This window comes from Aquila chrysaetos, chromosome 6 (assembly GCF_900496995.4).
Source record: "Aquila chrysaetos chrysaetos chromosome 6, bAquChr1.4, whole genome shotgun sequence".
Taxonomy (NCBI): Eukaryota; Metazoa; Chordata; class Aves; order Accipitriformes; family Accipitridae; genus Aquila; species Aquila chrysaetos.
Window position 1 is genome coordinate 17,337,642 of NC_044009.1, and position 72,089 is coordinate 17,409,730.

At 38.3% G+C, this 72,089-nt stretch overlaps 2 protein-coding genes across 2 annotated transcripts; one reads left to right on the top strand and one right to left on the bottom strand.

Moving 5' to 3' along the window:
* Window positions 1–1,117: 1,117 nt before the first annotated feature.
* Window positions 1,118–40,428, top strand: FAM171B (family with sequence similarity 171 member B). The gene is made up of 8 exons (XM_030019024.2): window positions 1,118–1,450; window positions 24,059–24,292; window positions 25,013–25,105; window positions 25,397–25,555; window positions 27,424–27,591; window positions 31,415–31,531; window positions 32,340–32,463; window positions 32,729–40,428. The coding sequence occupies exons 1-8, from the start codon at window positions 1,270–1,272 to the stop codon at window positions 34,062–34,064; spliced, it is 2,412 nt and encodes an 803-aa protein (XP_029874884.1). The 5' UTR covers window positions 1,118–1,269; the 3' UTR covers window positions 34,065–40,428.
* A 925-nt stretch (window positions 40,429–41,353) lies between these two features.
* Window positions 41,354–54,505, bottom strand: ZSWIM2 (zinc finger SWIM-type containing 2). The gene is given in 16 exon segments (XM_030018789.1): window positions 41,354–42,751; window positions 42,754–43,190; window positions 43,192–43,238; window positions 44,800–44,855; window positions 44,858–44,949; window positions 46,242–46,363; window positions 47,382–47,475; window positions 47,808–48,059; window positions 48,322–48,445; window positions 48,448–48,534; window positions 51,103–51,144; window positions 52,071–52,149; window positions 52,246–52,451; window positions 52,484–52,767; window positions 52,871–52,977; window positions 54,452–54,505. Coding segments are annotated over 16 exon segments (2,352 nt in total). The 3' UTR covers window positions 41,354–42,482.
* Window positions 54,506–72,089: the final 17,584 nt, after the last annotated feature.

Consider the following 72,089-nt stretch of genomic DNA (forward strand, 5'->3'; position numbering starts at 1 on the left):
TGAAAGAATTGGTACGCACGATAGGCGGAATGATCCCCCGTGCATCCAGCACTGCAATAAAGAATGCCTGCTTTCTAAAACTCCAAAACTGAGTCTCATAGAGTTTCTGAAGTGCTGACTTACAGTAACACTTACAGTGAATGAGATGTTTGCCTCACTGAAATCGTGGCATGGGCACACTCATCAACACTAGTGTGAAATTCACTGCGAGGTGGTCCCAGTATGTGTTGAGCTCTCAGCCATGCACATGCCTGCGTGCTGTGGGGGTGTTTGATTTGTCCAGATGTGCTGCCTTTGCTCAGGTGTAGCAGTCTTACCTGCTGTGAACAACTCTAGTAATTTTTCCATGATGCCACCCTGGGTTGTGTCTACACCTGCATTCCAATTTTACCTGTTATGTGTATCCTTACTTCTAAAAAACGTGTAATGCTTGGCATCGGGACTGTTAATGTGAATCAACGCGTAAGTAAGGCAAAGACATGCCTGTGCGTAGAATCAAAGCTTTAGGAGATAGTACTCATATACGATGATTGCTGCGCTGACTGCCGCTTACCAGCGCCTGACTGAAGGTGACTTCCGAGTTGCCACAAGGCAATCTTAAGCGTCTGCCCCGTAACGTGACGTGCTGCGGAGGGGTTGCCAAACGCGTTTTAATACTCTCGGCAAGAGGCGTTAGGATCGATCGAAGTGCTGCCAGTTCGCAGGGCTGAAAGAAAGCGGACGCGGCGCGGTTGGATTACCTCGGTAACTCGGTTGAAGGCCGCAGCGCCGGCAGGCCCCGCGCTCTCCCCTCACCGGCCCGGCTCACCCTCCCCCCTCCGCCAGGCGGCCGGCCGCGGGGCGCGCGGCACACCTCAGCCGTCACCGTCATGCGTTAACGGCGAGGCTCCTCAGGAAAGCCGTTGGCCCGCACCTCCACGCCCTCCGCAGAGGCCTCGAGGCCGGACCGGAGGTGGCGGGGACCGCCCCCCCCTCCCCGCCCCGCCGCCGGGGTGCTCGCTCACAGCTACGGAGGACGGGCGGTCTCACCGCCCTCCCGCTGCCCCCGGCCCGGCCCTCGCCTCGGCGACACCGTGGCCCCGCCTGGCGCTGGGGCCCCGCCCCCGTCACGTGCGGGGGGCGGGGCGGGCGCAGGGCTCCCCGGCCGGCGGCTGCCGCGCGTGGAGGCGGCCGCTTGCTGCCGCAGTCCAGCCGCCGGAGCCGCTGGTCCCGGCCTCCCGCCCGCGTCCTCGCCCGCAATATGCCTCCGCTGCTCTCGGGCTGCTCGCCATGCCGCGGACCTGCGGGCGCCTCTCCTCCCTGTTCCTGGGGCTGGCGGCCGCGATGCTGCAGCTGCTGCTGTTGCTGATGGGGCGGCCGCTTCCCGTCGACGCCGCAGCCGCCGCCACCCGCCCGCAGCAGCAGCGGGCGGCGCTGCCGGGGGGCGTCCCCGCCGCCGCGGCGGCCTCAGGTACCGATCCCCCCCCCCCCCCCCTCCCCGCCGCCGGGTGGGTACCCCTGTTTCCCGCCTTCCCTGTGGAGATTTCTCCTCTCTTCTCCGCGGGGCTGCGCCGTCGGGGTCCCCTCAGCCCCGCCGCGTCCCTCCCCTCCCGGGGCGGGGGGTCGGCGTCCCCCTCGGCTGCTCCCCGCCGCGCTGCAGAGGGCCGCGTCGGCCGAACCCCGTGCTGCGTAGTGGCTGCTAGCCTGCGAAACCGGGGTGTTGTGGTACCCCGCGAGGGACGGGCGGCGTTGCCGAAGGGAAAAATAAGCCTCTACGTTTTTAATGAAGCAGGTAGCGGAGCCGTGGCGGCTGCTACAGGGCGAGGAGGATCCATCTTTAATATCACAAGATCTGTATGCAGCTGCTGTAGCGTGTCACTGGCGTGGTGAAAAATACAACCCAGTAATCGTGTAGCCTGTTTCTGACCTAGCTGGAGATGGTCCCTCAAGTGCCAGGCAAATGGTCTCTGGGGAAGCATGGCTCTATGAACTCCTGTTTGCTGGCAGGAGTCACCAGAGCAAGATACATGTATAATAAACATAAAAAAACCCCCAAATCATGTATTTATTTCTGTATATATTTATATCAATATAAAAATAAATAAAAAGCAGCTGACATATGCAAGTGTCTTAAGTCTGTCAAATGAGTGATGGGGCTGGTGAGCTCATTAGTTTTTGCATTTCCTCTGCAGAATGAGGAAATATGTCGTTTATCCAACAGCTGAGAGTATGAAAATAATGTGCTGATTTCAGTATTAGGCCTTGCTATTAACAGTCAAATGCGTGAGGTTACCCCTTTGCAGAACTGGGGCAAGTGATAAGGTTTAAAAAATATGTGTCTATTCTGAAGTCTTAGTGGCTTAAATTAGGATAAAACCAGTATTTTTCTTGACATATTGCCTTTCACCAAAGAATTTCAAAATGGTTTCAAACATGAATTATTTAAGACCTTTTAGCACCAAGGCTCCGTTTGGGCATATCACTAGAGCATATGTTTCTATTTCCAGTTGACTTCAAGAAGGTATAAAATGTTCTTGGTTTCAGGCATATGGTTAATATTTTGACGAAGTGAAGCCAATTTACAAAGCTGCCAAAATATGTATGTTAATTAGGAAATATAAGCAAAGATCTTGAATTATGGTCTTTACTTGTAACTTCTTAAACATGTAGAATAAGAAACTAGATTTGGTTGGTAGAATATGAACACACTCTTAAATTCTCCTCATATACTCTTAAAATGTCTTGGTTTGCTTCTTGGTTTCTTTCTTGTGTGGGTTTGTGTTTGTGTGGTTGGTTTTTTTTATTTTTATTTTTTTCCCCCTTTCCAAATGTTTAAATTGTAGGACTTTAAAGAAAGGTATTTGATGAACAGCTTGGTTCTTGTTTTTCCTTTAGAACTGATGATTTTTCATTATTTTGTTTCTTATGCTTTTAGAGGAATATACCATTAATCACCAGTAAACCCCACTTAAAAGGCATTGGCAGCATTTCTAACTTGTGCAGTGAACATTTTGCTCATGAAAAATTGTGTGGCCAAAAAAAAAAAAAGGGTGGGGACATGGCAGGTTTTGTAATTCAATGAACCTCTTTGGTTTCAGGTATTGATTTCTTTTCAGTAAGCTCCATTACCTTATTGCCTTCAGCCCTGGCCAAAATCTTTGTTGGTACCAAACAATTTGATGCTGATGCTAATGGTTTGATGTTGTTGCTGTTGCAGACCCATGTTAGTTGCTGTTGCTTTCTTTTATTTGCTTATTATGCTTCATAGGTTTTGAGGTATGAGAGTCCTGAAAGTGTCTTATAGTACGCAGCTTTCATGATCAATCCCAGTTTATGAATGTTAAAAACTATCATTTGAGCTGATCCTCAGCATTTGTTTATGGTACGTTTAAATACAATTAAAGCTTTATTTCACTTCTTGGTTGGCTTTCTAAATGATCTTGATTAATTTCTTCTTTCATAAAAAATTGAAAAGAGCCAACAGTGATTAATCTTTTTAAAAGACAAGGCAATCACTGCTACAAAACTTTTATTATTCTGAAGAAGCTGCTAAGCACTTTTGGGGTTTTGTGTGGTATTTCCTTTCAGTAAAGCATGTAAGTGATTTTTCCTATATCGATATCTTTGAAATTTTAAAAAGGAAGAGCCTGACTCCAGGCATATATTTTTCAGATACCAATGGTTTTTTTCCATGAAATTATCTTTTGATGGTTTACAGCTGAAAGGTAGGCAGGATAAATGGCTGTTGCCTTTCCAGCAGAAGACTGGCAGCAGAGTAATCCCTAGGGGGAATGCTTTGAAGAGGCCACTCCTGTAGCAGCTGCAGGTCCTGTGCTGGGAACTGTAGGCAGGCAGTGGCTTCTGGAAGTAAGGAGGAGTCTGGCTGAATTTGGATTTATGCTGTGTGTTTGTGACCCCAGTGTTGCTAGAGCAAAGGAGCCTTATCTTCCTAAACAGGGAAGGTGCAGAGTAAGGTTGGAGTTCGTAACCTTTTCTCATTTGATGTTCCAGTATCGATGTCCCTGTTCTGTCGAAGCTAATTATACAGTTTTACAGATCAATTCCCTCCTGGATTAACAGACTTCTGCCAGTGTAATTATTATGCTGTCTGAGAAGAGATGCTAAAGTCAGCACAGCTGTGTACAAAGGTTTGGGATGCGGATTCTGTTACTGACATGTAAATGTAGCAGTGAGAAGGGAGTTGCCGAATGACTGAATCATGACTGAATAGGGTTTTTTGTTCATCCCTTCTTTCTTCTCCCCTAAAAACAACAGAAAACTTACCACTGCCAAAAGAACTAAATAAACTCTAAAGACAAGGCAGAGAAGACATGCATAAGAGGGACTCAGTTCATCGAGTTACTCTGACTCATGTTATCTAATAGATGTAGCTATTCTTCCACATTTTAGAAAAAAAAAATATTTGGGGAGAGAGAGATGGGCCTCTCTGGTTAGGGTGGTGATTGCTGAAGTGGACAACCTGTCTTGGTTCCTTGTTATTCTTAGTGAGTTTTTCCATTTTCTGTGTGGCAGTTTAGAAATCTGGACTCTGGTGCGCAGAAACAATTGAAGAGAAGTCACAGGCAGCTTTGAATACGCAGCATTGAGGTCAGTGAGTTTGAGCACAGAATTCAGTATATTATAGTCCTGGCTTTGATCCAGGCAAATCTGCTTTTGTTTTCCTTGTTCCCTTTTGTTTATTGAGATGCATTCTTTACAGGAGGTAAGGGTTGTGTTCTTTGAAGTTCATGGATGCTCAGGATGTTCTGGATGTGGTGCATTGTTATTCTCTATAATGCAGATATTGGGCAGTAAACAGAGCAGAGACCGCTAATTGATTAAGTGATACTTAACTCCATCAGTTCTATGGCAGATCTGACTTATACTGAATGAACAAGATTCTTCTGGAAAAAATAGCAGTTGTGCAAATAGAAGCTGTCGCATTATGTATAGGCAGCACGTAGGATGACATACAGCATCTTAATGTTGGAATTTTTGTTCCACATTGAGACCTTAAATTAGACTTGAAGTATGTTTTAAAATAGGTGTTACTTCTTCAAGTTCCTGTCATATAGCTGCATGTTCTGTGCTGTGGGTACTCTCCATACCTTTTGTAATCCCAGCATAAACAAGAAAAGACTTGCCATCGTATTTATTATAGACCATTCCCAATCTGCCTCGCATTCCAGAATTCAGAGAAAAAGAAATTTATTTTGCCTTTTTTTTTTTTTTTTTTTTAGGCGGGCGGTTTTGCATACAATGGGAAGATTAGCTTGATTTTTGTAGGGTGAAATTAAAAAGCAGTAGCAGCTAATAGTGATCTTGAACAAAGGAGAGGACAGAATTGGAATCACTGTGCGTATTTATGTAGTTAGTTCTGTTTGTTGAGACTGATGAGATAAATATGTGATTGTTGGCAAACCCAGAAGAAAATAAGAGATTACTCTTGTACCTATTGGAGACAATTATGCTGTCTGGATGCTGGCTGTGGAATTTGATTCTGTGCCCATTTCTCAGTACTATCTGCTTGCATGTGATGATGAGTTGCTACCTAATGTGAAGCAGTGTTTTAGATAAGAGTTACCTAGTGAAGATTTTCCTAAACTCTTTTGTACATTGTCTTATTCTTCCCAATCATTCAAGGAGGAGGTAACTTTCTCATGCTTCCTTTTTATTTGAGATAGTGGAACAGAAATATTTCTTGGACGCATCCTTGTGTGACTTACTGCTTTTCTAATCTTTCTTTTCAATGTTTCGATTAGTGAAATATTTTTCCTAATGACTTGTGTATTGGTGTGTAGGTGGTGCTTAGGTATTTAGAGGAGCATTTGGTTTTGATAGTTTGTTCTGTTAATCTGGGTTTGAATTTGGGTGATAATATGTAATGATGCACTTTTGTAAAATAAACTTATATAGTGCTATGTGACTGGCTTGTTTGTTGCTTGATGGAACAACTTTTGTGGTTTACTGTCTCTATAGTCACTGGATAGGGGATTAGTACGGTAGCAATAAATCCAGTTCTGTGTTGGACCTTCTGTTGCAGCCAGATACAGACCCCAGAAAAATGAGTGAGGAGTTAAAAGCTGTGCAGGACATTCTGTAGCATTCGTATAAAGAAGGAAATTCAGTTATTTTCATGACTGAGTGATTACGTAGGATACGGTTCCTGCTCAAGAAGTCAGGGTTGTCTAACTAGGGACTTCTGATCAGCACTGGGGTTAATTGTTTTATACAACCAGTAACACAACCTTCTTATCCAGTAGGTATTGGAATATAATCGGTGTCAGGGGAAAGGTTTATTTTTAACTTGTCAAAGCTTATGGGTTAAATTATAGTAATTGTTTTCTATTTGGACATGGAGGAGATGGTTTGCAGTCTTTAAAATAAGACTCTTGATTTGTTTTAGGTGTATCAGATGTAAACATTTCTTGGGAATCTATCTGCTCCTTACATGGAGAACCTTAATGAAACTTTGGAAAGCTGACTTTCGATCTGGTGAAAAATAAGTCTGTCTTTATGAAATAGAACTCCTAAAGTATTACATGCACACATATGTAAAATGGCTTAATGCAAGCAACTAACTCCAGCTATGGAAATAAGCTCGGAAAATGTCCTTTGATTTGTTCTTCAGTCTTCTCAGCATTCTCAGCCTCTGGGATTTGCAACAATGGTTTCTCACCTAGGTGAGAAAGTAGACAAAGAATGTAAGTCTTAGACTTGTCCTGATTTATTGGAGCTGATGTTCTTAAGTGACTTAGCTTTCTGTGCTGATCTAAGGCTTAGTAGTGCAACAAAATATCAGGAGGGGCATTAGGACACTGAGAGGTGATAAGCATTTGCACTTCCAGACAGAAATGAGTAATGAAAAAGAAATACTCACAGATAGTTTCATTTGCGTGTCTATGTGTTCCATGATTTAGGTCACTCAATTGCTAACACAAGAAAAAGAGGAGTCTGAGGTTTTCCGTGGTCAAGCACAGATGAAAAAAGGTCTACTTTTCTGTTTTTCAGAAAGAGAACTGCTATAAACAAAAAGGTACTGAGGAGTTTTGAAGAGGTAGGCCGCTCTCCTCAGTTGAAAGCTTGCTTTTATTGAAGCTTGTAATATATTATAGAGCATCATGCTCTATACTTCAGAAAACTTGATTTCAAGAAACTTGCGTTGCCAGTAAGTTTCACTATAAAGAACTGAGAGAGACAAGCGCAGAAATGCATTTTAGGTTTCACAGAAACAGGACCCACAGTTACAGGCTGAGGAGAAGTGGCAGGAAGCAAAAGTGATTGATGATGGCAGGAAGCTACCTATTGCAAGATGGTAGCTTTTGCAGTTCTTACTTGTTTTGTTAAAGTTTCATTACTTCTGTCAATCTTTTGGCAGATGATATGTCATCAAAGGCTAATTGATATGTGAAAACATTCACAGAATTGCTGTCAGGCTGAGAAAAAGGTAGTTTCAGGATTTGTAATGCAACTATCTGGGTCACTGGGGATCTATAGCATGCTTTCTCTGTGAACTAGCTCAGTAGATGAAGTCTTTGAAGACAGAAGCAAAGATCTGAGAGGAAAGCTTATTCAAAATAAACTTACTTTATGGCATGTCAAACTTAGAAAAAATAGCACAGGTTACTTTGTCATCTTGAAAGCTGCATATTTTTATATTCACTATATCCTTCTATATGAATGGGGATTTGAGGCACAATGTGACAGAGCAGATGAGTCCTCTGTATTACTCCCAATATTGCATTTAATTCCTAATTCACAGGTCTAGCAATCTGGTGTGCTGTAGGAGCACCCAGACCCTGTGATCAAGAATTTCCATTGCACCATAGGGGTTAGCGTACACTTGAATAATGCTTCTGTGCCAGATCTAGCTCCTCCTACCTAATCCTAGCTTGCCAGAGGTGTTCTAGTGCACTTCATGTGTGCTCCTGAACTGTCATCTTCCACACATGTCTACAAGAAGCTGTATTCAGCAGACTGCAAAGCAGCTATTGCATTTCTTGCTTTGCTTTTCTGGCACTAGTTGTTGTAGAGAAAACATGAGGTTCAAAAGCAATTTTCATGCTAGCACATGCTTGAGGGGAGGATGTGAGTGTGCACAACTTTACAGTCAGCAATATGAAAGTGTATTTGCTGAAACCTGTGCTAGAGAACTTAAAGTTAGAAAGCTCAAGAGAATGAATTAATCTTTAGGAGTGCCCTCTGTCCCTAAGCCAGCTGTTTAGTAGGGGAGATTTCACTTAAGCTGTAACTCATCTTTTCAGTTGGAATAGGCACTCCAGATCCATCCAGTAGAGGAGCTGGGTCCCTGGGAAAGAGCAGTCCTTCCAAACCATGTCTGAGGCTGCAGCACAGATAGAGCATATGCTCATACAGCCCTGCATCTCCCTGTCACACCTACAGAAGAGACAGTCTGTGCAGGGGGTCACCTTTGGTGAATGTATTGCCCTGTCATTTTGGGAGGGACGTAGATTGGGAAGGGATGATGTTTAGACCTTTGAGAGAGCACACATATACTGTAGTATGAGCAGGTTCTTGTGACTAGGAGATAAACATCAACAGGCATAGTCCAGTGTGTGTGGAGGACACTCCAAAAGCACCAGTTGCCTTAAACACAGCTTCATGGGCAGAACACAGGACTAACATGTGGCACCACCAGTTCTGTCAGGTAAAAAACTGTATCATATGCTATGAATTTCACGAGCAGTTGTCAGCTGTCTGTAGATGATGTGAAGAAAATCTCCTCCTCCAGTCCCAGTTGGACCAGCTGCTGTAACTTTCCAAATGATTTTGCTTGCCCTCTGACTGTAAGCATGTTATGCATTCTTGTAAACAAAATACTGACAGGTCTGCAGTTTGTGGTACATGCATGGCACGACCCTGGTGATGTGTGCTCTTGTCTGATGTTGCTCCTGAGAGCCATCCTGTGTGACTTGCTGGGGTTGACAGGGCTAGGGAGTGATGTTCTTTCCTGTCTGTGCGTGCATAAGCCCCCTAAGGCTCACCAAGTGCAGATATGAATCCTGTCAGGTTCCCATGCTATCCTTATTCTTTCCCCTCCTCAAATTCTTGTTCTTCTTTCTCTTCCCTGAGGTTGTGATTATGCTTCATCATGTGGGCTCGAAGAGAGTCTCCACTGACTGAAAGACGTTAAGTCAGACTTCAGGGCACAGTTGCTACTGTTTGCAATGTGGAAATGAGACAGTTGAAGGAGATGGATTAAAGGGTCAGATCCTCCTGCTGGACCTTCCCCATAACCCTTCTTATTTCAGCATTCTGCATTTACTGTTAATAGTGCCAGGTACCTAAGACAGTGCAGTCTTACTAGTGGAAGAGGCAAGAGGTGGCCTCTCATTGAGATTACATGGAAATAAATTGTAGCTCTTGGTGGGTTAGAGAGAAAAAAAAAAAACAAAACCTTGGCCCTCTACCTTCTGATTTTCCTTGTCCCATTTTGAAAAATTTGGTGGTTTTGGTGTGGGTCTTACCTGAACTACTGGCAGCTATAGCAGATTAACCTGCAAGTGGCTGAATAGCTGTGGTGGGGCGTGGTTTTTTTTGTGTTGAATATGATGCAGTGGTTATAGGTATGAGTGTGAAACCCATATTGAGCCATGTACATTAGGAGGTCATGAAGCAGCAAAATACAGAGAATTTCAGAACCGCTTCAACATGTCCCCAGCATACTCCTGCTGAAATGCATTATTGATATGACCACTGCACCCCAAAAGCGCTCTAAGGTCTGTAGAGTGTCGTTCGATTAATGAGTGCTTTAGCCTGTACAACTGAGTGTTTGCTTGAGTGCTTTTACTAAACACAGTGTAGTTATAGCCAGATAAATTGGAGCACTGACCCATTATCATCCAGTTTATTTTGGAGGAAAGAGTTGATTTTAGGGGTGGTTTTTTTTTTGTTTTTTTTTTTTTAGTTTCTAGATGGTCATTAATAGTTCATCTGCCTCTTCTGAAATGTTTTCTTCTGGTGGACATACTTTTATTTCTTTATTTCTCATCAATCTTTTACCCATATTCAACGATTAAGCTTTCCCACTGGAGTGTGCACGTAGCTTTCAGGTTTTGTGCTGTAGGTGATTTTAGTTGCAGGTCTGAGCAACCCTTTCATTAGTTTAACGGATTTTACTTTCAGAATCCTCAGTGTTTCTGTTTTCATTGACTGCAAGTGTAACCAAGTAAGGCCATGCAAGGTAAAAGTATATCTTTTCATCCTATTTCCTTAATAAAGCATAGCATTTGCATTAGGTTGTGAGCCCCAGATTATCATAGGATGCTGTACTCCTACTAAAATATCCAGCCAGATTTGTTAAGTGTATTACAATTAGCAGCTGGAATAAACCACAATCAAGTGAAGATTATGTTTGTTCTTTGTGGGTTTTTCTTGTAGTGTTTTCTGTGATTTGGAAGTAACTACGAGGATCTGGAATTGTGGAGGTATTCAGGCTGGAGGGGATATCAGGAGCACTCTAGTCCAACCTGCGTAACGCAGGGTCGACACTGAATTCAGACCTGGGAGCTCTTTCCTGTCAGACCATGAAAGCCTCCAAGAACGGAGAACCTCTCTGGACAACCTGTTCCAGTGATTGTTTATCCTCAGAGAGAAGAAAAATTCCTCATGTCCAGTCAGATCCTTCCCTGCAATTTGTGACTTTGCCTTTCGTTATCCTGCCATGCATCTCAACAGAGCACTCAGCTCTGTCTTCTTGGTAAACTCATGGGTATTGGAAGGCTATTGTTTAGGTGCCCCAAAGCCTTTCCTTTGCAAGGTTAAACAATGCTCACTTCTTTCTGTGGGTCCAAAACTGAATGCAGTTTTCCAGATGCAGTCTAGCGAGTGCTAAGTGAAAGGCATTAATTACTTGCTCTGTTTGCTATGCTTCTGTTGATGCAGTGCAGTGTGCTGTTAGCCTTCATCGATTCCAGGGTGCACTCCTGACATGTTTATCTTTTTGTTCGCCAGGACTCCCTGATGTTCTCAGCAGAGCTACTGCCCTGCCAGTCAATCTCTTGCAGGTACTGCTGGAAGGGCTCAGATGTGTCATTTTGTCTTCGTCCCTGCTGAATTTCATGAGGCTCTTCTTGGCCTCTATCTCTGTCTAGGTCCCTTGGAGCATACTGACTGCATCCTCAGCTCGTTACCATCTACAGACTTGGAGGGTGTGTTTTGTCCCTGCCTCAAATCACTGACTTGGACTTTTACATTACTATGGTGGTGTCAGGTGCTAATGTTTCTCTTAAAACTTCTGCATTTCATTTTGGGTAGACTGTTTTCCTCTAATGCATGTACATTAGAAGAAAGTCAAATTATATCCTCTGCTGCAGATTGGGGCTGTTTTATAAATATGGTGTATACAGTTGGCTCAGTCTATCGAAATAGATATTAGTGCATTGCATGGACTTCAGGTTATGAAATGTGGCAAGACACCAAATTTATTTATTATTAATTATTTATTATTAATGAATTTATATGGGCAAGGCTCCCAAATGAAACTGATTGGAACATTCTCGTATAAGGTATTTTCTATGAGGTAGCAAATCTGGTTGATAATTTGTCTGTGCTAATGTGAGCTAAACTAGAAAAAAGGTCAATGATGTCAAGATATTTGAAAATATAGGCCATTTTGCTGGAATGAATAAGAAGGTGCTTACCTCCTCCAACTATTATAGACACTAACGGAATTATAAAGTTTTTTCAGGTCATTGTGGAAAATATTTTTCCTTTGTTCTGAAGCCTTTCATTAAGTGACTGAACAGGAGAAATGTCTGTTTTTATGTTGGGTAAATGCAGGACATCAGTAGAGTGTGTGTTGTGAGAGCAAGGGAGAAAACTTACTCTCACTAGGCTGAAGGAGAGATTTTCTTTGTATTATGGACCACCGATATTGAGAAAATCCTCTAATTATGTTGACTGTAATAGATAACCAGCAAAACAATTGTGAGATACTGCATAGTTTTGGTGCAGTGCTGGGCAAAAGAATCTGTCACAGCTGTTTGCCTCTTAGTTGTCAGGTTCCTTTTCTTTTTCCCCCTTTTGTGTTTGCTGTTTGGGTTTTTTGGGTTTTTTTGGGGGGGGGGGGGGGGGGAGGGTGTCCCTAAGCACATTATAGAAAACCTGTCCCTCTATGATTCTGTCTCCTGGATTCTTCAATGTTTCATGGAACACATTGTCTCAGAAATAATTAAGTGGATTTGTTTCCCCCCAGTCCAGTTGGCACAATATCAGAGGTGCTGAATGAATCTGAGTATTTTTGGGGAGAAAACAGTGTTTACTGTCCCATTTTCAGTCTTGGTGTCAATAAAAATATTTCTATCATCCTAGAAAGGTTTCTGTGGTGTTAAGTTGTTTTTGAAATATTCCCTACAGGAATATTGGTCACTTGCTGCGAAGGGAGAACTTGTGTGTCTGTGTTGGTGGTGTTTGTGTTGGAGACACAGTTGGTGGGCAGCGTGTTCATCTTGAATGACTGTCCTTTAGCTGGATCCTGGAGCACTTTATCCTGTGTGGAGCTGTAGAGAGGCAATATTCAGTATTGCCACTTACCTTGATGGCATCCATGTATGCAGAAGAGTTATATTATTGTGGGGGCAATGTTGATTCAATTGTTTTGCTTTATCCTGTCATCTGATTTGAGAGATCCTTCTCTTTTTTTAAACTCTTTTTATGGCATCTGTGGAATTTTACTTTTAATTAAAATTGTTAGGTATCTGCAATCTTTTTTTCTAAAAACTAATGTCATATTTATTGATGGTTTGTGATTTTTTTTTGATCATTCACTTTATGAAACTCAACTTTAATAAAGACTTATATATGAAAGAGATAGTAGCTTGCTGGGTGCTCTTGTTTGTTGCAGCAATGTGGATTTCCTAACTAGGACATAAAAAAATTCCCCTCCTGCATGTACAGGATTACAGTTAGGAAATGTTGGCCTGCAAACTTTGGATTGTATTTTCTCCATATATGTCTTTAAACACTGGCCGCCTTCTGGCGGTTAGAGGATCATTACCTATAAGTGAAAGATAAACATTGCTGGAACTTTGTAAATACCTTTCTTTAAGCAGTAGTATGAGATTTTGCAGCTTTTGGGGAAGAACAGTATTTTCAGCAAAGAATAGTGACCAGCTTGTTATTGAATAATGTCACTGAATGCATCAGTAGTTTTCCTTTGTGATTAGTGAGTAACATGCACTGATGTTTGAATTAATAGTTTGTAGGTTATATTATGCCACTGTGGGTTTATACAGGCATATCTGTCTTAAGGTTAAAACCTTCATGGCATTAAATGTCATGTTTGAAGAGGGTACTGCTTTTTTTCCTGTGATTTCTTCCCCCCCCGCCAAATTAAGGGGATGTTTGAATTTGCACAATTTTTTTTTTTCCACTCACTACCCACCACTAAGAATTAAATGAGACAAATCCTGTACCTGACCCATTAGGTTGAAAAAAGATGATTCATGCTACAGGGTTACTGGAATATTCCTCCTCTGTCCAAGTATATTCACCATTAAAGGGTAGGTTTGACAAATCATTAGAAATTCTGTATAAGAAATGGTCTCATTTTGTCAAGGAGATGATGCTGAGTGATTTATTTTTTTCTGTTTATGTAATGAAGGTTTGATTGTGAAGTTCATGAGTGGGAAATGCATGTAGTTTGCTTATCACCTAATAGGCATTTGCCCATTTTTCTTCAGGGTATATAATATAATGTGGGTATTTAAGATAGCATATTTAAAATAGAGTATTATGCAGATTTTGATGTTTCCCTAGTGTACTTTTTTTCCCAGTATTCTATAACAAAGTGTGAAATTTTAATATTCATTTTTTTTCATTCCCTTAACTCTGATACAAGGTAGAATGATACAGGCAGTCACTTAAAAAAAATTAAAGAGCAGCATTACAGGTTTAGTATTAGTCAGTGAGTAAACTGAAATGAAAAAAATAATCTTACAATGGCCTCTGAAATGCCTGGGCAAAAGTGTTTTATTTTGTAGGCTTCAGGAGCTCTGTTACTAGTATTTACTTGCTTATTTAAATCTTTCACTTGCAAATTTATCTTTATTTGATATATAAGTTTTATTAAAGATTTTTGGTCTTGTAATATCAACCATTTATCTCACTTATCTAAGGTTACAGAAGATGATATTTAAAATAAATGAATCCTAAATAAGTGAAGCTCTGCAGACCGCAGCATTTCATCTTGTCTGCTGCATATCTCCCTTGCTCCAGGAAGGTGAATTACCCAGCTTCCATCTTTCATAGTAACCAGAGTTCTGAGAACCAGGCTGGCTGATGCAACAAAATAGCAGCAAATAAAAATGAAGAGTTGCTATGGTAATTGTAATTGTCATAGCTTCACTAACAGGTGTCAATTTTGAATTTTATTGAAATTCTTATTATTAATACCAATACAGCAAGACATGTGAAATATAATTCCGTAATGAAAATTCTGGTTTATTGTATCCTGTGAGTTCTTGTGTTCTGTCTTGGATGGTGAAACATTCTGATTTTAATATGTGAGTTGAATGAAGAAGGCATCTAATGGTGAAAAAACATCATGCAACTACTTACCAAATGAGTACGTTAACAGCAGTAGATGACATGCACTTAAAAGTATTCCATGGGATTTTTTTTTAATGACATATTTATACCATGCAGTGTTAAAGGAATACAGGAAAAAAAATCCCTTCTAAATTTCATAGCTCTTGCTTAGGTAGCCCATAAATATATTTAAAGGGGAATTCTTCTTTTCTTTCTATTTTATGTATTTTACTAGGTGCACTTGGGGGTATGTTCCCACTGGATAGGTGAGTGGATTTAGCAGCTTTATGGATTAACCTGGTGACATTCTTGTGTAGTTCTTATAAGCATGATCATTCCAGGAAGGTGTATTATTGATTATGCAGTAGTAATCATGAAGGATACAGCCTATAATGATGTGGTTTGTTTTATTGATTTTGCAGGACCTAAATTTCATCAGCATTTGGTTCATGTCAACATTTGTGGAATGAATATCATGCTTACTTAGTTTCTTTATGCATCTCGTCTGAGATCTTGGTTGGAAGTATAACCATTTACAATGGTATTACTCAGCTGTTGGTTGTAGAAGAAGGTTATTTTGTTTGTTGTTTTTATTTATTTATTTAAATAACTCATTAAATCAATCAACTCTTATATATAACAGATCTTAAAATTGAAAAAGCTGAAATGTTCATTTACCTGTGCAGTAGTACAAATTTCAAACTCTAGGGCTGTCCAGATCATAAAATAATCCAAATCCAATAAAATAATTACAAGCACTAAAAGTTTGCATGTTTGTGAAGTGTGGTAGTTTTGGTTTTTTTAAAATGTGAACTCAAGGTAGTGCTGCAGTCTGTATCTGTACAAGTGTGTCATGGAAGTAGATAGCTGGAATGTTATGTAATGTCTATTTGAAAAATACTAGGAGTTTCTGAACTCTTTCACTTCTCTGAAAAATTAGCTCACGCTAGGCAAGTACATCCTCTATCAAAATGTGATAGCAAATGTTGGCCATATTTAGTCCTGATTAGAATTAATCTTTCTTTTCAGTTGCTTCTGAATTTAGAGGAACCGATTCCAATAGTTGTGAGAAAATCAGTGTATTGATTTACACTGACCTAATGACTGTTCACTACTTTGGAAATTATTTCAGTGCCCAAGTACTAATAAGGCATAAATTTAAACTAATATTTGAGGGTAAGATTTCTATTAAGAATGTTTTGTAATTTTCTTTACCTCCCTCTTTAAAAAACAAACCTCCTTTTCCTCTTGTTTGCTTAAGATTTATGTTTATATATGCACACACATATACAAAATATAAACCCCTGAATTATGTTGCTATAAAAGGAAAATAATTATTCTGTTTAAGTGAAACAAAATTATTTTAAGTAAATAAATTCAATGAACAACTTTTTTTGTAAAAGCGTTAGTAAAAATTCAGTATTAATTCTATGTGAAGAAATGCTCCTAAGTCTATAAATATTTTTTCTGGAAAAAAATCCTAGAATGTATGACTGAGCCAGTCTATTTCTAAAGTAGTGTGGTTTGGGGGTTGTTTTTGTTTGTTTGTTTGTTTTTTCATTTACTTCTCTCTGCTACCAAAATCCCTTTTAGAAGGGAAAGAGTCGTTGTTCTTATCTGTAAAATATATAACACTTTTTCTAGCATTTTGGTAGATGGTCAGCTTTTCCATATGGTTTGATATGGTTTTATTATAACGGGACACTGAATTTTGGGTCTGTTTTGAACTAAATGAATAATTAGGTTTTGACCTACCAATTTACTTAGAACCTTGAAGTTTGCTCTGTATCAGGTGCTAATTTGCCACAGGCAGTCCCCTGTAGTTTTTCAGTCTGCTAGATTTGAAGTCTCCTTTTAAAGTGCACATCCTGATAGGTTTGATTCAATGCACTTAATTTTATGTAATACATTTATCACTCTCTTTTTAGTTTATGAAGCTTGCAAAACCCCTCATCTTTATAGAAGTATTGATCTTTCTTCATGATCAGCGATCTCACAGGCTAAAATATTATGGGGAGTTGTCATCAGAGAGATTACTCCAGGATGGGATGAATGCTGGGAGGAAGGAGACCAAGCAGAGTTCTGCCAAGAAAAGAGGACAGTATGAAAGGCATGGAGAAATAGCAACTGGGAAAGGTAGTTTTCACAAAGCAGTGAATGAGCAGAAAGCCATGGGAGCAAGGATGAGATGTTTTTATTTGAGATTACAGTAGATTGTTGGGTTTACATCTTTCCTACATGGCTGTTTTGTTCAGCTCTTAAAAGCAAACGTATCCAGTTGTTTCAAGAGATGCAGCCTAGCCTTGATTTGGAACTGAGTTATCAGGATAGTGTGTGAATTTTTTTCTGAAGTACTATTTTTGTTTTTTTCCTAGTGAAGTGGGAAGAAGGGCCACCTGAAGACTGTAGTATGTGCTGGAATAATGCATTTATCAATATGAATGAGCTTCTAGTAAATAATTTCCATTTTTTTCTTACTGATGTACAGATGCTTAAGGACTCTGGCACTGTGGTCTGCATGTGCCTATCACAGCACGTGATACTGAAGTAAGGAAGTGTTTCTCTGTATCTGAAATAATGCTTTGTTTGAAGCAAATGTAAAAGAAAATGTTTGAAAAGCTCTGAGAGTTAGAATACGTTTGTGAATATGTATATATTAGAATATAATAGAATAAACATATAAATAGAATATGGGGTTTTTTTCCAACAAAAGCTCACCAGAGTAGGGTGACAAATCCCCTACTTAGGTAATGGTGTGTTCAAATTTTTTCTAATTTGTAATCTGTTACAGTTTCTCTTGAATATGAAGCAAGTGCTTGTTGGAGATATCTAGATTGGACTAGATTGGGTTAAACTGTCTCCTGTAAAATGACTGTAACAGCCTTTCTCTGTGTAAAAGGCACTGGTTGCCCCCCCTCAGGATCTAGCCTTAGCCCCTTCATAATTGGGATTTTGTTGATGGCTTCTGTGGAAATTGGTTGACCAGAAATAGGGCAGTGGGAATACTGTGGTGTCCTACTTTCCCAGACCCCATTTTGCTGCTTTGTCCCTGGAAGTCGGTAATGTATTCTGCACCACTGCAGAAATTTTTGCCAAAGCTGTTCTTCTAAATATACATCTTAATGTTCAATTTTGCATTCAAATATTTTAAGAGAGTGCTAAGCTGCAGAACTGTGCTGTATAGCTTATGTGGTGGTATTACCTCCACAGGATTGGCTGTTCATATACAAATGGAGTAAATGTTGATTAGCTCTGGGCTCCAATTTATTTAATATTTAATTTTTTACAGTATCTTTGCATTGCCTAAAAGCAGTTCTCTGTAAGTCTCTACAGTTGAACACTATTGAACAGCATCCCTGCCATATGGCAGTAAAATGTCAATATCTTCTTTTTCCAAAGTGCATTTCAAGGAGCAGTCCATACTTGCTTTAAAATCAGAGTGTATCAGAGTAATCATGCTGCTTTTTTTTTTAAAGATCAACCTAAACAAGGGCAAGTTTTAGCTGTCACTGAACTTGGGTCTATCCTTATGCACCTATGTTCTTTACCAGTCACTTCATGGTTATAGTCAGTTACATGGCTGTTTGCTAACTAGATCAAGGTTTTAACTCCCAGAGTGATTCTGGAGAGGGGTGGTACAACTTTTAACCTTGTGCTAAGTGCAAGAATGGAACTGTGTCAGCTAGTTCTCAATTTTCAGGTGTTTTCTCTTTTCAGGCAGGTAGAACGATTATATTTGTTATCCGGTGTGTGTCTTATCTAACTCTAATGTTCTCTTTTCCAGAGAAATTGATTTTTACAGCTGATTAGGTATTTGCTGAATTTCCTCAGACCTTTTGTGAACTGTGTGAGGTTCTTTGCTTCTCAGTTCAGTTTTAATGCATTGAAAATAAAATGTGTAGATTGTACTTGTAACTAATTAATAAAAGACAAAGTTAAAATTGCACAGGGCAAAATGTTTGCAGTGTGGTTTATATTTTAGTGGTATTCCTGTGTCATTTTAGGGAGGAAAAATAATTTTCTGCATTTATGCTATTATTTTAAATCAGAGGAGCAGCATATAAATAGCATATAAATATCTTTATAAAGAATCACATAATTAGCTTTTAAATGAGATATTCCGTTACCAATTTGGAATATATAGAATTATTTGTGTAGGGTTAGAAATATCTTTATGTCCATCTGTATGTAGGGTCTGTAAATGACTGCATGGAGTAAGACAGCATAAAAGAACACTGATAGTTGGCAAATGAAGACTACGTTAGGATGTACGGCTTATTAATGAGATTTGCAGGTTATTTGATAGCTATGAGAAGCATAATTGAAAGCTAGTCAGAGAGCTTATCCGAGTATCTGAGAATAACTGTCAGAATATAGCCATAAAATAGTTACTGGAGTTTAGGGGTCACCTATTATGTCATTTTAATGCACTATGCAAGGCAGAAAAATCTGTACTGTGTCAATGCATTGTACCTTAATAAAGAACAAAAGGTAACCGCAGGCTGATGGTGCACTGTGGTGAGGAGGGCTTACTTCATCATTAAATCATTCCCGTGTCAGTTGCTGCCACAACTCACCTTCATGTACATGGATTTTTAATGAGCTTTAAAGGTATAATAGGCTTTTACTTTTTATAGATACACTTTTGTAGTTTGTCACTAGCATTACTGTAGTTTTAAGGACATTTTAAGTAGTAATGATTGGGTTTTGTGGGCAGGAGGATTGCTTTTATATGATGATCTTTTACTAAAGCCAGATGTGTGTTGACTGTGTAGATTATGTATTTCATTGATCTTCCCTGCCCCCACCCCACAATGGCAAAATCCATTGCAATACTGCATGTGTAGTAAAACCTGGTATTCTTAGAACATGTGATTTCTTCTTTACAGATCAGTGCACCTTTCATGTTCCTAATTATATTAAGCCAAAAAAAATGGTGCTCTATGAATGGAAAAGATGGAAAAAATTATTGTTCAGTCAGCTAAGACCAAGCAAATTGCCCAGCACATGTTTTATCTGTTTAGTTAGGCAGGAGCATGGTAATACAGTGTAGGCAGTTTCCATAGAACACAGGTAAGCATGTGCCTTTTCTGGCATGGGTTTAAACATCTCTGGGCAAGGATGAGAAAAGTCTTCTCCAAGGGAAGGTACTAATGAATAATTTAGTTGTAGTTACTGTTCCCTCTGCTCCATAAGATAGTTGCTTAATTTGGTAGTTGTCTGTGTTTGAGAAGAGTAACTGCCTCCTTCAAGGTGTAGAACCTCTTTTGCTATAGGACCTTGGTGACAAATAGGAAAAGGGGCTTGCGTCTGGGTTGCCGAATGTGTAGGAATACTTCCTGGGCAGTGCCCTGCATGTGTGTGTTCACTGCTGTATCTCACAGTTAATGATAAGTGTAGTTTGAAATATATTGGTGCCTGTAAGGTCTGTGGCCTTGACCATGTTAATTAAATCTCAGATAAATGTGGTAACCAGATGACATGCTTATCTGCAGGTAAAGAATTAAGAACAAATTACATAGGGGTGTTATAAAGAGAGAATTTTTTGCGCTGCTTTATACCTGGCTTGCAATTCCAAGCATTTCTTTGGCTTAATTCTGTGATATGATTTCCAAGTTAGGACAGTGATGTGAAGCCAAATTCCAGGCATTAGATGCTGTTGCTTGCAGAAATGAGATGTCACTTTACTGGCTGTGACGTATCTGAAGTAGCTAAATGTGGTAGAAGGCCCTGTTTCCCTTTGTCTAAGTAACTGCTGCATTTGTGTGATCATTTATCAGCAAACATTTAAATGTTGTAGAAACTGGCATTTCCAGTGGACTTGCCAAGAGACAGATCTCACTTCCTCTGAGGCAGCACAAATCAAATTAGCTAAGACTGAGTTCTTTCTTCTAATTGTAGGAGTTCTGTCAAATCTGTTTAATATTGAGATACAGCTGACCCACTTGTGTTTGGCAAGTGTTAGTGACCGGAAAAAAGCACAAGTTTCATCTATTGTTTAATTTATCAGCTTTGGTTTTGTTAAACAGTTAACCAACAGTTCATCTCTGCATCTGAAATGTTTTTAAGTACATTTTATTGTGATTAAAAAATGCTACTGCAGTCTGCATCATATTTGAGACTTAAAAGTGTCTTTAAAGACTTGTGCATTAAGATCTTTATAAAAAGAGGAAAAAAAACCCCAGGATTTTCTTTGCAAATTAGATGTCATGAGTGTTAATATGACATTGTTAATAACTCAATGCCATTAAATGTGTCTGATAAATTTGCACATTAAATGCATGCGAGTCATGTGAGGGGGTTGGTCAAGGGATATCAAGTTTGGAAAGATACAGATCAGTCATACGTGTTGGGCCACTGCTGCACACGCAGCCTGAGCTCTTAGGACCTTATGATTGGTTTGCTTTTAGCTAGGCTGTTACAGCTGGCCTGCTGTAGGATGCTCTGGTATACTCTGTTTTATACAAAACAATAGTGAAACCTGGCTGTGGGGGAGGAAAATTGTTGTTACTGTTGGATGCTGGTTTTTTTAACTGGGATTTTTTACATATTGTCATTTCACTAGCATTTGGATTCAGAGGCATAATATTGTGTGCTCGTGTTTTCTGCACTGTTACTGTTGAGGGATTGAGACAATTACTTTTTTTCTTTTTTAAAAATGTCTTCCCAAAATCACTGCACACAAACTTCAAGTGACTTGTTGGCAGAGTATATTCTGGTTGATACTAGAAAATGTAAATGTTTTGCTTGTATATATTACTTGCAGGGAGGGAACAACTTCCAGCTGATTGGCATACTTTCTCTTGTCAGGAAGAGTCTTGTGTCAGCACAAAAGATAAGGCCAAAAGCAATGAGACCTAGGGATTCAGTCTCCTTTAATCTTTGTCTTAATATTAGTGGGTGTGAAGTGAGCATTTTTCACTTGAGTAAGTGCTACTTACATAGATGACAGTAATATGCAGGTAATTACTCTTTCAGAGCTTGCATTATATAAGACCCTGTCTGTTTTCACATGGGAGACCTTTGTCTCATTAACCCCCTAGGATTTCAGTCTGCATTTACAACTATGCTTCTGCATCTTCTCAACACCATTTCAGGCAGAGTATCAGTTTTGAAAAATACTGTGGCAATATCTGAATCCATATGAGAAAGAGGTAATGGAAGTTGAGTGTGGCTAAAGGCAGCCAGTTATATTTGTCAGTTCATGATGAGAAAGAGTGAAAATAGTATAGCTTTCTACATTTTTGCAGTCTTTTTTCTTTTTAACCAGAAGCTGCTTAAAAAGTGGGTTTTAATATGGATATAGCTGAAGGAGATGAGAGGAAGAAATATTTTTGCACAAATTAACCTTTGAATTTACTAACAGCTGGAGGAGGAATGTAGTGACTCCCCCACCTGTGTTTTCATTAGGCTTATTGTTAGCAGGAAATGGAAAAATACACATTAAAAGTGTGAAATGATTGAAAGAAAGTGTCTTTCTGAGTACATTCTAGGTTTTCATTGGTTCATGACTTACTTCAGCTGTAATACTAGGCTCTTTTTCTCCTGACTTGATTCCAGCTGTTAAAATACTAGTTCATACCAGGCATTTCTGGGATTGGTTCCTACTGGCATGAGCTTGGATTTTGTACTACTTAATTTTTTAATTTTAAATACCATTTCACGAGATACTCCTGGCTTCCAAGTGATTACAGGTTCAGAACATTGTACACAGTCTGTTTTCCCTATTTAGTAGCCTTTTAAGTAGTCATTGACCAAGGGCAAATGACCTGTCTTCCCAGTTTTGTATATGTGTAACTGGATCAATGCCTGGAAGATCTGTTTAGTAGCCATAATTTGCTTACATGACGTAATTTTTTTTTTTTAATCATTATGTGATTTAAAAACCCTCTAGCAACAGCAATTCAAAAGCAATTTTATTCTTGAAATATCACACATAAGAAAAAAAAGACAGATTACATTGTTCCAAGATTATTGTTCATTTTCTGTTTAATTCAATCAAATATGTTTAAGTACAATTGGGATCTTTTTTCTTTTTTTGAAAGCATATATTAATTGCACAAGAAGATGTAGATTTTTCTATAACACTGGAGAGAATCAAACTGGCACAGCTGGTAAGTTTTTGCTGTGTATGTGATAAATAGTAAAAAATTGAGGCCAGTGTAGCTTTTGTTGTGTGCAGGTCATTTTTTGCTTGAATATATGGTATGCTCGATGCATACAATAGATCTAAATAAATACTTATTTCAGAGAGGCCTAACTTGGATGTCTTCACTACATGCTGGTTTTTTTGATGGATTGCACTCGGCTTTTCAAGGCCTTTTCATTCAAATCAAGGTCAATGGTAGTAATCTCTTGGTGCAATGTCAATCTCAATTATAGAGGAGAGAACATAATGAAATTGAACTACAATTTTAGGAAGATAAATTTCAAACAAACTTAGCCTGACATTTGACCTAAATAGAAATGCATGTTCCTAATTAATTTATTTGAAAATATTGGGGTATGAAGTAGTGCAGTGGTGTTGAATAGTAGTATGTCTGTAACCAAACTACTGGAAAATTGATGTTATTTGAAATATTTTTAACAGTGGTCCATAGATATTTTAATTAATGATAGTAACTTAATTTCACATGGAAATAACATGGAATTCTGTCTGTTTTTATGTACCTGCTGTCTATGAAAAGACTCCCTGATAGATTATTTACAGTCAAGGTGGGAGAGAGACTGAACATAATTCAGAGTATCTTGAGACTGTTGTTCAAGTGGACTTACTGTTTTCAAGATACTGCTCAGTCACTGTAATTATGATCCCTGCAAGACGCTAGGTGTTGTAAAGGAATGTCAGATCCTCTAATTAGACGTAGACAAATATTATTTAGAATTTGCAATGCAGAAAGGTGAAAACTAGAGCAGAAGTGTAAATCTGTTGGGAGATGATAGATTAAACCAGTTGAAGTGTCTGGATGCATTTGGTTACTCTATAATAATTTTACACATGTAAAAATAAATGTGTTATCCCACAGTCTGTAGACATTAGGTTCTATGTTTTTAGAAACTCAAGGTGCTTCTTTAAATGTGTGACCCAAGCCAAGGGTTATGCTTGGATAACAAGACCATCTGTATTATCACTGTGATATTGCAGAGCACTTGCAAGGCACGTTGAATCTCACGTTGTCCCAGATGCATTGTTCAAGATTAAATGAAAAGGGGAAGGATTGCTTTGTAATTTTGGTTTGTTGGGGTTTTTTTGTTTTTAACTGGTTAGGTATTATATTTGCTGAGTTTGGTAAACACTTTTTGGCATCTTTGTGCCCCATCTCAAGGTTTTTTGCTTCCTTCTTCTGTGTGGTATACAATTGTATGATTACCCCTCGCTTTGGCCAGATCTTACCCTCTGTTGAGATAGAGATCCACCGTACAGTGGATGAATAGATAAGGCATAAACTCTAGGACTTCTTTACAAATTTAAGTTACGGTCCTTAGTTATGATGTATTATGACCTCCTGTTTTTTCATTCTGTTAATAGGATCTGTTTTTACACTAAAAGTTCAAGTAAATGACATCATCAGTCATCAGTACCTGCGACAAGCGGTTGTAGAAGTGTTTGTTAACTACACGAAGACAAATTCTACTCTTACTGGTAACAATGGAGCAGTATTAATAAAAGTTCCCTACAAATTAGGATTAAGCTTAACTATCCTATCGTACAAGGATGGCTACATGTTAACACCTTTGCCTTGGAAGACTGGGAGAATGCCAAGTACGTAAGCATCTTAGAGTCCTATTATTAAACTGTATCTGTTGGTAATTAAATTTCTCTCTTCTTCAGCAGTCTGGGTAGTTACTGTCAACTGAAAAAGACTGAATGAAGTCAGTCAAGGGAGGTGGCATCTGTCGATGCAGATGTAAGGGTAAATGATCCATTAGACTTGTCAAAGTTCTTATTGTTGTAAAACAGAAAATAGCCCTTTTTAAGTAGGTTATATTGTGATACCATGAGTGTATTCTGAGAAATTGTTTACCTAGACTTAGCAAAGGGCTGGTAATGTGTTTTGACAAAAAAATCATGTTGTCTTTAGTGATCCTGGAGTGCTGATGCTTTGAGTCCTGTATAACAGGTATAACCTGTTGTTATAGTTTCCTTTCAGCAGTGTTTCCTCACAAGTTTTCCTGTTTCACTATTGCATGCTCTTAAAGTTATATGAGGTGTTTTTTTTTCCTTCTTTTAAGAGAGATGGACTCTTAAGAGTTCTAGCTGCTTGTTTATCCATAGAAGGCACAAAACAGTAGCAAACATACAACAGAGATCTTCCTGCCTAACCACTGAAATTCCTGCTCTGGACAACAGGAGTAATTTATTTATCCAGTCTTTATATACTCTCTTTTTTTAACTGCTCTATTCAGTATTCCCTCAGAACTGGAGATCTTAACAGCATTTTTTTTGGTTGCACAGTGTAACAGATATTATCACTTTCCACAGTATACTCGTCTGTGACGCTTTCATTATTCCCACAAAGTCAAGCTAATATATGGCTGTTTGAAGATACTGTCTTAATTACTGGAAAACTGTCTGGTAAGTTCAGTGTACGCAGACCATAATCTAAACACTTTGTGATAACCATGTGTACACATACAAAAAAAAATTAGGCGTGTTCATATACTCTTATAATACCTGTTTACTCGAAGCCAGATTTTCAGTTAATTGTGTAGCTGTATGTGTGGCTGTGACAAGTGCTAGAGTAGAAATACACATACCATGGAGAAAATGGGTGAAACCAAGTTGTTATGCTAAATGGTTTTCTGAACAGTAATAAAAACACTGTGTGTTTTACCATTGCTAAGACAAAATATTACTCTTTTACAGATGCCAAATCTCAACCAAGTGTTCAGTTTCCAAAACTTTTAATAAAGCTTCCAACAAATCACCATATTACAAATGTTACAGCCTATCTGACAGTGCCAGAGCAATTTTTGAAAGTGGACAGCTTTCTCTACACAACAGGAATTCTTCTAAATAAATCTGGTATGTAAATATGTTTTTTAAGAATTTTTTTAAAAGAAGAAATCTTCAAATTATAATGCATATGAGTGCACAGTGTTTCAGAAAAACATATGCTTTAAATTAAAAGGGCCAGAACCTGCTTCTGTTGCATTAAATCACAAAGCTTTGTTCTATAGGAGTAAGCTATGAACACATCAGGTAAGTAACTGATGTCACTCTTTGTCTTGTTCCATGTAGTATGAGAACATTACATGTCTTACGACACCAAAATACTCCTTCAGTCTGCTTTTTATACACATATGTGTGTGTATGTGTATAGGTTATGTTCAGGATTTCATGAGACTGTGGAACTGGTTTAGTAAGCACCTTAAAAATATGGTTATGGCCAGAGTGTAAACTAGGTGAACCTAAAGAAATCAGTAAAACTGCAGCAATTGACTTCAGCTGAGGGGTTTTCTGCATTTTTACTAGAATGGTTGGCTCTAGGAGCTTCACACCTAGCATAAAGATTGTATGGAAGCTCTAGTTTGGCTCACAGACAGTTAATCTGTGTAAGCCTGTTTGAAACCAAGTAGTCACTAAGTATGCTGAGGACAATTGTAATCACGTTTTCTGTGCATCTTTTTCACTGGAGAAGCAGTAAGTGGTTTTGTGAGTCATTATAACTCTGCTCATATGCAGTTGGATCTTTTAGTATTTGTTATTCTATCAGATTTTTTTTTTATTTGCATAAATACAGTAATCTCTGGTAGATTGTACTGTGTGCAGTTCCATGTTTCTTTTGTTCTTTTCTTACTATTCCCAGTGGACCTGAAGCGATGAGGCTCTTAAATTCATTGCAGCACAGGAGGCGGCCACTACATGGCTTATTTGAACTTGTCATGCTCTCCTTTGATTTCCACTGAATTAAAATCATCATATATATTGATATCTTGACTTAAATATTTTAAAACCTTTCTTATCTATATTTCACCTCTTTACATTTAAAGCATAAGAGAATAAGTGGTGTTTCTCCCCTTTGAGTTTTCCTTTCAATGTCTGGCATGTGTTTTAAATTATTCATATACTCCTAAAGGAACAGGCTTCCTTTTAAGGCAGGTGGAAGCTAATTGATATCTGATGCATCAGGAGTTTTCTCACAACCAGCTTCTAACAGCTTGCATAGATTTAACATTATTCTGGTACTTACTAATTCTGTTTCAGCTTCTTTCACCATCCTGTCATGCTGTGCATTCTGAAGTATTTGCAAATTAGTGTAAGGAAAACAAAGGAAACAAACTTTCAGCCTGTATTGTAAAACTTTGTATATGCAATGTTTCCTTTGAGTGCTTTGACAAGCCTCATGATTAACTATTCAGTTGATTATAACTGCCAAATTAGAAAGTTAATCCTTACAGGAGAGTTTAAGAGGACTGTTCAACTAAGGAGACATGCAGCAGTCATATATTTACATAAGTCTTCAGTTTGATTCAATGTTATGTATATTGCAATTATACAAAAATTCTTATATTGTCTATATTTCACATAGGTTAGCTATTTTGTAATCACATTATCTGAGGGGAAAAACCCTTCTTCTACCACTCCCAAGCCAAGTTTTGCCTAATCATTGGTTCTACAGTCAGCATTGGACCTATGTGTCAAAAGTCTGTTTCTGTTTTACAGATTTGGTGTAGAAATGACTGGTTTTTATTTTAATCACAAGATTTTAAAAGTCCAGAAGAGAAGTGTTTATTTTTATTTGACCAAGTTGGTGACAGCTGACTGTTTAACTGGATACGAATGAGGGCTTGCCTTTAGTTATAATAAGGATAGATTCTTAATTCTAAATATTTTTTTTAAGAAATAGACTATGAATGGAAAATTACAGAGAAGATATTTCTTACATTCAGGTTTCAAAAGCATGGAATTAGCTCCTCTTGCTGCAATATGTGTAAACGTTCTTTTGACCGGGAAAGAACTGAAAGTAAATGGTCCCATTCAGATTACACTTCCTCTTCCCACAAGTACTGTAAAATCAGGAGATGCTATACCTGCATGGACATTCGATATGAAAACTGGTAAGTGGGCTGAGTTATATGTTGTTCTACCTTTTAGCATATGTGTGTAGTTTTGGGCACATGACACTATGTCATGGGACAGTGATTGCCGTAATATATGAGGTAGTGGTAAATAGCCACAAATATTATTAGGGGTTCTTTTTTATTTTTGATTGGTTAACTTGAATTGTTCAGAGGAATTTCCCTGCATACATGAGTTCAAAAAGCTTTGGTAAAATCCATTAGCGTTCCTGTTGAACAAATTTTACGTGTGATGGATTTTTATTTTCAGAGGAGGCTAAGGATTCAGGGAACATATGTTTTAGGTGATGTTAAATTTTAAGCCTGGTAATTTTGTGAATGGCTTCTTAAAAGAAAGCAAATCAGAATTGAAGACTTGGATGCTTTCTTTCCTAGAGTATAGCTCTAAAGGTCCTTTGACACTAAACCTGGATAGATATTACTTCAGTTAACAAAAGCAATTCAGAAAGTGAAATGAAGGGGAAATAAGAGTTATCAAAGGGAACAACATAGTTCTTACAGTATATGTGGGAAGAGGAGGCTGGGGATTAGACATTCTAAACCTTTTGTCATCCCTTCCTGTCTAATTTTAGTCAGGAGTGAGTAATGAGCTACATACACTTATCCCATTTAGATGTCCTGTATTAGGCGTGTGTGCATTAGTGTACTGATTGTCTTAAATTGTACTTTATACTTTCCATCACACTTGGTCTTGAAATACGCATGTGAGTGAAGAGGTAAGCGTCTTACTCCTTATTAAGGCAAAAAGCTGTTATTCAGCTGTTGAAAGTACAGGAGAGGACACCAACTCCAACAAAGCATTGTTTACATGTTCAAGAAACAAACTGATCATCTTAATGAAGAACAACCAAAGAACATTAATTTGAATGAAGAATATGCTAATAAAAAATTGGCTAGGTTGTCTCTTGGGAAAAGAGTGAATAGAATAAGTTTTGGCATAGAAGATTAAGTCTGTCTATACACCTAGAAGATTTCAGAAGGGTAACCAGTGATAAGGGTTAACATTCTTCATCAAAGGAAGGGTTTTAGTCTGACATGGTAAAATAGCACAAAGGGGTTTGATTTCTTGCTGCCACTGCCACTTTTGCCAGCTCCTGTGCTCATCTGTACCTATGCTGAACTGTTTTAACTCACTAAACAGAAAACTAGGTCAACAATGGTACTAAACCAAAAAGTTGACAGAGCTAGAGCAGCTGGGCACAGGGTCAGGCTAGAGTATAAACCAGTGTAAGGTGTGTATGTGGGTGTTGAGGGGCCTACTCAACATGCCTACTTAGGCATGTTGGCCTTGGGCGTAGAGCAAGAGCAGGAGTGTGGTATGCTGACCCAGTAAAAACTATTAAAACTGTTGGTTTTTGTCCTGTCAGATGGGGTGTACTCTGATAGAGATTCTGTAAAGGTAAATTGTTTGTGATGGGTGCTCACTGAGGTGTAGTGTTCGCGTGGAGCCTTCACTGCTGCTTGCTGAGAGAGGACAAGGAGGACTGTGGACAAGCATAGAGACTTTTTGTGCATAACTCAACTTCTACTTTTTCTTCCACTTCCTCATCTCTTCCCTACAGTCAAAATTGCAACTGTATTCACTGCTCTGGATGTTAATTCTTAGATACGTTTCTTTTATTTTTACCTTTGATCTGACATGTGCAAAATGACTCTTTTCTACGGTAACTGAGTAACAGCAAGGCGTTCCTTAGTCAAGGTTCTGGTAACTGAGGACAGCTGAACGCATAGGCTCTCCAGCAAGCATTCACGAGGGTCCATAAGTAGCAGCAGGCCCCCATCTGAGCTGAATGGTGAGCTACCACTGCACTGAATAAGGAGACTCTGGCATCCAAAGATGTTGCATGCGGGTTGTCCCCAGCAAGATGTCGACACACACTTTTAAACTCTCAAGTCCTTGGGGAATACGTCATAATGGTAATCAGAACTTCCGTGTCAGTATTGATAGCAGTAAGGGAACAGGTCTGTGTTTGATATTGTGTAGACTGATCCATACATGCCAGGAAGAAGATAGAAACTGCTTTTACATGTCTGCTCATGCAGTGTTCCCTGGTGTTACTCAAAGTGTAATAGTACTGAGACTGTTCCTGGAAAATGAGCTTTTGTAATTATATTCCAGCTGCTGTAAATGCAGAATTTGTTGATGTATATTGAACTTGGCTTCCTTCTTACTAAATATTTTTCCTCATTAGTACCAAAAGTACTTTATGGATTTTAATAGAATTTAAAAAAAAAAAAAAAAGCTTGCATTGCAACATTAAATTGAGAATCATATCCTTCTGTTTGGTTTGCAGTAAGTCATAGAGAATATGTGCTTACTTATAAATCACGTTTTCATGTTTTTCTTAATATGTACTATGTTCTATGGAGTATATTGGGGGGAGATGTAATTTACTGAAGAGGACAGCAGAGATTATATAGCTTCTTACAGATTTGTTCAGTCAAGATAGAACTTCTGGAGACCTAGAATTTTTTTTTGCCTTTTATATGTGGTGGTTTGTGTTGGTTTTTATCTGCCTGTAAGTAACCCACCCTCTATACTTGTAAAACAATAGTTTTGCCTTATAGTGATATCTTGCCTTAGAGTTGACAGGACAGAGAATTTGAGGATCTGTTTTTGTTGCCTCTAATTTGAGAGTTAGGGATGGAAGATTCTTCTGGCTGGTTTTGCTCCTGAGTCTGGACAAGAGGTTTTCCAGGTAACTGAGTAACCACGTCTTTCAGGGTTCTAGGTGGCTGGTTGCTGCTGCTATTCCCCTCTGCCAGCCATCACAAGTACCAGGAGAAGGCTGCAAGTTTTACTGCCAAATGATACTTCGTGCGTGTGTGTGTCTGTGCACGCGCACATTGTGGCACGTGTGAGTTCTCATCTTTACCTCCTGTCTGGTTGATATTTCCTTTTGCTTTGGTGAAAGAAGTGTCCTGGAGAAAAATTGAAATTGTAGGGCTTTATTAGTGAATTATAAGTGAATTATACTTTTTGCATGCTTTGGTTATTGTTGTTTTAAAAAAAAAAAGCTGGTGGTTCTCTCTCCTTCTCAGTATTTGCAGTTTGAAAACACAAGGTTGTTTATATGAGGTTGTTTTCTGTCCGTAGAATTTCACAGATGGTCCACAATAAATGTGTTCAAGTGCATTAAGTAGAATTCTGTCCCTTCTACTGCATGCTTTATTAATTGTAGAAGCTGGCATACCATAATACCTGTCCTTTGTGTTGCCAAACAGATGGTGTGGAATCTGTGTCCTCACAATAGACCTTCCTTGGGCTAACTGAACTGTTACTGCCTTGGGGTAGGGAGAAGGAGAGAAACATTCAAGACACTGTTTATCCTATTGTATCTTATTATGCTACAATAATGCTTTGCCACTAAGTGCTGCTAGCTAATATTAAACTTGTATTCATATGCTTAGATTACCTGCTCCTTAGTAGTTTTTTGTTTTTTTTTTTTTTGTCTTGGCCTTCATACATGCTTAAGCTCATATAATAGGATTTTTCAAATTATTTGTGTGCATATCTTTGAAAAACATTTGTTAATAGAAAATGAATTATATTAAATTTGGTAAGTAATTTTGATGCTTTGTTTCAAAGTAAATGTCCACACAGGTATATTTGAAATGAAATTGTCAAGAAAGAAAGTTTGCATGTTTAGTGAAAGCTGTGTAATAACTAGTATATAGGTCAGAAGTTTCAGTTGTTCTTGTGACCTTGTATATTTTTGGTAATAGCTTAATTGCTAATGGTTTGAGATAAAGAAGAATCCTGTGTCGTATGTGCAATATTTTGTCTGGTTTTTTTTTTCAGGTGCTTGGGTAAGCCGTGGGCTAGGAATGGTAAAGGAAGCAGATGGTCAATTAGTATGGACATATACTGCTCAACACTTAGGCTACTGGATAGCAGCTCCACTGCCTGGAACAAGAGGTATTGCAATGACTGGCAAAGAAATTACTGAGCAACCTGAGTAACAATGTATCTAAGGCTGTGAGTTTGATTGCTTTATTTAACAACAGAAAGGGAGAAAAGACATGCAATTTCAACAGTTAGAAAACTTTTGTTTGAATGCCTTTGTGCATATAACGATTTCCTAGAACTTCAAATGCTATAGGGGGAAAAGTCCAGACTGTATTTGAACTTGTATATTTATATTGTCTCCATCGTTTGGAAGAAGCCTGCAAGGGAACTGTGACTATGGAGATCTAAAAATCAGCAGGACTGTATCCCTTACTGGTGAGGATGATGTATGACAGGAGGAAATACAAGAAGAAAATTAGTCTTGGGTAAAACGGTCCGAGTGGATTCTGTTTTATGTAGACTTGTTGCATGTTTTGCAAATTCATATGAAGGGATTCTTATTGGAGAAATATGATGTCAAAATTTAAAGACAGATAGCACTTTGTGATAGAAGCACTAAATAGAAAATGTAGACTGTGTTTCTAGGTCAGTTTGGACAACTAATTCAAGTGTACTTTGGCTGGAATTGAGTAGATGTCATGGTAAGGCTTTAGTACTTGAGATGAACCTTTGAAGATCCATTATATTGTAACCACTGTTTGTTTATTTTCTAGTTTGCTGAAATAGCAAGGTGAAAAGGGAAGGATGAATATAGTGCCATAGGAACACAAAATCACTGGAAAAGTACAGTTTAATTTATTAGCTACAGCTCTGCATATCAAGTGGAATAATTTGTTTTTGAGAACTAATTCTTGTCTGGTTTTGTTTGACAATCTAGAATCCATTATTAGTGCGGTTTCCAAGGACATAACAGCCTATCACACAGTCTTCCTTACGGCCATACTGGGAGGTACTGTTGTCATTATCATTGGATTTTTTTCTGTTCTTCTTTGTTACTGCAGGTAAGCAAAAAGAGAGGCTCAGCATGAATGGAATTTAAGGTTGATAAAATAGTCTCTTGAAGTTAAGACTTGTTTCCTTAGCTAAACTATAATGTGTAGCCTAGTATTTCTTCAAAAATTACAGTTATTACAGAACTTCATTTTAAGTTTGTGATGTCACATTACACTGCAACTTCCTAACCAAAATCTAGTCTTCAGCTCTGGTAGTCAACAGTCTATTATTTCCTAGTATGCTCTACAGTCACCTTGCATCTCTTTTGCATAGGGATAAATGTGGTCGGACGCAAAAGAAGGAAAAAAATACAACTAGGCTGGAGGTCATAAAAAAAGACCAGACAACGTCAACAACTCACATAAATCACGTCAATGCTGTCAAAGGGTCTTTACAGTTGGAGGATAAGTCACAGTTATATACACCGAAGATTTCTTCATACAGCCCTCAAAGAAGGATGTCCACAGACACAGAAGAGGGAAAATCACGAGACAATTTTAAAATCTACACAGAGGATGTTTCTTATCAGTCATCATGTCAGACTGGTCAGTCAAGAAATTCAGCCCATTCATTGGAGCCTAATGCTGGAATTAGGCATTTACAGCCGCCGAAACATAGTAACACTACTATTTCCCAGGCTCCTAGGGACATTCAAGACCAAAACAGGTACCTTTCACTGAAAGAGGAGATGTATGGGCTTTCCCATATCCCAGAACATCTAATGCATCTTTACAATCAACCTATTGCTATTCTTCAAACCTCTGACCTTTTCCACTCCCCAGAACAATTGCATCCTGCAAAATCAGCAACTTTGCCAAGAAAAGGGCAGTTAGTATATGGCCCCATGATGGAACCCATGAATCGTGACAGTTACATGCAAACGTTACCGAAAATGCCAGTGCACTCTCATCCACAGCCTTCTGTCTGCAGAGATGAAAACAGTACATTAGATAGTGAAGAGGGCTTACCTTCTCAAACATCAAACTGGGGCCGGTACACTAATAGCTTACTGGAATCTGTCTCTGTTCCTGGGACATTGAATGAAGCGGTTGTAATGACTCCATTTTCATCTGAACTTCAAGGTATTTCAGAACAAACACTATTGGAACTCTCTAAAGGAAAACCATCTCCGCACCCTCGAGCATGGTTTGTATCCCTGGATGGAAAGCCGATCGCTCAAGTGAGGCATTCTTTCATAGATCTGAAAAAGGGCAGAAAAACAGAGAGTAATGATACCAGTCTGGACTCTGGTGTGGACATGAATGAGCATCATCCTAGTAGGAAACTGGAGAGAGAGAAAACTTTCATAAAAAATATGCCGCATTCTAAGATCCTTTACTTGGAAGATCTGGATCTAAGTAGCAGTGAAAGTGGGACCACTGTTTGCACTCCAGAGGACCAGGCTGTGAGGCATATTTTGGATGGAGGGAACAGGCCAGTCGTAGAACAGCATGATGAAGAAGGTCTAAGAAGAAAAACTGTATCAGGAAGTCACGAATCTGGTATCCCTTCTGCTAAAAAAAGGGATAGACCGTCTATCACGAGAAGAGATAGCAAAACCAGTATCTGGAAGAAGAGGGAGGAGAGGCCACTTATTCCTATAAATTAAAACACAATGTGCTTTGTCTTGTTGCTCTCCCTGCTGGTTATTGATCTCTTGGCTACTTCTGTAATTCTGCAGTGCTGGGTTTACAAGGGAAAGGTTGTTTTCTAGTATCAAGAAAAGTTACATTTTTTTAATATACAGATTTGAGTTACTAAACTTCAACCAGGCAATTGATATTCAATGTGAATTGAAAACAGGGAAATGCTACTATTAAAATTTTCCAGTTCCTAGTTTTGCTGGCAGTGTAGGGAAGGCCCACATTTTAATTAGCCTGTCATTCTTGGACACACCTCTGGGAATGCGCAGTGAGAAATGTAGGCACATGTTTCAGTTTTTTTGTACTTGTTGCTAATGCATTGGTAGACTAGTTTAAAGCCATTCCTCAGCCTTGTTCCTAATCAATGTGACCATCTGTACAGTATTTTATACGTGAACTTTTCTAGGGATCTGTTACTACTTCTTTGTATAATGTAAAATGTTTCATGAGTTAGTCCCATGACACCAGCAGATGAGCTCTGTTGGATTTATCAGTAGAGCTCTATAGCATTACTGCCCTCCCTTTGTGCCCATCCATGTGCAAAAGTTTGCCGTTCCATAAAAGCAGTGGCAGAGGGGGACAGTGTACAAGCTCTGTGGCTGCTGCAGTTTGTGGTCCCCGCTGTCTTAAGATGTTGCCCATTTGCTTTGTTTTAATCTGCTTTGTTACGAACTGTGGACGTTGAAGACTGACATCTGTGATGAAGTGTCCACATCCAGCAGAAAAGGACTGGTTCTGGTAGCATTCGAAGCTGCTGCTGCTACTGATCCCAGTGTCTTGTTTTGGCTTCATTGTCAGTTACAGTCTTCTCTTCTGCATGCTGTTGGGCCAGTTGTGCTCCACAACATAGTCTTGAATCGCTGCATATTTATAAGTTTGGCCCAGTGTGCAAGTTTAGACAAATTATGCCTTTGAAATAGTTTCCTTCAGCAGGAAAGTTGGGTACTTTTGCTTTTCATTTTATGTTTTAAAAAAATGGAAGATCATCAGAGGTTTATGTGCCTACATTTTGCCAGCCTGAGCTGCTTTTGTCTAGGTTGTGCATCACAGAGGGGTTAAACGGGCTTTAAAAGTTGGGGGGTTTTACGAGCATGAGAGAGCAGATTGCAAAATTTGGTCTATAATGCCATATAAATACTACTTATGACTCATCTTAGAGTTAAATTTACCAAAAGTCATGAATGCATGAAATGTAATTAAGATATGTATAGAGGAAGGAAAAGGCCATCAGAATATTCTTTATTTTTAATGTTCATCTTGTCAAAGTGATCGTTTCAACTTTGGCTAACAGAAAAGTAGATACATCCCTTAATGTGCTTCATACAGCATATAGAATGTCTTTCTGTGGCTTTGAAGCTGTTTCTCTGATGAAATAAGTTTCAGCATTTTGGCTTTGGCAGTTTGATTATAAATCATCCTAAAAAAGCTTTATAAATATTTCCCTTAGAGCTTGGTTAAGGTTCTGTACCAAGACCCAAACATACAATGTCTATATCGGAATTGTGGGGTGAAGTGCATTCGGTTGTCTGCCCTGTAGTACACTCGAGTTGGGAAATATCCTATGCAGCTGGGCTTCTGGGAATATTTACTCAGGAAACATTACTGTGAAGTATGTCTGTTATGTGGGGATTGTCAGTTGTCTGGTCCTGTTTCTAGAAGAATACGCAAGGTAACCAGAATGGTACTAGCAATACATCAATCCAACTTCTGGTGTGCAGTTGCTTCATGAACAAAGTATGATGTTCTTGTTGAGTTCACAAGTATGAAAGTGCAAAATAAGTTTGAGATAGGTGTGCAAATAAGTCTATAATTAAATTGGACAAAACAATCTGGTTTAATTATACGATTCATTTACTTCAGAGGTGAAGACGGCTTGTTATATTAGCATGCTTTTGGTACTCTTTTTAGGTAACTGTAATTCAGTTTTCCTATACTGAATACATTTTCATAATATTTTTTTCCCCTATGTGCAGTTCCACTGGATTTTGTGTATGGCTAACTCTCTAGCCCCAAATACTGATGTTTTCATCCTTTGCTTTCTTATATGTGTTAGTAGGAATCAATTTATATATTTTGTATAGATGTACATTTCTTCTGAAAGCTGCTTTGACTTTTGAGGTTTAATATTGCCCTGCTCTTAAGTTGCATCAGTTCTGATGGCTCCCTTTTCAAAAAGAGAATATTATATATTCTGTTGAATATAACAGAAAATCTCTGACAAGCTAATGGTTTTGAGGTGTTAATATTAAATTGATATGTCTCTACTTGAAATTTTGTTCACCTACAGTAACTTAAATATATTGCAGATTTTTTCAATGCATTTTTTCATTGCATATACCAAAAAGACCTAATTCCTCAAACTTACCTGTATTGTTAAAAAATACAGACTACTGTAAATGGCTTTATTCATGGGAGTTCAAAGGAACGAAGTTTTGCACTCCAGTGTTCTTGTTCTGCATCAGACTAGGTATCTGGTCACCAAAGAAAAAGGATTAGAAATGTTGAAAAGATCAGTTATAACTTTGGGACTTCAAAGTAACAGTGCCAAAAAATGTACTTAGGTAGTACAGATTCTCGTCTGCTCTGCTAGCTGATCAAGAGCAAAGAGAGGAGTTTGGTTCTGTACCATCATTCTAAAGGAGTTTTTGGCTGTCTGGATTAGTCACAATTTTACCCTGCATGTATGGTAGTGCAAAATGGCCCCTTTAAAGGCTGTGCATCAATGATGCATTTCAGCTTTTAGCCAACAAAGCAAGTCAGAGTGGAACAGATCTTCTTGCAAGAGTTTCTTGCTGCTAGGCTTCTCAGTAGTAGGAAGACAGATAGAACAAAGTTTTCTGAAAAATAGGCATCTCGTCATATATAGGATTGGTATCTCTACTAAATAGTAGCTCCTCCCATGTTTAATGAGGGTGTGGACTTTTTGTGGAGTATTTAAATTCTTTTCTGGAGTGCACATGCTGCAGTTCTGGTAATACCATTTCCAAGGCTGTTTTCAGCTGTTGTTTCTATCCATGCCAGTCAAGCCACAGCTATCTTTGCTTGCTTTGTAGATCCCATACACCAACTTTTCTGTGTGTAACTTGCTAGCGTTTATCACAAATGTCTTATGCTGTTGGTTACACTTGAAAAGGCTTTTCTAAAGTCGAGTTTTGTATTAAAAATAAATACAGAACTTGTTTTCTGTGTCAGAATATGAGAAAACTATTCTGTAGAAAGAAATTATTGTTGGAGTTGTATCTGCAAAGATAAATGCTACATGAAAACAGCTGATGCCCGTAAGCACACAATGACAGGGAATTCTTCCTTGGCCCTATCATGAGCATTAAATCTTGGATTTTAAAAACTCTATATAACCTTAAAATTATTAGAATTATACTTCATATTTATATTCAGTACTTACAGAATATATTATTGGTTTCTTCATGTTCCAGCTGTATGTTGGAATTTATGCACTGGAAACCTGTATTACCTATTAGCGACTAGAATTCTTTTTGGTTTTAGATCATTAAAAAAAGGAGTTTGACTATACTGAGTTCTAAAAATTTTAATTCCAGAGATAACGGTACATGATGTGTAACATATGTGGAAAAGACAAAATGTTATCATGAAACTTGTCTTTGTGGTCAAACTAATGCTTTTCTATATTTATATATATGATTTCCACACATGAATTTATAGGAATCCCTGAATTTATTTTTTAAGATTTTTTTTCTGTTGGCTCAGTATTGCAGCACTAACAGAGCGTTAAAATGCTAGTGCTAACATTAGATCTATGCAAGAAGCAGCAAGGATTTGTGGCACACTGCTCTTTGGAAAGGCCAGGGAAACATTCAAAGGTTTTCACTTATTTGCATCTGGATGTTGATTACCTTGAGAATAAGAAGTGGGACATGCCTGAAGCACCTTTATAGTAAGCCCCCCTCTAAGGAGAGGGAATGAGTGGGGAAAATTGGAAAGGATATAGCTTCTTTGTGATGCTTGTTTCCAAACTGATACGTATTTGTGCTTCGGTGGAATTGATTCTTTCTGAAGAACACAAATGTTTGCAAGAATTATGTCTCAGTTTTTCACAAGATGCTTCTTGACCTGTCAGCTTCTGCAAAAAGCCACGTAGATGTAAGTAGAGTTTAAAGTGAAAGGTATTAGGTAGATACAGAACACTGAGCACCAAATTTTGTCATATACTTAGGGTGAAAGGTGGTTAATAAACTTCAGGACAGTTTCCCCACCATGGTTGCAATACATGATGTTGGTATTCTTCTTGCAGAAGGGTATACAGTTCCAGGTCTTACATACTTTTGATAAGGTGGTTAATGGAGTCAGCCAAGGCTTGCTTCTGCAGATTAATTCATGTGGCTTAGGTCAGTGCTTTGATGTATCATAAATATAAGGGAAGTGATCAGGCTAAATAGAATGCAGCTGTGTTCACATTAATCTGGCTGTGTTACCTAGAATAAGCTAATTGACAGTAACTTTCAGATTGTTACCAAATGCCACAAATTATAGAAATTTTTTAAAAAAAAGGCGGGGGGGGAATCACTTAAAAATTCCTTTTGATTAACAGGAAAAATCTTGATAGAACTGTCAGAAAATAAAAGAACTCTTGTATCTTACAAACCTGAAACCAAAACTGATTTGATGTTTAGGGACATTATTTACCAATGTAGAGCTAGAGATGATGGACAAGAAGTAATGCAGGATGTAGGAATGTTTAGTTGTCTGCTTTGTTTTTATGCAGTAATTTGTACCAAAGAGGATGAAATGAATAGGCACCCGTCTAAACTCTTCTCGTTAGTTAAAAAGTGAAACAGGTTAACAATATTACTAATCTAACACTGTGCAAATTAAAAGGCAGTACACTACATCCATTGTCTAGTACTGCATATTGGGAAAATCTGAAGAAAAATTAGCCTGCTGAAGTGCCTTTCTCTTTCATCAGACTTATTTTATCAGTGGGACACCTGACTATCTGAAAAGCACATTATGGTTTTTTTTTTCTGTTAGCCAAAAAAACCTCAATTCATACTTACAATTATGTAGGTTTTATAATATTTTAAAAGGCAGATCTAGTGGTTTTTATGTTGGAATACTGACTCCTGCATGTTGATGATGATGGTAATTGCTGTAAACCCTGGGTTTTTGTATTTTATGTTTGAAAAGAAATTTAAAAAATATATCTTTAGCAATCTGAACACTAGTATCTTTTAAAAATGCACATATGGGATCTGATTCAACTTCATAAGTCAAGAGTAAGCATCTTGAAGTCACTGGTTTTACAGGTATGAAACTGGGATTTTAACTTCAAAAATTAAATTAATATAAGTTTATATATGAAAACTATTATAATGATAAAAATCCTTTTTTCAGCTGCTAACCTTCCTTGCCAGTAGAAGCAGAAAGGGTGTGGAGATAGGTACTCAATTCTTACTTCCTAGAACCAATTTTTGTCTCCATTTGGAGCCTAACCTGCATTGTTTATATAACCCAAGCTTCTGCTTTTTTTTTTTTTTAGTGGAATAATGCAAAACACAGTACTATACCTACAGAGTTAAAAGTGAGCATTCTTTTATAGTAGTTTGCACTTATTTGTGCCACACTTCTAACAGTAGGCAGCTACATTTGTGTTAATTTATATGAAAGGTGGTTTAAATTACTTTAATTTGAGCTTCTTTTTCTTTGAAAAGCAGTATTCAGTGTGTTCTGATTACCAAAAAAAAAATGGCTTCAGATTTTTTTTTTTAGACTGGCAGGGGAAAACTGTGTCATTTTTATTATTAGCACTCCGCTTGAAAATTATTTTACCAAATGAATTTTTTTTTCAGTCAGTTTAACACTTATTGAACATTCCTATATTCCCCCTCCTCAAAATGTACTGGTACTTTATTCCCCAGTTAACCGATTCACTTCCTTTGAAGCACTTGTTGCACTTCAGTCCATGTTAGAACAGTAATTTTACATCTTATTGTGTAGAATGACACTTTTTAGTGCTCGTTAGAGCATGGAGTTCATAAAAAGCCTGGCTCTGAGATGCTGAAAGGTAGGTGAACTGACTGTGCTCACCACCTTGCATGTTGGAGCCTTACATTCAACAAACACTTCATTACCTTGGCAGTCGTTTTCAAAAACACTCTAGTGTGGATATTGTTTATGTAAAACATTCTTGATATTCAGCATCCTGGTTTTAAGTATTTCTACCTTTTTATATGTTGTCAGAGGTGTCTTTTCATCTCTGTATTTACTACAGTATCAGTGTATCTGTTGCTGAAAATGTAACTAAGATTTGTAAAATGTTATAGCTTATGCAATATAATAAAAGTTTTAAAAAGACATCAGTGCCTTAACTTTTATTTGAATGTCTTTGAAGTCATAAGTTTTTTAGGAACATACCTCTCTCACTTAACACTTTTTTGCTAAATATCACTAAAAAATGTGTATTTCTGTCATCATAATTCTAATGACAATGTTGTTATCCTTAAGTTTACCAATTCTAATTCAGTTATGTTCTCTGTTCTGTTTCTACTGAAGCAAGACTTCTATATCCGCATGAAACCTGATTCCTGTTTCTTGGTTAGTGCAGCTAACATTATTCCTCTGGGTACCCAGAGGAGAATATTATTTCAGGTTTTGTTCTTATGTCTAATATCTCTCTTCTGCATTCTTTCGTTTAGAGATTTTCTGTGGCTCCAAGAACAAGTAAAAGATTATTTCTGTATGTCTGCACAGTGCATAAGACAGAGGCATCGATTCCAGCTATGAATAAGCTCAAAATACTTAAATCCAGGTAGAAGAACAAGACAATATTGTGACATAGAAGAGCTTAAGCTAAACTTCAGGATATAATGTCCTATTCTTAATTGTATCTAACACTAGTATTGCTCAAGCCTTTTTCTTTTCTAAGCTTCACAAAAGCCACATTTCAGTATTTTCACCATTGTTCAGAAACCCTGCAAGACTGCAGGCAAGCACATTGCAAAGGTTTTCCTACCATGGGGGGCACTTGCATGTGTTCTATGATCACTCCTTTAATGCTCTGAGAAGCTACAGTCTTCCAGTAAACTACTGCTTTTCTTCTTACTCTCACAGAATAACTTTTTTATTTTCAACTTTGCTAGGAAGTAATTTTTTTTTTAACCATTGCAAATCCATTAGATACTTTTAAAATAGATGGAGTGAACTTTCTCTTTACAAGAAGCTAAAGAAATCTGAGGAATTTTATTTCCAATTCAACAAAAGAACAGTATTTTCTGTCATATTTCACTTCTATGTAAAAATCAGATATGTGGGTCATCAGCTGATGTGTCAAAATTGACTGAAGTTCGACTTGGTTCTATGTCATCAGGAAATACAAAATCCAAACTATACAGATTACTCAAAGTATGTGTGAGTAGATGATACTGTTTTATTTATTCTAAATAAGTTGTTAGACATGCTATCACATTTTGATTTCTATTAAAACATAAGGAAAGGTAAGTGGAAAAAGTCAAGTTGCAAATCTGGCTAAGATCCAACAAAATATTCCCATTTTTCTTAGATTCTCAGAATAAACCTTAAAAAATGGCAGGTTCTTACTGCAACTCTCTTGGTTCTATTTAATCAACAGCTGGCAACTGGGTTGAAATAAAGATTTCTCATGCAATCAGGCTTTATATTTACATTTATTGCAGGTATTGAGGTTTAAATCTTCATTACCTTATCGGAAGTCTAGACCTTAAATAAAACTAAAATTACTAAAATTTCAATTTATTTGTTATATTACCATTTAGAAAGTACTTCTTAGACTCAGGAATTCTTTGGCTTGGCCATCTGTACATGAGTGAAAATGGCTAAGTGGGTGGTTCCTGTATACTACTTGGAGGCTTAGCTCCTCTTTTGAGCATTAACTATCAGGAAACCATAGCAGATCTTACAGAATGTACCTGATACTATAAATAGGTTTTTTCCAACTTGCTTTTACTATTGCACATTTGAAAATAGCATATTTTATATCATTTCTTTCAGCGATAATGTTAAAATGAGTCTGGCTTAATTTATTACACCTCTGAATAAGAACTGTTACCTAACTGGTCTTTCAAGAATATATAAGCTTTCTGCATTTTACATTTGAGTAATTTACTTGACTGAAGGTTAAAAACTTGCAAATAAGAAATAGTGACAATTTTACAAGTATATGGCTATTTTCTGAAATACATCTACACCAGCCAAATCAGTTCTTCTGTTTATTTGAGAAGATTTAATATGAACATTTCTCACAACATTGAGGACCACTGAGTTAATTTTTGTAGTACCTACAGTTCATGACATCTGATTATTCACTTACTAATTTGTTTCTTGGTCTCTAAGAAATGCTGTGTGTGGAGTATGAAAGTAAGAATATAGCTATGTTACCTAAAATGAGACAACCATGAGCTGGTATGCAATGGAATTCCTTCCAATAATAAATCTATTTTTCTTGTTTTAAAGTTCAGATTATTATGTTTAGGTGGTTGTATTGCTAGGAGTCTCTGTTGATGGCTGGTGTTTCCGACATGCTTATTGCCCTTTTTTGAGGAATGGCTTGCTGTGCACAAATTGATTTCAAAGTTCAACTCCCTGGGATATCTTAGAATTGCATAATTATTACAGCCATCTTTTTAAGAAGTAACTACTTTGTATTGACAGAGTCAAACTGATGCTGGCTTCTCAAAGTGTTATGAATGTCATCCTTTCTAATGGTACTGAACTTCCCAGAAGATGCTGTTTCAAAAGAGCTTTGAGAGTATTCCTTACTATGCCTGTAAAAATCACTTAGGTTTCTACTGCTGTTCTGATCAGATTCTTCTAAATGGAGGTTGCTAAAAAATCTTAAATCCTTTTGGGACTTTGGCACATATTTCTTAGAAAGTTTTCTGAAGATACTTTGAGAATGTTCTGATGCATGTTCAGGTGATGTTTGCTTGAGAAGTAATCCATTTCCAGATACACAAATTTCTGGTTCCACCTGCTTTGCAAGTTTGCCAAGATTTGCATGAGAACCTGTTGGGTAGTTTCCATGTTTGGCTGGCATATCCTTCCATGTCATTGCACTGTATACAACATGCTCATTAATAGGACGTGTTTCTTTGCTGCAGTAGCCAACTGTCAATACATTCCCTATGAAACTGAAAAGGTAGGAACGTCAGCTGTTGCATAATATTTCTTAGCTAAATATGGACTAAGCAATTGTTCTTGCATATAATTAATTCCAAGAAGCCTCTTCTCTGGTGTTAGAAGTGCAAACCCACAGGAACTTCGCTAATCGCTAGGGGGCTATGTTGCTTATGTAGAGAATGAATAGATTCTAGGTTTTGGGCACTGGCAAGCTAAACGAAGTTAGTTAAAATTCTCCTGACTGCTGTGAACTGGATATTTAAATCCCATTTTTAAAAGTGCTGCTAATAGCAAGTTACTTAACAGATAATATAATTACACATATATTTGCTATGAGGAATCAGTGATGACTCTGCTAGCCTTCCCTTTCAGCTTAATTCTCCTTTTGATTCTATTCCATATCAATTCTGTACTTAAAGGGCACTAACTACTGAGATTGTAACCAAGATCCTACAAGTAAGCAAGGAGTTTGAATTTATATTAACTACTGTTGTGTCGTCAGCGAAGAAATACTGCTGGTCAGGTAAGCTAGCTTGACTTAAATAAGTCTGGAAAGGGCTCTCTTCTGTGAACTTGGTTAAGGGTGCTGGTACAAAGTAGCAAAGATGAACTTCACAAGTTGGCTGAGTAATGATGTATTTCCAAATTATGAAACTTGCTGCAGGCTTGCAAAAGGCTCCACAACTTTCAGGGAACCTCTGCTCCTTTTTGCAAAAAGTATACTGAGACAGATCAAAGCTCCACTGCTAAGTGTTTGAAATTATAAACTGCTCAGAGGATGTAAATGTACCTCTCCAAATATGGGAAGGTGCTAACTGACACTGATTAAGAAGCACAGAAAGAGTCTTGTTGTGGCTTCAGCTGATAAACCAGCAAGACTGAACAGGAAATATGTCAGCATTTCAATATCCCAGAGGGTCTAAATCTTTTCAAAATAATCTGTTTTAATTTTTAAAAAAAATTAAGTTCATTCAAGGTCATCTATTCAGAGAGATGCTACTGAGTTCTGGCAGAATGTATCAGAATTGGAAGAATATGAATAGTGAACCAGGCTCCTAAAGAAAAGTACCACTTCTCTACAGAACAAATTCTGAATAAAGTAAACATCAGTAACAGTAGATAATGGTGAAGAGCATCGGAATTGTCACTAATGGCCATAAAACATACATATCCCTGATGCAATTTTTGTTTCTAATGTTATTTACCTTGTCTAAGCTCCAGGAATAAGAATGCAGACATAGGAACAATCTGATTCATTAGTAGCAGAGTTATGTATCAGACCATTTGATTATGCTGCTCCTTGCCATTGGTTTGTAAAAATAATTGTAGCTGCCATTCCTAACCACTATGCTTCCTGTGCCTTAAAGCAGATTTTAAGACTGAGGCATACAGTTAAGCAAGGATGCGAACTTTCAGACTGGTGACATGAACACTCGTATCAGTGATGCCTTAAGAGTTCCAATACACCATGTGCTGGAGGGTGTCAGCATCAGAAAGTCCAATGTGCTACAAGTTAACAGGCTATGTGAAGATTTAGCTCTTTGATGTTTAGAACGCTGTTTTTTCTCTTACCTTGTGATTACATGGTAGGATTCTTACATGCTGACCAAGTTGAAAGCTCTTCAAAGTCTACACTGAATACCTGGGGCAAGTAAATTACTATGTTTACTAATTAAAACTATGGGTAAAGATTTTACAATGTTCTTTGGGGTACAGCTAGTCCTAAAAGAAAACAAAACCCAGTAAATTCGGAGAAACAGCAACTAAAGCTGAATGCTTCAGAATGCTAAATTGTCTTTTGACAGAAGTTTCTCTTCAATAGTACCTTAAATTATTGGATGGGCTAACCAGTTTGTTGAACCGGAGCTGCTGTGAAAGTCATTCCAGTGATGTTGATCTTACTGTGACAGTCAGAAACAGACACACACCCCTCTCAGAAAAAGAAACTAGTATGTTCATTTAGCCTGAACAGTTGCATGATGTAAGCCATTGAATTTTACACAGTAATTTCTACACCAATTTCTCTGAACAAAAGCTACAAAAGTTATCATGACCTTTTGAAACCCAAGCTCAGAATTCATAACCCAAATTTTGTGATCTTTTGCAAAGCTACCTTAGGTTTGAAATTGTGTGGGGTGATATCTTGCTCTATCTTGGATTATAGACTCTGAACCTAATTCTGTAGTCTGGTTTGGGTAGTCGTTGATACTCTTCTAGAGAAGTGATTGATGTTTGAGTTAATTATCTCAGTCATTCTTTTCAGGAGTGTTTTTTGGGGTTTGTTTTTTTGGGTTTTTTTTTTTTTTGATAAAAACATGAGGTAAGGATAAAAGCCTGATCAGCTAATAGTGGTGATGTTTTTATATGGTATAGAAGAATGACTACCTTATTACTTATATTATAACCGTATGTTCATAGCACATGGGTACAGAAATAGCTTCAGTCTTTGCTTTGGATAGTACCAGTTCATTTCTGAGATGATCTTGGAATGTGAACCTGTAATCCTTTCTGAATGTTTCTTAAATGTTGATCTTCTATGCATGCAGCACCTACATCAGGTAGTACTTTTTTTCTGATGAGAGTCCTTGTGCACTGATGTGGCAGATACAAAGATGAACAAAAGCTTTTGTTTCTCTCTGTATCGTCTGTTTAATTTCTGTACAATAAAGCTGTCAGTTAAGTTTTGATTGTTGTATTTGTTATGTCAAATATTTGAGTGAAAAACTGCTAACATTTTTTAAAATACTATTAACCACGCGATATTTTCACTATGAAAATTTAAAATATTGTTCTGATATTTTTACTGTGAGTTCCTAAACTACATGAAGAGAATTACTTAGTTTTCTAGGTATATTTAATTTTAACCATGTTAAGATGACTTGATGTTTTATTAGAAGTGTTAATTACTCTATGTTCTTATTAAAAATATTTTTATTGCCCTTTCTTCAGATACTGTTAAAAGAATATTTCATGTTTGTCATAATAGATAGTATGGAAAAAGACAAGCATCTTGCTTCTCCTGAAGATACAGTATCTCTTCTTCAGTATCATTTCCTGGGTTAAAGCTTTTAAATGTTCATCCTTGGGCTGATAATTCTGGAAGCTGTTGAAGAGCTCTCCATTTTTTATTTCTCTTCTGTAACATGCAGAAGTAATTGAGACAAAATGAACTCAAGATAGAGAGGATAAACACTCTTGTAAATGATGAAAAGCGGGGCTGAGAACAATTCAACAAATCTATTTCCTAACTATTTTTGGTGTGGTAAATACAATTAACCGTCTTAAGTGAAATCTTTTACTTTTGCAAAGCCTGGAACAAAGAATGTCTGCTTGAAGTCTTCAGCTATGACTTGGAGACATTCTCATTGTTTGTAAGACAACTCTCTCAAACTTGAAATGCTGGTATTTCTGGATATCTAGAGAAAAAGTAGCAGCAAAATTAGCTTCTGGGACATAAGTATATCCATTTGTGGTTGTTACAGTAATCTGAATTCACTGATTATTTTTTTTCCCCACTGCTTTGAGTCTACACACTGAATTAATGGTATAAAAGAATCAGCTATCTGTAGAACTGCACATACTCATTTTCACAACTTCTTAATTTTGTGGTTTCTGTGCTCTAGTTCTAGGCCTGGACTCTTAGCAAATTTCTTCTGGCACTTATTTGGAAAAAAATATGCTGACAGAACTTCCCCCAGCCTGTAATAGTCTCAGGTACATCTCTCACAGAAGGTGATTGGTATCCTGGATAATACAATTGAGAAGTTAATAAGGTACAGTTAGATTTAATTGGGGAAGATTCTGGCACTGATGCATTATGCTATGCCCTGGGCAAGCAGAGTTCAAAGAAGGTCCAAAATCTTCTCATTTTATGTTTGGTACTATGGCCCTTTTTTTGCATCACATTGTCAACTGCAAGGCCTTATCGACATAAAGAAACAAGAAAGGTAGGTTAAGTAAGCTAGGATGTATTTGCATTTGCTGTCCCTATAAGGGTGCCACGGTGCAATGTATACAGGCAAAGGATGATCAAGCTGTCTTAGTTTATGGTGTTATTTTTGCTTATCTCAATTATCTTTAGCTTCAATGCAAGGTCTGAATGATTTGTATAAGGGGAATTGAGATCAATTATTATTGATATAAAAAAAGAAAACCTGTTTGGTACCTGTCTAAAAATAAAAATGTGGAGAATGGCAAAAGCCAGTGAAACATTCATGATGCTGGTGATACTCGACACACTCAGTACACCTAAAAGGAAAAACAAAAACACATCAACAGAATAAGGAGCTAGGTTAACAAGCAGTTAGCACTTTATCATAAAGTAGTAGCTAGATTTATTATTTGGAAAAGGATAATCCCAAATACGTACTGCAGAATTGTTTGGAGATGTACTGCACTAAAAGCAAGTTAAAAACAAAAACCTTTGCTTTGTTTACCATGGGGGTATGTTTGTTTACAAAGCATATATTGTCTGCTCTGTAGGTGAAATTAGTTACTTTTCATAAAGGCAGAGAAATAAGTGACAACCTGTAAGATATACTCAAAGACATAACACTGTCAAAATCTTTGTTTAAAAATACTTGTAGCAATTTCCTACAATTGAAAATACTCTGCAGTTATTACAAGGGATTCCAAGGTGCCTGTCCAGTCTTGTTTTCTCTGTTGCAGTCACAAGTTGTTTAGAGTTTTTAAACTCTTCTAGAATGAGCCTTAGAGGTGCAAAGTTTTCTCTGTGAAGTGGACACTTCACTACAGAGTCATTCTCCAGTTCATCTTGGTGGTCAGCCCAAATTTTTATACATTTTTTGTGAATGTTGTTACCACAGCTCTATCTACAGAAAATGAATTCCAGTTTCTGTAATCTCTTTAGAAGCATACAAGAAAAATACTAAGTAGTCTTCCCTTTTCTTTTCCCCCTTCCCCTCCACCCACATTTTAACTTGTACAGTTGCTAGTTTTCCAGATTGGAAAAGGGCTGTAACAACTGTCAGGTATTTTTCCTTGTGTATTGAAGCTAGCTGTATTAGCAGATCTTCTAACATTTATTCTATAATTAGAAATGTAGCAAGGCAAAGAACAAATTGTATACTAAACCTGCAGTAAGTGATGGGAAGCATTTTCTTTACCAACTCCTCCTGACAAATGGGACAAACATCCTCTTCATCAATTTCTTTCTCATCAGTGCATCTGTCATTTTTCAGATACAATGTTTGTGAGAGGTTTCCTCTGGATTTTGTGTCCGTTCTTGATGCAATTGCTGAAGCACATCCTCAATTTCTCTTTCCAGAAGACCCAACTTAAAAGCATCTAGCAAAATTAAACACAAAAATTAAAAGTTTTTTGGCAGAACTCTGCACTTACCTCACTTGTGATAGTTCTCCATCTATGAAATGCAGGAGGTACTCTCTTTGTCAAATAAATGCAGTACATTTCAGCCCCCAAAAAGTTGTAATTGTTTTTTATAACTTGCACAGAAACTGTTAAGAGTATTGCTTGTGCAAATCCCTATCTAAAATGGTGTCCAGGGCAAAAATGAATCAAAAATGTTTCTAAACTGTGAAGTTTTCAATAATTTTTCAGTAAGTTAAATTTGGTTCACTAAATCTATTGGTCAAAGCAGCATTTCATCCCAAAAGACCTTTATTGATATGTTTAAGTCAGAGTAAAAAAGTTTTTGCTTCTAAGTACTGGAAGTGAAAAACTATGGAGCAAATATTTCTGGGAATATTATTTCTTGGAAAAACTAACAGCGTAGTGTTTTTGTCTCTAGTAACCTCTGTTCAAAAAAAAAAACCCCCAAAAACCCCCCCCAAACCTGCCTCCCCCCCCCCCCCCCAACCAAACATTAAAATCTAAAAATGCTTTTCAAACCCCAAAGAATTAAGCCTTGCACCATCTTTTGAAACATGGAATAATAAAGACATAAACAGTAGTTCCATAATATAATTCATGATGCTTGAGAATGGAATGTATTTTGCTTCTCATCCGAGATTCAAGAGGCCAATCTCATAACCAAATGCTGACATTTCAGTAAAACACTGAAGGGCCTTCCTTGAAGTTTCCTTATTTTCACAAGGAGGAAATGATGCAAGGTAGGAAACTGTGCACAGCCAGCTTTGGCAAATTAATCTGTTCTCTGAAACTCTGTCAGTCTGGGTACAGTTTTGATACCACACATCACTATATTCCATAGCCAGAAACTAGTTACAAATTCTAGTGATGAGTTAGGATGAAAACCAGCTCACTGGTTTCTACGAAAGTTATTTTGCCTGTACAAAATTTCAGAAAGTAAGATGTTCTAAAATCTAATTCAGATAGAAAAATACAAGCTAGGTTCTGACTATGTACAAGATGTTTGGGTTTGTATGTAAGTATTTTTTTAAAAGTAACTTCTTGAATGGTGGCTGTTCTTTAAGGTTGGTTTGTATTTAGCTACTTTGTTACTACTTGGGAAACTATCTTCAGACTAATTATTTTGCGGGATGTTTACATTATTTCTGGTTTTTGAGTTCCTAAGGTTCTAGGAAAGGAAATCTAACAAACCAGTTGAGAATCTGGTTTATAATAGCCTAAAATCCTGACTCATGTCAGAAAATTAACCTGGCTATACAGATTATACCCTCTGCATTAGAAAGGTTTGTGGGTTTGGTGACAGAAAGCCACAACTGTCAAAAATCAGTAAAGAATTTCATTTTGCACAGCTTACTTTTCTTCACATACCCATAAGTTTGAAGGAGAATCTCCATAACACTGGCAGCATTCATGAAATACTACAGTTTACATGATGTGAAAGTAAAAATATCACCCTGAGCTAGAAAAGTCATTGCAGCTATATTAGTTTATGCTGAAGGACTTGCTGCACAAAAGTGATAAAAGATGAACTGTAGTTCTATAGCTAATTTCTTATTAAAAGAAGCAGCAAATTTGTCAGTGTCTTCCCATTAAGAATATCTTGAGAGCGCTAGATTAACTTCAGTACAAGGTGTTTTTTACAAACGAATAGCTTTTACTGTATATATTTGAAATAGTTGTTTTTTCTGCATTTTCATCTTTCTTGAAACTGCAGTTGTGATCAGTGATATAACACAAAGTGTTCGGTATCAGGAAAAAAATGAAACAAATTGGAAAATGCCTGAGAGTGCTAAATTTTTTTTCAAGTGGAAGAGTGTCATGATTTAACCCCACCCGGCAACTAAGCACCACATAGGTGCTCGCTTACTCTTCCCCCTGCCCCAGGTGGGATGGGGAGGAGAAGGGGGGGGGGGGGAAGGTAAAACTTGTGGGTTGAGGTAAGAAGAATTTAATAATTGAAATAAAATAAAATATAATAGTAATTGTAATGAAAAGGAAGATAACAAAAACAGAGATAAAACCGAAGACAGAGAAGTGATGCACAATACAAATTTCTCACCACCTGCTGACTGATGCCCAGCCAGTCCCTGAGCAGTGATCTGCCTATCCCTGCCACCTCCCCCCAGTTTATGTACTGGACATGTTGTCATATGTTATGGAATATCCTTTTGCCTAGTTTGGGTCAGCTGTCCTGGCTATACTCCTTCCCAGCTTCTTGTGCACCTCCTCACTTGCAGAACGTGGGAAGCTTAGAAGTCCTTGACTTCGGATAAGCATTAAGTAACAGCTACAACATCAGTGTGTTATCAATATTATTCTTATAGTAAATCCAAAATATAGCAATGTACCAGCTACTAGGAAGAAAATTAACTCTGTCCCAGCTGAAACCGGGACAAAGAGGGAGAGGAGGAACAAGACGGACATTTATAATGAAATTTTATCAAAACTCCGGAGGACATTGCTTCACGCATTTAAAGTTCATGAACTCTACATGCGATCCATAAAAGAGAGGCTAATATTTACGTTCATGATCTCTTGGTAATGGATACTATTTCAGCAGTATCCTACAATTTATTATCAAAATATGAGATATGTAAAAATATCAATATGAAGTTAGTTTAGCTTTACAATTTGAAGGTAGCAGCCTTTTAAGAATTTTATGTAGTCTTAACAGAGGAAGTATTAATTGTGGGGTGAGGTGAAAGAAGCTGAGTAATCTCAGCTGTGGTAAATTCAGCTTAATAAATTTAAATCATTTTTCAAAAATGAATTTAAATTAAGAGTGTAGTCCCACTCCTAGCTTATATTCCTGTCACTGATTTCTTAACCGAGCTGGTTCTATTCTCCAGACTGCCAAAAAATCTAGCCTAGCCAAAACCAGTAATTTTCTGTTCATTTAGTGGGTTTTGATTCAGCCTGTCAAATCCCGAGACAAGTAATACATCCCTAACAGTGAGGAGAGAATGGGACAACTCCTGTGGCAGGAGGAAACCCTTTCACTGATTTCTGTGTGACACTTCACGTTAGGGCAGTGGTTTGTGACTCCATTTGGAGTGGAGCAGGGGCTTTGGTGGAAGCTGCCTGGGTTTCTCTTGAAGTCTGAAATGGATCTCGTGTGACTGTTTTTGACACCAGGTTTGTCTTTGCTCTGACAGGAACCCCCCTGCTCTGATAGATAAACCTATTTACTCACCGCCACGCCCTGCTGGTACTAAAACCAAACAGCTCCATGTCGGTAACGCCAATACACTATGAAGAAGATACCGGTGTAAGTATACCTTGCCCCGCTGCCAGTCTTTGCAGAAATAACTGCTGCGCCTCACGTTAAAGCTGGACCGCGTACGCGGGCGCCGAGGTCTTCGGCCCTGGCCGCCTCCACGCCGCCCTCAAGCCGACGGGGAAACCTGGCAGACGGGCCTGCCGGCGGCGCTTCTCACGGCCGGGAGCCGGCCCCGCCGCTCGCCTCGCCTCGCCTCGCCTCTCCTCCCCTCAGCGGCAGAGGTGCCCGCCGGGGCCGCTCCCCGCCAGGGAGGCGGCCCAGGTGCACGAGTGCGGCGCTGCCAGCAGCACCTGCCGCAGACAGCGAGAAGCGCCCGCGAGAGACGAGGCGGGACGGGCAGGCTGCGGAAGCGCGGCCTGGCAGCGCCAGCTCGGCCCAGCGAGGACACGGGCCCCGCCGGGCAAGCTGCCCCGCGGCGGCGGGCCGTCCCGGCCCTCCTCCCGCAGCAGGCGGGCGGCGTGCCCCAGCTCCCGCAGGACGCGCGCGGTGCTGCTCGGCGCCCGGTCCTGCTGCCGCCTCAGCTCGGCGCTCCCGCCGCGAGGCTGCGACCCCCTCGCCGGCCGGTCCCCATGGCAACGGCACGGCCGCCGTTACCAGGGGCCCACTCAGCGGAGGCCGCCTCGCCTCGCCTCGCCTCGCCGGCCGAGCTCCGCGGACGCCCGCCCGCCTCAGGGGCGCAGCCGGCGGGCCGCCGGGCACAGGCGACCGGGGGCAGCCGCGGCCGGTGCCCGCCGCTCCCTGAGGCGGCCTCTGCCGCCGTCGCTGTGCCCGTGCCCAAGCCCAGGCTCCTGCGGGCCTCGCGGCTGCTCCCGCCGGCTGCCTGCAGCGTGTCGCAGCGCTGGCCTCGTAAAGCCGTGAAGATGCTCGGTGCACGGCTGGTAATTTTACTTCGCGTTATCGGTAGGATCCTTTCAGAAAGCGAAGGGTCGTCTCCTCACCCAGTTTTGTTCTCTTCCTTCGGCACTCCTCCGTTCTTTTTTTAACGCACTTGAAACACGCGTGATTTATTACGTGCTTTCTGTAAGGCAAAAACAGTTCTGAAAACATTTACCAGAAAGGTGGGCGGGTTTCTGTTTTGCCTCGTAGTCGCTAGGGGGAACTGTTGCACTCCCTGGAGTCTGTAAAAAAGTGTTTATTTTCACTTTATGTTAAATATTTGTATCAATTCTTCAAACAATTGATAGTTACCAGTCTTTTGATAATATAAAAGTTATTTGTATAGTCTTTACCGGAATATGAACAGATATAACTTGGTAATGAGGGTCTAACTCCCATGTATGTTTTTTGAAGGCATAGGAAAGACTTTTTGTCCTCAGAAGTGACTGAGCCCTGCTGGGAAGTGACAGAGATGGGGCAGAGCTCCCAGAAAGGCAGCAAGAGTCAGCAGAGGGGCCCCTGGTAATGCCAGAGGAGTTGAGATGAGGTTATGGGAAGGCAGCGGGAGTCTGGGGCCTGGTGCTGTGCCATGTCAAAATGGATGCCCTCCCATGCCAGGTGGTGGAGGAAAAGTGTTGATGAAGAAAAGCTGATCTAGCTGCAGGACCCTGATCCAGATCTGTGCAGAACTGAGAACAAAGTTAGGCAGAGAGGGGGTTTTTTGAATGCTATGTTCACAAAAGAAACAGGTGGGGACCCTGGTGCCTGGGTCGGAAAGAACTGTCGAGTAGTGTGGAAGGCACTAACTACATAGGGACTTGATATAGTGACATGATAGAGCGACTCGGGTGAGTTGGTCACAAGAGTGACTTGAGTCAACTCAAGTGGACAAGTCAAACTGGAAGGATTGAAGTGGCTGTTTTTAACTAAGTGGTGTGTCAAATAACCCTCAGAGTTTATTCTTCCAACCGATTCATAAAGCCCCTGCCAGCAGGCCGAGGCTAAAGGGTAGGGAGCTGGAAGAGGATCAGTAGACAAAGTCCCTTGGTGCAACATTCTTAAGCAAAGTCCTCAGGGTGTAATTTTTAGCTAGGTGTTGCAGACCAGGTTGCTCATGTCCTTTTCCTTGTTTTCACCACTGTGTCATCTCTTCTGAATGATGTTTTAGGAAATAAAAAATTGTATTTCACTTCTTTTTTTCTTTCCCGCTAGACATAGATGCCATAGTGTTAACAGCTATACAGAAATGTATAGTATCTGCTCTGAGGAAAGAGGAATTTTAATAATAGCTAAGACCAGCCCATGGTCTTGTGATTTATACAATTCTCAATGCTAGGTTTGAGAAAGGTACCTAGCAATGCACATACCTTGCTAAACTTTTGAAGGGTAGGATTGCAAACATATATGAAGGACTAAGTTTCAGATTTTGTTGAACTTTTCAGAGAAAGAGCTTCAGAAAAGAAACTGTTGCAATAAATGTTACAAATTAACAGCTACATTGTGCATATTTTGGACCCACAGTTTATAGGGACTCCTTCTAGTGAGCAAATGGGGAATATTGTTATATTTGGTTATTATATATAACACATGACAGACCATTCCCATTTGCAGTTACAAACTGTTCCATGATGTGATGCAAGATGTGTCATTTTGCTCTTACAAACTGATTGCCTTTTGAACCCTTCCTGTTCTAGAACTGGTCTGGCAGTCACTCACCTTCTGTTCTGTCTGGCTTACTAGCCTCAGAGTACAAGTGTTCTCAATCCTCATCCTCTTGAAATGTTACAGAATGCAAAATGGCACTGTTTTCTTCACCCTCAAAGCAGATCAGCCAGTGTAGATCTTTGTCAACATGCCCAGCAGCTTGAATAGCATATTCCTGGTATGAGAAGCCTCATGCTGTGTGGCAGGATCTAGCTGTATTAATGGTCTTTAGAAATAACTGTTGTGTAATAGTACATTTTTTCTAACGTTCTTTGAGATGGCATGTGCCTCTTGATTTGTTTTATTGTATTTTAAGGCAATGAGAGCTTCGTCTTTAATGTCAGTGCATAAAAGCTTCTTGAACTCCTAAGTTTTGTTGGCTTTGTAAGAGGTACAGATATGTGGTATCATTTATCTGTCTTCATTTCTCTAAACTGTTACCATGAAGTGTCCAGACAATGGTGGATTATTTCACCCTTATGGGATGCAATTTTGAATACTGCTGGATCCCAGTTCTGAATTTAAATTTGAAGTGGAATGTTGAAGAAAATTTCAGTTCCCATCTCTGTGGAAGGTTAAATCTCCATTTTCTGTCTATTTGGGAAGTCTCTGATTTCCAGAGTTTAAGCTATGTGAAATCATACAGGAAAGGGAACTCTGCCTCTCTCTTGTTGAAACTGTGCTGTTGTAAGTCAAGATTTTTTGGGCCAGAGAGCAGGAAAGTGACTTTTTATCTTGCTAGTTTATATACTAGTCTGTGCATGTGTTTTTTTGGTAACCCCTCTGTATTAAACATCATTGAACAAAATACAAGCAAGTAGAAGACAGATATGTAATCTTAAATATTTCCTCTTCTCGGAAAGCATCCTAATTAAAAATTTTATGCTTTATTCATTATGTTCTCCAAGCAAATTTTGTCTTCTTTTCCATGTGCTGGCAGCTGTTGGATACAGAGGGTGGGGGATGTCTCTACCACTGCTCCCTTTCCCCCTTCATCCCCTTGAAACTTATTGTGAAGTACTGACCTTCCTGTTTCTGGGGAGAAGAGGGTTTCTGCCCTCTTCAGGGTTAGGTATTCTCTTTTATATACCTTGGTCCTGTTCTGTACATGCATACCTATGTTGTGCTTAAGCCCACAAGATTTGTAGGATACATACTTCTTTTCCTGTGGAGTTAAGTCTGACAGGTGCTCTCTGCCTTGGTTGAGAATTAACTGTATCTATTTCCAAAGAGTGTTTTGCAACTGCTTTATCCCAGGAACCTCTAAATACTGGGGAGCAGGACAGTAAGAAATTTCATTCCAAAGAAGCTCTTAAAAAAAAAAAAAAAACCAAACAAAAAAACCCCCCCCAAAAAACCCACTGAAACATAGGATCAAAGATTTTGGGGATCAAAAAGAATTATTAGATTTCTGAAATCTCCTGCAAGTCATGAAAGTAGAAGATGTATCTCCTATCAGAGGTACTGACTTAGTGGTAGAAAAACTATGTATTGTAAGGCTTAAAAAGTAGGATGACCTTGTGGCTTAACGGTAGACCAGGACTGAGGACAATCTAATCATCCTGGTTCTTTTATAGACATCCTGAGTGACCTTGAGCAAATTGCTCAAATGCCTCAGTTTTCTATCACGAATGTTTCCTTTCTCCTCTTCCCTGCCTGATGCCCCCTCTTAAGGAGAGGGAGTTCAGGGCTCTCAGTATATATTCAGTGAGTTTTCTCAGTATATATTGATAGTGACACAGTGGAGTCCTGATCAGCTACTTTCTGCTTTACTAATAATCATTAAGCAATGATTTGGGATTTGAATTTGTTCAATAGAACACTGACTTCTGTGAGCTCCCAGAACAGAACAGTAGTTTCTGAGTAAAACCACACAGGTACTGATCAGCAGACATCAGCTAACTGCATTCATTCATTCTGCATCACTTCAGAGCTATGCATATAAGAAAAAACAACAATGACCTCAAATCAGAAAAACCTACTTCCTCTCTTCCTCTCTACCAGAAGTATGAAGCTTGGATTCTGACAGATACCTGGAACGGAGCACAGCATTGATAAATTGGGGCAGATCTGCAGTGGAACATTGTGTGTTCAGTCTTGCCAATAATCTTGCCTGGATATTATTTTAAAATATATTTTAAATAATAAGTGAATAATATTTACTCTTGCTTACATTATTACATTGACACCACCAGCATGATCTCCAGCGTGATTTCCTGACTCCTAAATGATTTAACCGTTGTTAATATACCATTGTTTAAGAGGACTAGGGTTCTGAGTGTGGAACACAAAACTTTACAACTATGTATTGATGCTGGTATAGGGGCAACAAAAAATCCCAACAAATTAAAATCTTTTCCATGAAAAGATTTTGAAGTACTATAGTTGCTGATGCCTCAACTGACAACTGCAGATTTGGGTTTTTTCTTTCAGTTGCCTAATGTGAGGATGATAGATTAGATTTTTTCTTCCCCCCCGCCTTGCATCCATCTCCAGTTGAAATAACTAGAAATGTTCCCTGTTATGTCAGTGGAGATGCTGAAAAATTACTTTTGGAAAAATTACTTACTCGGAAAAAAGTCCGAGTGATTTTTAAAAAATTTTTTTTTCTTTTTAACTTTTGTGTTGGTGATGTTTAACTGGTTTTGTAACTATATAGTGCAAGGTAAATCAGATAGCTGTTTTACCAATTTAAAACAATGTAATTCTTGTTAAAAGCTTAATATACTAATGCTGCCCACAATATCTGGCAGGGCAGTATGTACCTTACCTTAACACTAACCCGCAAATATATTTTTCATTATATATGGAGTTTTTGTGGGGGTCAGTCCATGATGTTACTTTACCACAGTTTGTCTAGAAGGCCTTGCAGATAAAACCCCCAAATTAACTGTTTAGTGGGAAAAGTTGTGTATAATGTTTTATACAATACATGACCTTTAAAGGTCTACTTCAGAAGTGGAGCAGAGAAATAATTGCTAAGAAAAATTTATTTTGACACCATAAAGTACAGCAGTCTTGATACTACTGACTACTGAGTCATTTCAAGTGATGTGAACCTAAGTTTAATGTGTGGTATATAATTCTTCCTCTCCACTTTTACTTCAGTCAGTTTGTACAAATGACATTGTCCAGTTGGGACTCAGATTTGCAAGTGTGTTTTTAATGACATTACAAAAAGATTAGTACTGACAGTTTTTTTATATATATTTCCTATGTGGGGCCAACTCTTCCAGCCCATTTCCTTCAGTGATATCTGGAAAGGATCTGATAAGCTTTATACTGCTTTTCACAGGTCAAAGGGCATTGTCTTCCCCTTCACTCCAGCTGCCAACAACAAAGTCAGACATATGTTATCACCATCACACAGGAAGCTGTGAGCCTGCTTGTGTTCAACAAAGTACAAATACAGGAAGAGCGTCAGGTTAGTTAAAAGCTGATGGAGCTCTGCTAAGGTAGTATATAGCTAATAATACTCTAACCCAATAATACTATTCTATATGCTGTGTATGTTTTAGTACCAGGGAAGAGTGGTTGCCTATTGTTCATTGGTTTAATATTACTATAGCCTAAGTACAGGTATCAATTTAAAACCTTTTACAGGTGGTATTATCTCCTGAGGTGGGGCTGCATAATGGTAAAAAAATAATTACTTATTCGGTAAAGAGCAAAGCTGCAGTGGGATTAAGTGATAATTAATTGAACATGAAGTTCATCTGAACAGATACAATTTCATACTGCCAATTAACAAACAGGATGTGAATTGCATTAAATTTGTTCTCGATTCCCTCATTTTAACATACAGTATGTTGTACATCAAGATTAAAATGATGTACAATATATTAGCAACCTCGTATAATGAAATGCTGGGGGGTCATGACATCTTAGTGTTGGTAAAAGTGGGTTTTCCACTTCTCTAATTTTGGAATGTGAAATTGGCTTAATAGGAGCTCTACGCTTTTAGCACTGATAGCCAGTATTTTGGAACCACGTTCATTAGTGCTAAATTTGGATCTATTTGCAGCTTGTCTTCTGCTTCCGGTACATTGTTTACTGCTTCAGGAAAGTCTTCCCAATACATTATACTAGTTCCTATCCTCTGGCTTTTGCTCAGCACAGAACAAATCAGGTCAGGCACACTGAGTTCCAACTCCTGTCTCTAAGGACCAGCTGAAGCTCTACTATGATGTACTGCTACTACCTGGAAGTTCTAGGCCACACCATAAATAACACATACAGATATCTGTGGGAATAGAGGACGACAGCAGTAGACTTAAGCCTACTACTTGCCCATGCCTTCAGGGAAGTGAGGAATGGGGTCTTTGTTATAGTGCCAGCGCCAGTGAGTGCAGCACTGCATCAGTGAACTGTCTTGCTGCAATTTGTCCCATCTCTCTACTTGTTACATCTTTGTTTTCACACCTTCAGTGGGTATGCCGAAAGCTTAATAAGCTTTCAGAAGGGCCTTAAAATGGTTTGCTTCCTCTGTTGAGATCACTAGGTTACTTTAAATGTGAAGCCAGCACTTGAGCTTTAGCCATCCAGAAGTATAGATCCAGCATCCAGTACCAGTATCCTGCCCCTCTGGAGTGCTGTGTGGATGGAAACAGTAAGCAGATATGAAAGTCTTGTGAAGACATGTGATACATGAGTAAATAGGACCATGTCACAACTCAAACCCAAACTTCTGAGTTCCTAGTCTGCCTGTATGTCTAGCAGGGGACACCAAGAGCAAGAAATGGTGCATTCACAGCAACTGAAGCTCAGAGACCATGGTAAAGCTTTTCATCTAAGCCAAGGGGTGGCACCAGCTGGGGTCAGAGGTTATCCCTAAAAACTCCTGGCATTAAGCACTACTTTAGGTAACTGCCCTGAGGTGGAGAATAAGGTTGCAATAATACTTAACTGACATTTCAATCATGACCTATGAGAAGTAGGCCATCATGGCAAGTAACTGTAGGTGTTCCACTATAGAGTTGCTGCTGTAAATATAAACAGCTGCCTTCTACTCACCATCCTGCTATGATCTGGTCAGTCTCTCCTGTTTTACTCGTGAGTGAAGGTGCTTGAACAATTTCACGTGATTTTATATTATGATCTGTATCATTACTGCAGACTTCATTTGTGCATGTGTAAATGTCTGTTTTTACAATACATCAGAAAAGTTTGTCAGTATTTTGCTGGGGGGATAGAAAAAGGAGAGGAAGTAGATTATTAACAGTAAAATATTATCTACCAGCTGGAAAAGACATGTGACCACATGACATAGCAGAACTCATGCCTGTGTAGACAGAATGGGTGGATATGTACCTGCCATAGTGACAAGCATGGCTAAAGGTGAGAACAAGGGCAGGCAACAGAATGGAAGATAGGATATTGAATGAAAAATTAAATGAGACTTAAGGTTTTAGCCAAGAGTATGGCTGTGTCATTATACCTGTGCTTTAAGCTTGGCTAAAACCAATATACCTTTCCATGATTTCAAACTGAGACATTCATCACTACAGCAATCCATAAGTCATACTTGGCATCCCTTCTTGTTAGCTAAAATCCAAATGCCGAAAAACCTATGCTCACTGATAGATTAAAAGATGAAAGGTGACAGTGAAGAAATGCCCAGAATTAGACATATGGTGAAGCTAGAGAAAGAAGAGATGAGGCTGAAGGACACATTTTATTCGGCTGGCATTTAAACTGCTCATTCAGAGCACATGGCCCACTCAAAGAAGAGATACTTGGAGCAGTATGCTTGTGGTTCTACATGAAATATGACTGGTATTATTTTTCTTCTGCAATCTTTGAATTTTTTTGAGTGCTCAGTCCTTTGCACAAAGACAGTCAGTGGACTCATTTGAGTTGAACTGCTGAGATTCAGTAGTTTGGTTTAGATAAGGTCTGAGTAGGTGAGCTGTTTGAATGTACAATTGATCATCTTAAGTATTCTGAACCTTTTGATCTTTGTCTATCTGCAGGTCATAGAAATGGCATTAAACATTTTTAGTTCTGATATTCTAGAAGACTGATTCTTAACAATACTATTCAAGGCTTTGTATTGCTTAATACAGATGTCTATACCCTCCAGTGGAACTCTGAACTGTATATACATGCAAACTGGAGGAATTGGAGATGCTCTGAAGAAAACAAGGTTTTCAAACACATTTGATGACTCTGCACTTTCCTAACTATCCATTTTGGGAAATGTATGAGAGCGCTTTTCTGTCTTGATGGACTTATCTTTATGAAGGTTTATATAGCTAACTTTGGAATACCATCAATGCATGAGGGGGAAGTTCAGAGCATTGTATCTTGAAAATTTTCAGAAAGTGGTTTGCACAGGCACTTTAAATGGTGTGGTGCATGTTGGAAGTAATAGGCTCTTTCCCAGTTATGCTCAGTAAAAGGCTTGTTAGCTTGGACCAGTATGTCTGCACAATTGTCAGCCCATCAGTGCTCTGAACTCTGATCATGTTCTGGACCCCAAATGCTTCTTCAGTCTGCATAGCAGAAACAAACCACTACCAGGATTTGTTCTAAAATCATGACACTTGCTGAGACAAGGGTGAGTCTGCTGCAAGGATTATCGACTGAAGAAGGCACACCATAACAATAGATAAAGTCAGACAGATAAGGAGCCGAGACGAGATGCTACCAGACAACAGCTCCCCTCAACTGAGAGCTAAATGTCAAGGAGCGAGAAGTAGGCTGTGAGTAATTTGAACTGCAAATCATGTCCTACTGTGCTGGTTTTCAATACCAAGCAACAAGAGGGAAGGAATGAATGATAAGCTGGATGAATTTACATTGTATAGGGATTGAATACTCAAAACATCTACAATGTATTTTACCTATCTGTTGGGAAAATCCTGTATTAGAAATCATATAGGAAGGAAAAGTCAATCTAATTCTTTTGAACCATGGTAATTTACCCTCTGCTTGGGATCCTGCCTTAGTTCTGAAAGTCATTAGCTTTCTCACACCCTAAATAGGTTTCTGAAAAATTGCCATTAACAGCAGTGAAAATTGGTACTGGTGGTTTTCCAATACACCGGTATTACATAGGCACTGAATTTATCCCATTGTAAAGTCAGTAAGTCAGTGTAGTATAAGCTGGTATTCTGTTCACCGTTGAAATGTAATTGCTGAGATACGAAGTCTATGAGTAGTTTCATATATGTATCTACATAGATGCAGATATAGAGATATGTCTGGCCAGGCCAAATTTTAATGGGCATTTTGCTACATATGTTCCTCCATTTTTAGTCCTTTGCCCTTCTGCAAATCATATTCATGTAGAACTTAGGCCAAAAGTACTCTGATTAAAGATAAGTAGCCAATATTATGGTGGTCCTGAAAGCTATGTTTATTATGCACCACTGGAACGGGAAGTTATACCAAAATTGCTTTTTATATCCATGAGTCATTTGGATTATACCTGAGTATTTCCACAGCATGGAAAAACTCTTAGATGGCATAAAGCCAGTGGAGCTTCTTTTTGTATCCTCTGCTTGAGGTATAGTAGGTGTACAAACAGTCCTTAAGTGACAGAGGTGGAAGGAATTCATACTGACAGGTAAACACTTCTTGTTCTTATCTTTTGCAATTTTGTCTGATGGCTACCTTTCTATCTAAGACAGAGACAATCATGACTGAAGGAAGCCAAGTAACTATTACCCAGAGAGCAAGCAGGAACAGAATACTGTCACTGTGCTGTGATGCTTTTCTTCATGTGACATCTGTTCTGATGTTGGGAATAAATCAGCAAAAAGTAATGCAACCGAAGTTATTTCATTCAAGTCTCACGATCTTTCTAAAGTGATTTTATCTGGATGGAAGTCTTTCAAACTGTGCAGTATCACATTGTGAAACTGTGCTTGTTTTCTGATCGTTTGTCACAAGAGGGCGTTGGAGTTCTTTGCAATTTATAAAAGCTGATGTTCCGCTTTAAATAGGAGAGGGTGTTTAGGTTGTGGGTTTGGTTTTGGTTATTTTGTGAGGATAAAAGAAGTCCTCATTATGGGCTTATTGTTGGATTGTACTGTTTTTAAATAATAGACTCTAAAATTGTTGAAAAGCTTAGGTCAAAACAATGGGCAGTTAGTAAGAAAACAATTGTTCCATACTGGTTTTTTTATTTTGTACTTTGAAGGCAAATATATAACTGTAAAAATTATGATGTAAAAAGAATTCTTGGGCATGGTCATACTGTTAAGCAGTGAAATTCATAGAATAGGAGTTGGAAGGAAATCTCCGTGAGAAACTTCATTTCTTTACGGAACCACCACAAGGTGAATCCAAGTCATCAGCAACCAGGCTAAAGTAAATGAAATAATGGTGCTTTGTCCACCTGAGACACTATCCCTGTTTATGATGGTATTTGTAGGATACCAGCATCCTGTATAAAGGGTCTCCTCTTGTTTTGTGGTAGAGTGACAAATTTCATTGCCCTATTTCAGAATCCTCACTGTGAACAGTTTTGGAAAAAGTAATAATAGAACTCTAAGTAATTTTTTGTTTTGGTTTTTTTTTTCTGGATAATCTCTGAAGAATCTGACAGGTTAGGGGATTCTATACATCCTTGGCTCATTCATTCACTTCTAAGCATGCAGATCCAGGAGGAGGAGTGCATTCTTGGAAATGCTTGGGAAAAAGTATAGTCAGTATTATGAGAAAGGCTAAGCCTCCACTTTCCACAATGGAATATAGGATGATGTGACTGAGGAGATGGTGTCTTTCATGTTTGGTGAAGAAAAGGTTTGGAAAGATTTATTCTCCAGGTCTAGAGAAGAAAAGAGCTGTCTCAAATGGTAAATGATTGCAAAGACTTTGTTTCACTCAAGAGTGAATTGTTATGATGCAAGAAAGATAATGCAGAAATCCTGTTTCTGTATGTGGAGAAATCTAAACCTCCTTGTTCTTTCTAATTCTGGGAAGAACTTAGTCATTTCTCTTTGAAGTATTTGTTTATATGCCCATAATTCTTAGAAAAACTTTTTTTCACTCATATCTACATTAGCCATGTTCTGTATTTCTATTGTGTTGTATAGTCTATATTAACTGCCTGTAAGCATGATGAGGGTTGGACCTTTCTCTAGAAAGTCTCACCATGCAGCAACAAACTGATTTCATACCTTGCATGTCTGGCAGCAATTCAAGATTTTTAAAACGTCAGCAATGCTCTGGGAAGATCTCAGTGCATAGCTGAGTGGCTTTGCAGGGCTGTGGCAGTGGCTTTTTTGTTTTATGCCTTTACATTTCCAGCGTCTGAGAATATATATTACATGAGTATTCTTACAATTAAAGTAATAGAATACAAAAAAAAGCAGTATTTTTAGGAAAGAAATGGGTTTCAAGGTAACGACACATATACTTTGAGAAATACTACTTTAACAAATGCAAAGTCAGGAAGAGTAATTTTTAAACATTGTTCACACATATAAAAGCATATAGTCAGAAGACTATATGCATCCGTTGTGAGGAACAGCATTATGGAGGCCCATTTTTTGTTTCTGAAATGGAACACAGCTTTTTCCTTTCAGCTTTGTTTAGTTTACTTCAACATTTTGTTGAAAATCCCAACCAAAAAAGGAAAAAAAGAAAGAATAAAAGAAAAAAATCTCTTGGGCATTACACTGGTGAAAAAAATATCTTACACTTAAGTGGGTTTTGTCTTAGAATTACTGAAGAATTACAGTGGGATTATTTCCTCACTCTTTTCTACTGTTGTTATTGAGTACAGCTGAGCTCAGAAATCAAGTGTAAGGCATCATAAAAACTTGCCACAATGTGAACTATGATTTGCTTTGTATTTACTCTTGGGAACTTTGAACAAAGGTCAGCACAAGTTTCATTACCCCTCCCATTTGCATTTTCCCACACTTAAATGAATCTATATAGTGCTTGCTTATGACCATCACAGTGTTTTATATTTAAAACGTGACACATGGTTTTGAACACAAATATGATGCAAATTCATAACTGGAGTTCTAAGAGATATGGTCATTAGTTCTGTCCTGTTTCGGTCTGTAAAATGAAGACTCTTTCTCTCTTTCCTCCTCTTGCTTTCAGGTCAGAAATGCTTTTCCTTACATTTGCAATTGATTCTCCACTGAAGAATTTTTCAAATTCTTTTCTTTCTTTTCCCAACGATATTTTTTCTTTAGAACACAGCCTGAACACGGACATTTTCTTCAGCTCTACTTTCTTGTGACCAAGAATTCAAAATGTGAGGGTAGGCACTGCCTGTCGACCATGAATTGTAGACTGCACCCCATTTACTTCTTCCTAGCCTATTATTTGTTCTGATGTTGGTCCCCAGCTAAAAGATGTGCAGAAAACTAACAAAACCTTATTATTTTGGCAGGGATTACTATCTATAAGAACAAGACACATACAGACAAAAGAAAAATAATGTATTTTTAAAGTTTTTTAATTTCTGTTTGAAACATTGGGTAGAGACTTTGGATCTTTTGCTTTACTAAGTAAGAAATTCCTAGTTCTTTGTTATATGTGATAGAGTTTCAAATTTATACAGGTTTTAAAAACAGCTGGTAATAGAGAAGATTCTTGTAGGTCACAGTCTTCCCATCATAAACTCTTTGCACTGTTCTTCAGCTGTTCAAATAAACATACCTCTGCTTCTTGTCTTCCTGCTGAGAAATTAGTACATAAGCCCAAAGAAACAGGTGTCATACTACACTACCAAACAGAATAGCATTTTTTTGGAAGACTTTTCTACTGATGCTGTTACTTTTACTTATTGTGTTTAATATTAAAAATATCAAGTTTTAAAGAACTTCCAAGCGAGAAAGTTGACAGGGAAACTTACTATTTTTGTGTATCTTTTAAACAAACGTATATTTGACCCATATAGTTATTTCTTCGTTGACCCTGCTTTGAGCAGGAGGTTGGCCTACACAACAACTGTAAGTTCTTTGCAGCCTGAATGACTTTATTATTCTTTGCTAGTGACTGTTACTCTATGATAGGAGTAATCCATTTATCCTAGACAGGTAAGCCTGATAAAAGACCAGATGGGCCCATCAGCTGTTGCTCCTATTATGTAGTTACTGTTTCTGTGTTGTGTTTTGGTGGTCTGCAGACAGGCAGAGCTCTTGCATCATAGAATCCTTTTAATCTCAGCTGAAATTTGTGTGCAGTCTGAGAAATGAACCAAACGGAGTGCTAGTGGCATAATGAAGTGTTCAGCTCTGGAATACCAAAATCCAGTGAATTTGCATTGACACCAAAGCAATGTTATCCTGTGATCTTGGATATCCTGTGGTAAGAACAATCTAAACTCTTTTGGAATATAATATGAATAACACATACAGTATGAATCGCACAGACTATACCGTGTATTTGAGAAAGCCCATTTAAAGACTGCACAGAGAAAGGCTTAGTTTTCTAAGATGTGCAGAGCTAGCAGCTAACTCAATTTATAGCTGAACTCATTGTTGACCCATTGTCAATAATGGGTATTTTCTCATACACAAGACATCAGACAAAACAAAGCAAGTTTTATTGTATCTTGTTCTGTTAAATAAACTTCTTTCCTCATTTTCAGCACAGCTGAGATGCCATTATAAGAGCTATAATACTTTTCCTAAGTAAAAATGCATTCAGAAGGAAGGGTGAAAATAATCTCCATAATATATTTTAGTTCTAAAATGAATAAAGAAAAATCAGCAAGCAAAACTCACTATTGTTAGCCTAAAGCTTTTTAGATTACTATTCTTCTGACATCAAAAAGTAATGAAAAAAGCCTTCTCTGCCAAACATTCGGCATTAATGGTAGTAAAAATTAATATTTTCTGAAGAAGAGCACTTGATAAGAATTTCTTGACCAGCTTTAGTTCCAATTATTTTATTTGATAATACCTGCATTACTGCAAAATGTTTATCTAGGTAAAGAATAGGACACTCGAGCAGTTTGTGTGCTGGCACTTATCAGTGGTGGGAAAGTCACCTTTTCGCAATTATATTTTGCAAATGTAATTCCAGTTGCATAAAGGTTGTAAGTACTGTGGTTTCTATAATTAAGTGTACCTTCAGTTGCTCTTTTTTGGATTAGTTATATTTTTCTATTATAAGGGTGTTATTTCCAGTATTCTGTTCCCATGGGAAGTTTTATTTATCAGCCTCATCAGATGCCTTGTTATGAGAATGTATACCCAACTCTTTGCTAACTTAGCTGATTATTTTGTATCAAATATCACCATCTGTTCTTATTATCTGACAAAAATACAGATGATCAGGCTAGAGGTGCCTTAACGTCGGTGTGAGTTTAAAGTTCAGATGTTAGATACACTGGCATAAGCCATATCTTCCTTCCTACCATAGAATTTGAGTGAGAAAAGGATTAGAGGTGCTGCTTCTGTAGTTTGTTCCTGTTTCATTGCGAAGGCACACCCTCAGAATGTGGGAAGCGAATGTCTTTCTCCTGAATGCAGACTTGAGTGCTGTGATTATCTTTATTTAATCTATAGACCGGTTTGCTTTCTGCAAACATTTGCTATATGGACGCTGTGGGGCATAGTGAGAATGCAGTTAAAATCTGAGAGAGGAGCCCCTGGTGCTGCCGAGATTCACTTTTAGTTAGCAGCTGAGCTCTGTATGGTGCCATAAATCAGATAGCCATAAAAAGAAAAATTGTTACACAACTCAGAAGGAAGTGGAATATGATAAACTCCTGTTTACAGCGTGAGTGACTTCCTTGCAAGCCCTCCTCCTTCTTTAGGAAACAGAAAAATCACCCTAAGCTATTTGACAAATTAATGTCTATTGAATATATTCAATACAGATTCATTCCTGTTGTGATGGAGCATAGACACTTTAATTGGGGACTCTGGAGCTCGTTGTGCTGGGCACTGTCCAAAAGCTTATTGAAAAGGCTGAGCTAGCTCTAAAGGCTTTACATTTTAATTACCAGACAGAGAAAGGAAAGGGCTTCCTCCTTCCTGCCTACTCCTCCAACTGTAGGATATTTGATGCTAGTCTGTAATTCTGGCTAAGGAAGCTTCTGAATGATGTTTTTCTTGATGGGGAACCACACAATTAAAATATGGTTACTCGGTCTGTAAATGGATTTTTGGTAACAGCAAAGCTGCTAAAACCTGTATATAGTTGCTCTGCTTCATTAAAACATTGTAACTCAACACAACTTTTAAATCAAGGCCCAAAGCACTACACTGAATGTGGGTTCTAATCTTATCTTCAGTTTGACTGTGTTCTGTCATTCTTTATAAGCTAAATTGGTATAGTGTGTTCATCAATGAGATACAGCTTAACTGTTGACTTTCAATGGTATTTCATGGCATTATTGTAGTGTTTAGGAACTCAGTTCTTGGGTCCTGCATCCATTGTGCCACACAGGGGAGCATACACTACAAGTGATTGGCCCTGCCTGCATTAGAAAGTTTGTAATCTACATGTAAGACAAGAGATAACAGACATATAGGGACAGATGAGGAATTAATTTAACGGTCAAGATGACAGATGAAAAAATCCTGTAGAAGTACATATAAAGAAACTTGCTTTTGAACCCTAGAGTGCCTTTTATCCCAATTTCCCAGGAACAGAAACCAGAAAACTGTTAAGGTTCAGCATTTTGGTGAAACAAATAACTTATTTTAAACTCCAATCACTTAAAGAGTTTCTCATGGCCAATTAGCTAGATGACTTAATGTGATTTCTTACCAGTTTAGTGTTCCCTCTTTAACTACAGCGTGAGGGAATATGAAGGAATGAGTGGAGTCTTTATTGAGTTTGCTGCTTAGTCTTCAAATAATGAAGTCAGACCTCTGCCTAATACTATGAAAGGATGTCAGAAGTGCTCAGTGTTTTAATCTATGTACTGTCTACAGAGAATATAGTTTTTCAGTCCACTCGAACTGCCATGCCTGCCTCTGTAAATTATGTGATTCTGACTAATACAAGCACATCAAGTTTTCCTTTATTAACAGTGTCCAGTGTTAGATGTGATCATAAAATACACATCTTCATTTGTACTTTGGATTTTAGAAATCCCCATAGACCGATTGAGGAAGTGTAAAGAGACCAACCCGAAATGTCCTGGGAGAATTTCCAAAAAAAGCAAAGCAGCAAGAAAGAGAAATCAAAATAATGTCTTTCATTTTCTCTGCTCTAAATTCTTAGAACACAACTACTGTTTCAACCTTCTTGCAAAATCACACTGTTACGTTTTGATATTTTGCAGCTACTGTAGACTGAGAAATATTTAAGGCTGTAGTTAGTAACTCTCTCTGTTCATGCCTCTTCAGCCCCTGTCCCCCAACTCTTTTTAATATCGAGTGCCTATGTCGAGCTTACTTAGAGAACAGGCCTTACAACTGAGAAAGGAAATACGTGCAGCCAGCTGTAGCCTGCACCCTCCATAATTTCCTTCCCAATTCTAAAGAGGACTGTGACCTGTGCAGACTGGATTGGATAGAGCTCGGTGGTTTTGTCTCTGTTGCTACCATAACTTTTGCTCTTGCCTGTTCATGGCCCACTTTGTCTTCAAATCAGTTCATGATGCTGGCCCTGCTTAGAACAAGACACTGTTCCAAAAATTAAGTTGCAAGAGATAATCTAAGATGAAAAAGTATTCTCAAGGGATTGGGTTGGAAAGCTTGCTTATAAATTTGGGGAATTGGTTCCTTAATTCTTATCTTGGTATTTTGAATAAATCTTCTACAGTTATGAGACTTCTGAGACATCAAAGTATACCATCACAGATCATGGTAGCATGAGATATCCAGGATAATAAAATTAATAGATCCTATAGCTGCTTTTTCTACTGAGTAGAGTTAATTCATTTTTACTGATGGAAAGGTGGGTCCGTGGTGGAATTTTGCTGTTACTGTTACAATTTTGTGGTCCTAGTGAATTTTTTTCTGATTATTCAAAACATTAGAAGATTAGAATTTCAGATCTGACATCAAAACTTCCCACGATAAGCAAAACTTCCTAATGCTGCACCTGTTAAAATAAGTCTTTCTATTGCATTTACTGGGACTAGTCATGTTATTTACAGTCTGATGTGCACTTAAGTGATTTACCGAAGACTAGCCAATGTATTCTATAATCTCACCTAATACATCTGTTGCAGGTGGATATATGTGGACAGAGAATAGAGAATTACAGATTTCTGTAATGAGTGTTTAGAAGATTAACCTCACTAAAACAATTCATCAACAACACACTTATTGATAATGATTAGTTCTTACACTTTATTAATCATACAAAATTGTTGGTAACACTTATATTAGCACTGAGCATACAAGACTACAGAACTGATGCTATGTAGTTAGGACTGATGACGAAACCCTTGGTGGTTCTTAGTCTCTGAGATCAAGGTGATCTCTTCTTTGTTCTCTGATTTTCCTTGACTGTGTGTGATGTTCTTATGCTATTGCCCACTCCCTCCCAAAAGAGGTGTCACAGTGCTGCTTATCTTGGTGTTGGCTTTGATGGTCATCCTTCTCGTGTAGTAAGGTTGTTCTGCTTATCTTGTCTGACAACTCTGGTTACTTGAATGCCTGCTACATGTACTCACTCACCTCTTTGCCTGTTTGGTGGTCACAGTGATCACATATTTGTATAAAAGTTTTGTACGTTATGTCCAGTTATGCCATCACAGTATTAAAAATTCATGAGATACTGTTGTTAGTTATGCTATTTTAGTATACCAATATTTGGGTCCAAGGCAAGCGAATATTAATTATATCTGGATTAGTACAGCTACAATTTATGGGTGTTAAAAAGGCCTCTATTTTGCCTACAATGCAAACTTAAGCAAACATCAATAACAGTTTCTCTTAAGATAGAAAACTTGCTGTAAACGTTCAATAAATTATATAACAGACGAGAGAGCTATATGAATAAATTATTATTAGATTCAGCTTAATCTCCTGGAAACATGGAATAAAGTTATCACAGAATAATTTTTTTAGGTTTGTCCCCTCAGTAGTATTGTTTGCTTTTCTATAAGAAGACTGGGATGCCTGGCATAATACATGATGCAAAACTGGAATCTGGGATACAGTCATGAGAGACACTTCGGAAGTTCTTTTCCGACTAAACAAAGCCCTGCAACAATTTAGACGAAGGTGCTTGAATCTCACACAGTGAAAGGCAAATCTAGATGTTGCTCCCATCCCCCCAGGGCACCTTTTCCTTCCTTCCACATATTTTTCTGAATGAGAACTCAACATCTCACTCTCACACCACCACCTGCTTCTTTCAGTGACTGTCTTCTCCTGCCAGCAACTACAGCTGGCAGCAACTGTTTGCATTAGGCTACAGCAGACAGAAGAGAAGGCTTTTGACTTTTGGAAGAGCTTTCATTGCTCAAGCAGCTGTTCCTGATGTTCCCTGGGGAAAAGTCAGAAATCTGGATGGAAAACAGTTGGACCACATGAATTTGGGTGTCTTTCACATAAAGTTTTTGCATTATGGTTTCTAAGAGGTTCAAGGAAATTTTAAAGCTGATTTAAGAACAGACTATTGATTGTCAACATATGAACATAAAGCAACTTCTAAACTGCCATTTTTTCATCAATTCTACATGTGCATCTTTTTTTTAATTAATTTTTAGACACAACTGCAAAACATTGTTCTAAACAGATTTTTTTCATTAAGAATTTTCTTCATAATACCACATTTGAATTAAAATACTAGATATAGAAATCTGTAATATGCCGATTGCCAACAGCTCTTCATTCTAACGTTTTTTCATTAGAGTACTAACTAGCAGAAAAAGCAGTCCACAAAGGAAATGCAAGTGTCATAAGAATACATCAATATCGCATAGTAAGAAAAAAAAAAAAAGAAAATGCAAACATCAGCTCATTATTCTTGTTCAAGAGCTACTAGAGCAGCTTAAAAGCTGCCTCACAATCAGCCAAACAATGGTTCAGCTAGTTGATTTGTTATGTGTATGATGGAATTCTTTTCCACTGGCTTGTATGAATTTTCCTCAAAACTAGCTAATTCTACAAGGCAGGCAAATGATTTCAGATTTTTTTAATGGGGTAAATAATATACTTCCATAAATTAGGACTGTTGTATATAATGGCCATTAAATCTCACACAAAATAAGATTTTGCGGCTGGCATGTTATCTCTAGTGGATACAAGCAAACATAGTATTCCTGCTGCTGGAAAGGCATTTGTGCCTGTCAGCACATCTGTCTAGGCAAGACAGAGATGTTCATACCACACTTGCCTGCTCCTGTGTTCTCCCTAGAGTAGTGCTTTTTCCTCTATTAGTCCTCAGCATATTGAAGTAGAAATGTTGAAGATGGCTGAATAGGTAATATAAGGTTTTTTTAATGCACATCCTGCATAGTCTCAAACATTCTTTCTTTGAAAGTAATGAGTGATTTATCTTGGTTGGAGATTCAAAATGATTGAAACCACCCCCCGACCTAACTTGTTAAAGTATGCTTTTGCATGAAAAGGGTGTGTAAGGCAGAGGAAACAAACAACAGTGTCAGCAGAGTGACTTGTGTTGAGTTGCATGATGAATTTTGGGATAAAAGGTGCTTATTATACATGGGCTTGTGCAGTGACCTGTACACATGCTAAGTTGCCTCTCTGTCCTCTTTCCCCCAAACTTGTTTGCTGTTGTTGGCTTAGGACTCTACTCG

Excerpts from the sequence above, each read along its gene's own strand:
- FAM171B (XM_030019024.2), top strand. The coding sequence starts at position 1,270 with ATGCCGCGGACCTGCGGGCGCCTCTCCTCCCTGTTCCTGGGGCTGGCG. Across the intron at positions 24,293-25,012 it reads GAAGACTGGGAGAATGCCAA|TATACTCGTCTGTGACGCTT; the intron begins GTACGTAAGCAT and ends CACTTTCCACAG. Across the intron at positions 25,106-25,396 it reads AATTACTGGAAAACTGTCTG|ATGCCAAATCTCAACCAAGT; the intron begins GTAAGTTCAGTG and ends ACTCTTTTACAG.